A 72,089-nucleotide genomic window follows, 5' to 3' on the forward strand; every position below is an offset into this window, starting at 1 on the left:
TTACTGTTTTAGCAACTTTCAAGTGTACATCATAGGATTGTTATTGATTAATCACAGTGCTGTACATTAGATCCCCAGAATGTATTCATTTTCTAACTAGAAGTTTGTACCCTTTGATGAGCACCTCCCCATTTTCCCTGTCTCCCAGCCCCTGTTAACTACCATTTTGCTCTCTGTCTCTATAAGCTCAGCTTTATAGATTCCGCTATATCATACAATATTTTTCTTTCTGTGTCTGACTTATTTCATTTAGCTAATGTCCTCAGGGACCATCCATGTTGTTATAAATGGAAGGATTTCCTTCTTTCTCATGGCTGACTAATATTTTATTATGTAGAAATATATTATTTATATGTACATATTTATGTGTATGTAAATATATATATTTAATACATCTACTTTATCCATTCATCGATCAGTGTTCATTTAGGTTGTTTCTATATCTTGGCTATTGTAAATAATGCTGATATGAACATGGAAGTGCCCATACAACTTCAAGATTTTATTTTCATATCCTTTGGATGTGTACCCAGAAGTGGGATTGCTGGATCATATGGTAGTTCTATTTTTAATTTTTGAGGAACCTCCACACTGTTTTCCATAGTGATTGTACCAATTTACATTCCCACCAGCAGTACACAAGGATTTTCTTTTCTTCACGTCCTCACCAACAGTTTGTTACCTCTAATTTTCTCAAGGATAGCTATTCATTCTAACAGGAATGAGGTGATCTCTTACTGTGGTTTTTAATTTTTTTTAATATTTATTTATTTTTTATTTTGGGAGAGAGAGAGAAAGAGTCCGCAGATCATGGCTTGAGCCAAAATCAAGAGTTGGACACTCAACCAACTGAGCCACCTGGGCACCCCTCAACCTTTTTTTTTAAATCAAATTTGAAGTTATTGGTCACTATTTCTTCACATTTTTTTTCTGCCCCTTCCTCTCTGTTCTTTCCTCTGTGACTCCTATTGTACATACTTTGGTAGCTTGTAGTTTCCCGCAGCTGCCAGAAGCTCTGCTCATTTTCTTCATTCATTTTCCTTTCTGTATAATCTCAATTGACCTGTTTCCACGTTTTCTGATTCTTCTACCAGTTCTGCCATGAAAAAGTAGTTGGGAGTAACTTTGGGGTGGGCACTTCTTTATAACACATATGGAAGTCCTCTTAAATGACATTTGAGTTGAGACTAGGTCATAATAAAATCTGGTTTCCAAAGGTGATGGGTTATTCTCCAACTGAATTGCAGACTCTGCCTCCATGGGTTGGAGAAGGGGGGTTGATCCTTCCCTGGGCATCTCCACACACCAGTGCACTTGATGGGAATTTCTGTGTTCCTACTTTAGCTCTCCAGATATGCTATACAGACAAGTGTTCTAGTTCTAAGAACTTTATTTTTTAATAACTCGTTGCCAATTGTTCTAAAACCCCTTCCATTTGCAAAGGAACTTTTATGATTTAGGCAGACATGAATTTTTCATAGAGAAGTAGGAGGACTTAATTATAGTTTCAACACACATTGGCATGCTTGGAAGTATCCAAAAGGAAGTCAAAGAATTTTGAGAATTTAAGCCAAGATACTTATTTCATCTTAATAATGTTGTGGCTTGATGTTATTTTACCAGTAAATATTCCCATAAGTATCAGATAATTGGGCTTTATTCTATGGCCTGAAGGCCAATATTCTTGGTGCAACCAACTGAAAGACTGAATTCCAAAAATGGAATTTCTCCATGGAAAATATGTTGTTTCCAGCCCTTGGTATTCACACCTAAGGCGTGTTGGCAGCTGTTCTTTGGCCAGCGGAAGCAGGCATGGTGGTACATAAAGGCAGTTTCTATGGAAACCTGAACCCAAATGATACTGGGGCTGTGAAGATCAAAGGCAACACCCTGAATTGTTTGGAGAGCCCAATGAAGGTTTCAGAACTTTATCGTTCTCCACAGAAAACACTACAGCCAAGAATTTGAAATGCTTTCTTCTCCAGGTGCATTAGAACTATGGGCATAAAACAGAAATTTGTAGTTTGCTCATGAATTTATCTGTTCTAATTATTTTCCCAGCTATTTTACAACATCCTTCTCTGCCACAAAGAGAATTGTCATCTTCCATTAATGCTGTGATGAATACGGAAGTGTCGATACCACTTCAAGATCCTATTTTCATTTCCTTTGGATGTATACCCAGAAGTGGGATTGCTGGATCATATGGTAGTTCTATTTTTAATTTTCTGAGGAACCTCCACACTGTTTTCCATAGTGATTGTACCAATTTACATTCCCACCAGCAGTACACAGGGGTTTTCTTTTTTTCACATCCTCACCAACAGTTGTTACCTCTTATTTTCTCGAGCATAGCCATTCTAACAGGAATGAGGTGATTTTTTACTGTGGTTTTTAAAATTTTTTATTTTAATAAATAAATAAAGCAATAAGACACACAAAATATGCTGAGCCTATAAATTTGGTGGTAGAGATTGATTTATTTTCATAAACCATGGATAATCTATTCAGTGTGTTATTTTTCCCCACACACTCTTCTTCCTATATACAAACACCCATGTTGCCAGATGCACACACAGCTAAACCACAGTTCTACCTGTAAAGAACATTTTGACCTACAGTAGTATTTTCTCACATTAAGTGTCATCCTTACACTGATTCTTTGTTTAGTATTTCGATACAAATCCCATTATTACAACCTTAGCAGAAATTAAAGTGGAAGAAAATATATTCCCATGAACGTGTCTTCCCAAGAGTGCATTTTGTTTTTATTTTGTGGAGCTTGATTTGGACTCGTTTCTTCTGACAAGCTCCCATTTTATTAAAGTCCTGGTGAATGACAAAGGAGCATTTTCTTCCTGACTAGTGCAGATTGTCAAGATAAAATCTCTGAACATACTACATTTGTCTGTGGGGGTTTGCATCCTTGGTTTCAAGGGCCATTTTAGAGTCAAGTGGATATGTTAAGGTTAGTTGAAGTAATCAAAAGCATCATATTCACCATGAAGTAATGAAATGAAGACTGGATATGTTTATGCCAAGATTTATGATTAATTTGTGCACATGAAATGTGGAGGGAGGGAATGGTATAATTTGAAGAAGCTCTCTATGAAATACTTATTAAACCTTACAAGGCCTTTACTTCTCATAGACATCCAGAACCAAGTAATCAAGCTACCTAGACCGTATTTATTAGAGTCTAGTTTTCTTAACATTCCTGAAGGGAGAAGTTGCTTTTTCCCACCTTACAGGAGCACTCCATCTCTGCTTCTCCTCTCTGAGACACAGAGTACCAGCCACATTTCCAGGCTGGTTCTACATATTTTCTTTACTTTTCACTCCTGCTTTCATCCCTCACCTATGAGGGGCACACTTGCCAGAATCTCCTCTCATCATACCTCTACTTTTTCCTTTCCCCACCACAAACAAAGGACTTTTGACTCAGAATTGTGATAAACCTCAATCTGGAATTTTCACTTTTCTTCTTGCAAAGCATTATGTTTTAATAGTGAGCTATAATATAACTAAGGTTTAAATCAAACTGGCAAATTGGCTGTTTGCCATTTAATACACAGAATCGTAGGATGAAAAGACATAGAAGGGAACTTGGAGAGTATTTATCAGTATTTTGCCATCATTTTTCACTAGAGGACTTCTGCAGAGGAAAAAGAGCCAATTCAGCAGATGTCTGGAGGCACAGAGAAAGTTCCAGTCAGAATGAATATAATATATAATGTCTTTGAAGTTCACTATTTTAGCTTTAAAATTTTCTGCAACTTTGAAGTTGATACTAAATTATACCTTTACTTGTTTTCTAATAAAAGTAGTTCTAGAATTACTTACCATTAAGTATAGTGGTCCCTGTTTTTCCTTCACCTTTGTGTAGCATCTAGCACGTATCTTTATACCTTGAGGAGATTGTAAACCCCAATACAAAAAATACAGACTGGACAATTATATCCTATGGTAGGTGAGTAAACTGAGACCTAGAAATGTAGAAATTTGCTTAAGATCACCATGGTAGAATCAACATGAGAATTCAAGTCTAATGGCTTTCAGCCCAGTGAGCTTCTCATCAAACTCAGACATATGTTTCAATCCGATATCTTTTCCACATGTGTTCCTGGAAACTAAGGTTTCTGTAAGTCAGGAACATCTTTGGAACCTGACTGACCTCACTTAACCTGGTTTTCATGCCGTATAAGGATATCTGAAAAACCACTGTAAGAGTAATTGTGTGTCTATATATGCCTCTTTCAGTAGCTTTGCTCACAAGGGGAGACGTGAGGGTGTGTGTGTGTGTGTGTGTGTGTGTGTGTCTGTGTGTCTGTGTGTGTGTGTGTGTGTGTGTGTGTGTGTGTGACAGCAGGTGAAGTAGGGAAATGGTGAGTGGTGGTGGTGGTGGGTAGCATTCAACAGATTATTTTTTTCCCCATTTTCTGAAACCACTACTTTTTCCTGAAACCCATTAGTCTGGTTTTGGCTTTAAGTTGCTGAAGGAAAGCATTATTCAGGGAGTACTGCAGGGGCTGATTCTTGTGGAACTCATGAGAGTTAGATTTGGCTGATGTCAAAATTTTCATCAGATTTTGAATTTTCAGAGACATTTTGTACTCTGCTTATGAGATTGATATAAATAGTTTTGTTCTCTGTCTCCCAGGTAAAAGCATGGATAAAAAGAAGAATTTCATTTGTTCCACATGGAAGATACAAAATATATTTGAGTGATTGGATGGATGGATCTTTGTGGATAATCATTAATCAAATTTACATAACCATTTTCATGAATAAGGGAAAATTTGCTATTCTAAGCTAAGTTGACAAAAAGAGGTAATACTATGTCCCTTAAAAAATATAATACAAGTGAAATGTACACACTCTAACCAACCAGGTAGAAATAAGGAAAAATCCTTATTGCTTCCTTTCATAGGTGAGCTTAGAGAATTCTGACTTTTCTCTTTGGTCAGGTGAACTATTCACAGGTATTATGTGAATGCCTTTACCAAATAATCCTGGATTTCTCAGGATACCTATTTCAGTGCCAGCCACTCAGATAGAAGTTGGGAATATAAAAATAGCTAAGGTCAGTTGTGCCTCAAGTTTTTTACAGTCCACTGGAAAGACAAGTACATGAATAACTAACCATAGTATAACACAACAAAGTTTTATGCTGGTGGGACAAATGAGAAAAGAGATTCTGTTAATTGTTACTGCAGGGGGCTACAGAGGGTTTCACTGAGAAGATAAGTTGTAATGCAAGGATGTATTAACTTGGAAGTGGAAAAGTGGAAGGAGAAAAGCGATGGCAAGGCGATGGTTGGAAATGGGAGAGTGCCATGATCTGTTGAGGAAATGGCAAAGAAAAAAGGTAAGTGCAGGTTCGACCAAGAAGGGCACTTATGGCATGCCAGCATGAACCTGGGAGCCAGCCAAGGTTTTAAACCGAGAAATCATTGATTGGGTTTGGGCTCTTTAAAAAGATATCTCTGACAAGAGCTTGTAGAATCGATTGGGTGGTGGGTGGTGTGAGAAGATTAGAGAGAGGGGGACCAGTGTTATCTAATTCTGTAACCCTTTTTTTTTTTCATACAAACTCAAAAGTTGCTAAAAATAAAGGAAGGTTTTAGAAAAGCTGATTTTATCTCTGATAGGTGAGGTGACAATAAATAGAGATAAAATGAAGTTGCATGCAATGAGAAGGGGAAGTGCAGGTGCAGGAATTGTGTGAGGAAAGACTAAAAATCTCAGAAACAGTGATTTGTCCAAGGTTGTAGGGATGTTGGAAGCCATCACAAAATGATCCTTTAGCCAACTAGAGAAGAGTGAGAGAGCAGTGAGAAGACATGTCCGTATTGTGTATTTATTCCATATGATGTAATGTTAAATGAAAAAAGATATAATTTTTTTTAAGTAAACATACTCTCTGCCCTCACATAATCACAGCCTCCCACAGTACCAGCATCCCACATTAGAGTGGTACATTTCTTGTAGTTGACGAACCTACACTGACGCGTTATTTTCCCTCAAAGCTTTGTAGTCCACATTAGGGTTCCCTCTTGGTGTTGCACATTCTGTGGATTTTGACAAATGTACAATGACATGTATCTACTATTATAGTTTATTACAGAATAGTTTCACTGCCCTAAAAATCTTTTGTGCTTTTTAACACTTTTATATAATAATCATAACATTTTAAAGACATATATGATATATATGTACGAAAGATTGGAACTAAATTGAGCAGCATGTTTTTTTTTCAACGTTTATTTATTTTTGGGACGGAGAGAGACAGAGCATGAACGGGGGAGGGGCAGAGAGAGAGAGGGAGACACAGAATCGGAAACAGGCTCCAGGCTCTGAGCCATCAGCCCAGAGCCCGATGCGGGGCTCGAACTCACGGACCGCAAGATCGTGACCTGGCTGAAGTCGGACGCTTAACCGACTGCGCCACCCAGGCGCCCCTGAGCAGCATGTTTTAAGAGTGCTGATTCAGATTTCCTGCTCACTTATAGATTCATATTTCTTGCTTGGCCACGGGACATACTAATGTCCTTTCCTACGATCTGGCCATTTACTAGATCACTCTAGGCCCATTGGGCATGTTTTATCATTAGGCCTAAATAACAGCGAAACAGGATTACTTGTGACAGGAGACAGTTCCAGTTTTTCATGAATGTTTACAATTCATTAAAATATGTGGGGGAAGAGGCTTCATTTAATCCGAGAGCAGTGAAATAAACATGTTAAGAACATCTAAATAATTTCAACATATTCATTTTTGTGTTGGGGGAGGGTAGTCATTTAGAGTCCCAGACTCTGATATCTCCCATACTCTCAGGCCCTATAGCAGCAGTGTGAAGGTGTTAAAATCCAGCACACCTGTTCTCTGCCAAGCAGTTATGGTAGTGATAGGGTGGTATTGGGGCATGGGTTGTATATGTGAAGAATCAGGTTCTGTGACTTTAAAAAAGTACAGTTACCTACATGGCAGGGAAAAAAAATTGAAACATTTAAAGAGAAAAAATGGTGCAGGGAAAAAACATTCTAGGAAAAAACACCTAATAATCTAAATAAACTAGATGACTCTCATCATCTTTTGTTCCTTTTAATTCTGGGAGTATCCTGGTTGGAGCAAACGAATAAAAATAAGAAAATATTGTTCAGTTATGAATGGGACAAAAAGGGATTTCCATAGTATTCTTTAAATGGCAACGATAACTTTTTCTGAAGATAGATGGATACTTGTAAGGTTACAGCTGGGATAGATCATGTTCAGGGATAATTTTGGAAAATAAAAAGCTGATATTTTAAATAAATACAAAATTGGAAGATTAAAAAAGGAAATGATTGGTTGTGTTTTGCTGCAAGAAAGAATAATTCTAAGAATGCTTTTTCTTTTGTCTATCTGCCATCTACTTCCTATGAATTAAATATATGAATGTCTTCTTCAGAACATTGGAATGCCACCTTTTAGAATAATTTCCATTTTTTGGTAAAGGTGTTTAAATAAAGACATGTTTGGGCTATGCTTGAGAAGGCAGGAAAGATTTGGCTGTATTGAAATTTATATCCAGCTATAAATCCAGTATCTTTACCTCTTGATTTTTAAAGGCAGTGGTGAAAGGGAGCACAGCATGTGGTGAATTATGAATGAAGACATGAAAGGATTTCTTGGTCTGATGTGAAGCCAGTTCCTCCCCCACCACACTCTGTTTCTGGAGTTGTCTTGAGTCCATTATAAATATGACTCTAGTGAACCATACAAATATCTCCTTTGGAGTGTTATGCACAGTGTTAATATGTAGTCTATCCCTGAGATGCTTTTGTGCAAATAAGAAGTGCTACTTAATAAAAATCAGTGTGTGCAAGGGTACAAACTAAATATCAAACCTTCAAAGCGTCTTCATGACAGAGATTACCAATTCTGACTCTAATTCATTATTTATATAGCAAAAGCATGTGGGAGTATGTGTGAGCAGCAGTAGAGGAGTGGGGAGAATCTTCCTATTCACATCAAAGGTGTTAGGATACCAGGGACTGTTATGAGGATTCCTTTTTGAAAAAGAGTCTCCAAGACTTTGGGGGAAAGCTAGCTAACTAACTCTCCAACTAACTAACAGCAGTGAAGGGATTCGCTGAACTGGACACTTGTGCTGTGAGTACGCTTCTAAATATATGTTATACTTAACAAAGTTTACATTAAAAAATAGTGGTGAGTGCTTTGGGATTAACAGGCACCTAGGCCACTTGGATTAAGGCACTTAATTGAGAAAGACAATTATTGACTGCTAGTGTCTGGTGAAAATAGGTAGGCAACTCAGGTGGAGATAGCTGACAACTGGTCCTAAAGCTTGGGATCTGGTTTGCTACTGGGGAGAAATGGTTTTGAGAACATCACTTATAAATATTGTCCAACACTGCTCTGTGTGAATGTGTCCCACATAACACCAGGAAGGGGACTGTAAACATTGAAATAGCAATTGGCTCTTTAGTTGCCAAACAAATACTTTTACGTGTGGGGATGGTTCCTTGTGTGCTGGAAAGAGAAATTTATCAAAGGTGAGATATCAGAATTAGTTAAAAAGTGGGCCAGCAATAGTAGAAGCATGGCTGCCAGGAGAAGAGAATGGAAGTGACAGCAGCAAACACAGAGGATATAATCCAAGGAGAAAATGATCCCTGCAGGACTCAGTGAGACAGAGAAGCTTTCAGGATTTGAAAGAATAATTCAGAGCTCAATATTCAAATGCCACTAGGATTCTTACCTACACACTTGATTGTCCCTGTAACTTCCTCCTCCTCAGAATAGCCCTTCTCCTACAAGTGACCTGGGAAAACAGGGATTATATTCCAGTTGCCATTTTGATTGTCATCAAATCTTGGTTGTTTCCTGATTGGAATGATTTCAGAAAATAAGGTTTATATTTTAAATTAAAATAGCCAGAGTGGGTGGGGTGGACTTTATTTAAAATATGTACATGTTTAATAAATATATTTATAATTTAATGTATTTATTTAGGGTATTGTGCTAAGTGTTGAGTGGAGTACCAAGAAGTTAAGACCCAGTCTTCTCTCGCAAGAAATCTAGTGAAAGAACTGATAAGTAGTCATCTGTTTCCAGATTTTCACATCTAGGATTGGGTGGTGGTTCGTGTGGTAAATTATTCAAGATAGACTAACTGGTGTAAAAACAAAACAAAACAATTCCCAGACTGAGCTACTTACATGTCATATTTTATTGCAGGTCAGTGGAGGTGAAAGGATCATTTACACTCTTTCTATTCCATGCCTCTTACATCACAAAGGGCCTTGGAGTCTTCTATGGGATCCTCTGCATCTGAGCTTCCATTAGGGTCAGGCCTGGAAGATTTTTATACAGTCTAAACCTGAATGTCACTTCACTTCATTCTAATGGCCTCACGACCCACTGATTACAAGGAGGTCTGAGAAATGCCGTCTTTCTGCATTCCCAGAGGGAAACAACGTGGGGTCTAGATGGCGTACAACATAGTCTTGTGCCATCAGAAGGGATCTCTCAGGCTTATTTTTTCCAATTTCTGAGAGTTTGAATTGGATTTGCTCTTCAGCCATTAAATTTCCCACCTTTTAATAGGAAATAGAAGCAGGGAAGACAACACTTATCAAATATCTACTGTACATATACATGAAATCAATTAGCCCTTAACCAATCTACTGAGATGGGTATGGTTCTGGGTTACATATGAAGTTGCTGAGGCTGGGAGAGGGTAGGCAGCTTGTTCAAGGACACTAGCTAGAGATCAGTGGAAGAAGTGTTTAGATCTGCATGTCTGTTTCCAAGGCATTTATTCTTCTATTATCTCTGAAGTAGGAAGTTTAGCTAAGGAACAAATACTTGTTGAATTAATTAAAAAGATAAAAGAATTAAGTTACAAAAAAAGGCAAAAGTAAGCAATGAAGAAAAAATTATAAGAAACATTTATGGGGTTTAATAATTTTTTTTTAAGTAAATGTATGCTTAGAATTATAAGAAAAAGGTGCTCAGCACTTAGCTGTTGTCCCACCCTTCAACTAAACCTAGGGAGCAGTGACTGGTTTGTTCTTTCTTTCTTTCTTTCTTTCTTTCTTTCTTTCTTTCTTTCTTTCCCTCTTTCTTTCCTTGTTTCTTTCTTTATTTCTTTTCTTTTTTTTTACCATTCATTCAGCAACTATTTAATGGAAGGTTAGCATGTATGCATCATGAGGATCAGGGATGAAGAAGACAAACATAATTCTTTCTTTCACAAAGCAAGCATACACACACATAAGCCTTAAACACCACTCTCATGTAGCTTTTGTTGGGTTTAGGCAGCCCTTTCTCTTTAGGTGCTGCACTTGAAATCTGCTGATCAATATCTTTGTTCTTTCAAAGCAGAGGGGAGACGTCCTTCTTAGAAAGTAGTGTTTTGAGAATTCTCTCTGTGGGGAAGCACAGTAATAAGAGACTTGTTCTGTATTCCTGAATGCTTCCAAACAGCAGTCTGCTTTTCTAGAAATTGTTGGATGGCTTCTCCCAGGCACAGGGGGGAGCTCAACATTTAAGAATCCTACCCCAAAGCGTCTTTGGAATGGAGTGGTTAAATTGGTTCTTGAAGGTTGAAATGTATCTTTTCAGCTCAGCAAAATCAGCTTCCTTCATGCTTGTATTCTTCCTTTTCAACCAAATGCTGTGATTTTGTACTTGCCAAATTGATCTGTGGCAGAAAGGAGACTCCCAGAAGCTGGAGATAAAGAGGAGGAAATGTCAGGTGCTAGCCAGATTTTTTTCATTAACTCTGCAGCTGGGGAGTCCCTGAGTAAAAACCATACAAGTTAAACTCAGCATTATAGAAGAATTGTCATTATTTGTTTTAAAGCTAAGATTCTAATTATAATTTTAATACATATTGACATACTAAAATAATCTATAGTACAATTAATTTTTAAATCAGGTTATATTTAATGTGTTCAGTAGCTGATGTCGATGATCCTTCTAGATACAGACTGTCTTCCTGAAGTTTTCTAAAATGTCAGTTTGGAAAAGCACTTTCTTGTATTGAAATATTAATCAGATATATTTAAATTCTCTGTCACTTTCAAAAATTATTAAATCCCAGCAGTGTTTCTTGAATTTTTCCCAGAAATACTCACTTTGTCTTGTTGTATCGTTAAATTATTGTTTCTTTTTCAATCATTCAACAAATAATCATTCAGCATCTCCTGTGTAGCAGTTCCTGTACTAGGTGCTTTGGAACCATCTATGAGCCAACTGGTAAAAGTCCTTGCCCTTTACCTGAGTTCTAGCAGAAGGAGATAGACAATAAACAATAAGTGTATTAGGTAGATGATATCGTTCACTTATTTGGGCATAAGACTCCTTCATTGAAAAGGTGACTTTAGAACTAAGACTTGAAGGAGATGAGGAAGTATCCCAGAGGAAACCTCGAGGGAGAGACTTCCAGACAGCAAGAGCACTCATTGCAAAGGCCCTGAGGCAGGAGTATGCTTGGCATACTTGAGGAACAGTGAGGAGTTGAGTGCCCAGAACAGAGAGAGTCAGGGGAGAGGAGTTCACAGTGGTACTGTGGGCCAGATGGAGGGTGGGGTGGGTGTAGGCTATTGTAAAGACCTGGGCTTTTGTGCTGAAGGGGATGAGGACTCATTGCAAGTTTTTGACCATAGTAGAAACATGATCTTTCCCTATTTTCCTCTGTTCTTATACTTACTTGCTTTTGGGCATTTTTGTAATACTTATAATAGTGTTATTAGCTCTAGTCATGAGTATTTTCAAGTTTTTATCTGGTATGTTGCCTACAAAATGCAAAATCAGATACTGCAACAGCTTAGTTATATAAGCGAACAATACTCTATTTGTGGATTCTAAGTGGCCAGGGGATTTCTGTATTCTGATTGGTTGACTTTGTGACTCAGTCAGTCCAAATATCATCCCTGATGCAACTTTTTAGAGTGCAGATTTTAGTAACCAATCTTACAGTGAAGCAATGTTTGCATATTTTATAACTTATTAGATTCTATTTTTTTCTAGATGGATCTCTGAACATTTACATTTTAATAAACTTCCCCCAGAAGAATACATTCTTCCTGCACACAGTGACTCCATTACATGTTTGAAAATATGAGCAAGCTTATATTTTGTATTTTATGCCCACTTCCCTTCTGTGAATGAAGTATGTGACTTCACATTCTGTATTTTCCAGTTAGGTTCAGAGGGTGTTTTTGGATCTTGCCTCAGGCCCACGGACTAGAGAGGCTGTGGCCTGGTTCACCTCATGGTAATGGCTAGTAGTAATGTGTGTGGATGGATGTACTCCTGACCTGGAGCCCTGGGCCCATCTAAGGAGAGAAGTGTTATTTAATATAATTTTGTTTGCATATAAAGAGCCAAATGATTAGAGTATTGAATTAGTTGTTAGATATTTCTACTAATGGAAGCAATTTTATTTTGGCAGCTGGTGAGGTAAAGGGGTATAGGGGAGGAAAAAGTTTTTCCCTATCCTCTTAGGATAACTGGCTGAGTCTGAAAAGTAAACTGATACAGACAGATTAATAGGAAAAATGCATACTCATTTATTAACTTTTTACATGTATATGGAAGCCTTCACAAGAGGCTGAGGCCTGGAAGAAACCACGAAAGCAGGAGGCTTTTATACCTTTGAGACAAAGAAACAATAAATTGGTGAAGGATTGGGGCACCTGGGTGGCTCAGTCAGTTGAGCGTCAACTTCGGCTCAGGTCATGATCTCACGGCTCATGCGTTCGAGCCTTGCACTGGGCTTTGTGATGACAGCTCAGAGCCTGGAGCCTGCTTCGGATTCTGTGTCTCCCTCTCTCTCTGCCCTCCCCCTCTCACATTCTATCTCAAAAATGAATAAACATTAAAAAAAATTTTTTTTAATTGGTGAAGGATTGACAAGGCAAAGGAGTTTGGGCTTAGGGTAGTGGTACTGGGGCTGGTAGGTCTTATCTTCCTTAAGTAGAGTTAATTTAATAAGATTTGTTTGCAGATTCCTCTGGCGCTATCTATGAGCTAATGAGAGTTTGTCTTTAGTAAAATAATTTATTTTCTGCCTTTAGGTAGAAAACAGGGACTTTTTTTCCCTAGGTTTACTGCTTAATTGCCTTTTATTCAAATTGCCTTTAATTAAAGCAGCATATTTTAAGGTGGCATATTCTGGTTACCTTTGGTGGGTTGCTGACAATCTCTGTAAAAACCTAAGAAAAAGGGTAAGAGAAGCCTCAATCTACCCATCTGCAGGCCTTAGGCCAGAGGCAGGGAAGGAATCCTTGAATCTTCCATATGGTTCAAGCCCCTCACCAGGAGTAGGGGCTCCATCAAGGATCAAAGGTGGTGAGATGATTCAAACTCCTTAGCCTTGTCCTCTATGCAGAGAGAAAGTAAGGGTTCTGAGAAAGAGCATGGGAGGGACACTTAACCCAGATTTACAAAGCAAGGGGCAGATAAGGCTTTCCAGATGAAGTGAAATTGGAATTGAGGCCCAGCAGGGTAGATAGAAGTTAGCAAATCATGAGAAGACATAAGAGGAGGAGAGGGAAGAGGAGGAGGAGGAGAGGATGATCTCGAACAACAAGAAGAGAGCTTAAAGAGTGAGGTTGGGAGTTGAGTAGTAGGTCAGGGAAGAATGAAGACTCATTAGAGGAACTACAAGGATTTTGGCATGGATGAGTCATAGAATGCATTTGGGAAGAAAAGAAAAAGCTAGAGAGTTAGGCAGAAGCCATAGAGGTAGGGTCTTAAAGGCCATGGTGAGTTTCTAGTTTATTATAAAAATATCAGGGAACCTTGCTGGGGTTTTAAGCAGTGGAATGATATGTTTATGTTTGCATTTGAGAAAGGCCATCCTGATAATAGAATAGATTAGAAAGAAACAAGAGTGTGGGGGGAGGGAGGGGATGGGGAGAGAAGGGACCATTGTCATTAATTCAAGTGAAAGAAGATGCTGATGGCTAGAGCTACTCAGATGGCAATGGTTATGAAGAAAAACAGATGTGTCTGAGAAAGAGTTATGTAGTAGCTTTCATTGACAGGACTTGTGACAGACTGGTGTTGGAAGCTAATGATACCATTTAACATAATGGGAGGGAATAGGAGGATTGAAATAAAGATCACAGAGAAGATCCTCTGTAGGTTAATATGGAACACACACTGTTCACATCACATCTGGGTTTGGCAACCCTATAAAACCACTGCCCAACTTGGTCTTCATGATGACCACATTCATAGAAGCAGCATGTCTAATAGACAGCTACCCTCTCTTCTTGTCTTCCTCCTCTGCCTTTTACCTGATAACCCTCTAAATTTTTGTCCCAACTCTCATCACTTTAAAAGGAACAGCCCCGGAATGCCAATCTCATGGTGGGATTGAGTTTCAGCAGGAGACTTGACCTGTAGCCTCTGGCAGCACCTTGCTTTGGCTCTTGGATAAGAACCCTAGACAAGAATGTGCTGTAGTTTATTTGGGCATCACCTGATTTTTGAATTAGCCAAGGAACGCCATTGCCTCAGCAATTTGCAGAGAAAAGCAGATTGTTACTAACTTGTCACCATTCAACCCCTAAATCTGCCAAACTTGCCTTGATCTGGACTAGATGTGATTCCATCCCTTAGGCTAATTTTGGGGACAAGAGCCCTGGAGTGGTGGGGAAGAGAAAGTTGTGTGGAAGTTTGAGGGGTAAGTCCTATCAGATTATCTCTCTAGAGATGATGTTCTTCTCTGAAGAAGATTTTTCTTCTTTTTTAACACATACTCTCCATCTCCTCTAATTGTAAAGTCATGCAATCCACAGATGTTGGCTTGGCAAGTGTGTCCACGCAGTCAGAAAAGCGAAGCAGCAGAAGGTTCAGTGTGCCAGGTACCAGGGCATGAGTTTTCAAGGAAGCGGTACCTTCCCAGTGCAATGGTCAATAGTCAAAACATTTTACCCCCTCTCCTCCTTTTTTCTTTGGAGGGTTAGAGAAGGGCTGGGGGGGGGGGGAGTTGGGTTGGACTGGGGAAGAACCACAAAGGTGTTTTTCTGTAGAACAGATGAGGTCTCTGTACCGTATCTTGTGTTTAGTTTGGTTTTTATGGGTCCACAATTGAAATACACAAAAGCTAGGTGCCAAAAGGATTGAAAAGTCATTTGGAATAAGGATAGGAGCTGAACATGACCTCATGGGAAGAATGTCGCTCAGTGGAGACAAGTGGGAAACTTACATAGACGTGGGGGGCTGACACATTGTTCGCTTTCCAGAGAAAGGTTGGTCAGGGGCAGCATGCCAAATGCTGGTAAAAATGTTCTGAAGGGCAAACCTTACATGGCCTGAGCATTTGGAATTTTTTGTTGGCTTCTTTAAACTGCTATATTTTCCAACTCTTTGGGCATACGAAAGCTCTCTTCATTCCCTTGCAGGCTATTAATTTCCTAATATGTAGGTCTTTGTCTCATTGACTAAATCCAAGCCAAAGTTAAGCAAATGAGATATTTATTATCTCACAATTCTGTGAAGATTGGACTTACACTGCCACAAGCCAGAAAACTACCGGAAGGGAGGAAAGAGGCCAGGAACAGATTCCCAACACCTTCAGAGGAAACATGACTCCACTGACACCTTTGTCTCAAACTTCTAGTCTCCAGAACTGTGAGACAATACATTTTTGGTGTTTAAGCCATTCGTTTTGAGATACTTTGTTACAGCAGCCCTAGGAGACTAACACACCATCTGAGCCCCTTGAACAAATTGAGTGTGAGAATCTATGCTTCTAGTGCCTTCTCTCACTGCCTCTTTTGCGAATGTTTCTTCCTAAAGCGTGAAGATGCTAGCTCAGATGGAGTCTGTTTAGAGTATCATTCCCAGTGGTTATGTTTCTGTGTGCACTCGGTGTTTGTGGTTGAGGTGAACTTTGCTGAGTTATATGAATCAAAGTGTTTCAAAATGGACCTCCACATGAACTCTGGATGTCCTTTATTTTTGAATCAAGAAAAAAAGTTCTTAAAATGATTTGAAAAAAAAATACTTTTACATTTTAGATGGATTTCAAGGAATTAAATGTTTCCCACATTAAATATCTGTTAGAATGAGTATAATTGGACAACTTCAGATAAGACATTTACCTGAGTTACATATCTTAAAAATGGTGGTAACAACAGTTTCCTGCTTGCATCAAAGAGTTGCTTTAAAAAAAAATAGTGTGAAAGCCCACTATGAACTATAAAATACTATACACTTTTGTTGACATAAACTAAATTCATGATTATTGTTTTATTTATAATTTGCACTCTGCATTCATTTAAAATATATTTGAGACATAATGAAATACAGATAATTAAAATAGAAAATAAAATACAAAATCATCTAGGGGAAAGAGAACACAAATATGCCTCAAATCCTAAACTAAAATAGTGTGGTAGAAACTGCCTTAGCAAACACCCAGACTACAATTCCCAGTTTTCTTTGTAGTCAGATGTGGTCATATGATTTGGTTCTAGCCTTTGGGTCCTAGTGAATGGAAGTGATCTGTGCCACTTCCTGATCTGACTCATAAAGCCTTCCATGGTGTTTCTTTATGCCATAACCCATTCACAAAGGGTGGAATGGTGACCCGAATACCAGAGTGATTTTGGAAGCCATATATTGCATATGACACAGATCTGTTAGCCTAGAACAACTGTGAGCAGCAGATAGACCCTTTCTCTTCTCCAAAGGCAACCAGAAATACCTGCCCTAGGCTGCTCTCTGAGTGTCTAATGAACCTCTGCTGTCATTGTATTTTGGACCTGTCATTTTATAGTAGTTTAGTCTAACTAGTACATACAGTTACTATATCTGAGTATTAAATTTAGTTCACTTAGTTCATTTTTCAGGTTATCATCTTTCTCTGTTAATCCTTCCATGTCTCCAGATTGCCTTCACAATTAAATTCAAAATCCTTAACATGGTTCACAAAACATGTTCTGATTTCTCCCTACTTCTCCATAGTGTTTCTTGCTACTCTTTATTTTGCAGATAATTCTCCAATGAAATAAAAACTTGCCTTTCCTCTAACATTCTCATTTCTGTGTTTCTTGCTCTCCATGAACTGCTTTCTCTTTTTCCTGCCTAGTTTTAGATGATCTCAACTCTCACCTGTGAAAAGCCTTTCTTAATTCTCCCACTCTCCTGACTAAATATTTATCTTATAGTTTCCCACAGCACTCCATCTGTTCTACTAAGACTTACTTCCCTCTATTGTAATCATTGGTTTGATTTAGGGACCTGTCAACTGACCTAGAGTTCATTGATGGCAGAAGACTTTCTTTGAGACATTTTTGTATTCCTAGTTTCTACCAGAGTACCTGAAATGTTTTTCAAATAAGTAAGCAAATTATTTCAGTGCTATTTATTGAGTGCTTCACATGTGTCAGGCCCTTTAAGTGCTGGGGATCCAAAAAATGACAAGGCCTCTGCCTTCATGGAGATCACAGTCTAGTGGAGGAGACAGACATCAATCAAATAATCAAACAAAAAATGTACAACCTTGGTAAATGCTGTACATATGCATATATCAGCCATTAATAACGTTCCAGTCTGACTTCTCAGCACTTGAGTACAAGAAATTTATGATTTGGCACTCACAATTATTGCAGTTTGAAAACATGTAAAATTATTGAATCCTATAAATATTAATCAGACCTATCACATATTGAGCTTTTTTTATGGGTGAGGCACTTCAAAAAGATGATCACATTAAGATCTTCTTGAATTCTCAGGAAAACCCTATCAGTTATAGACTATTATTACAGAGAATGAATTTATAATTATGGTCTCTAGACCAAACTCAAAATCAGAACCATCTACCTAAAAGTGCCATCAGGCATGGCTTGGGAAATTAGTTTTTGGCCATGCCTTGTACCAAGCTCTGATCATGGTATTGATCTACAACTTGCTCTTCCTCACAGAAGAAATTAAAAGTGAGATGCTTCTTAGATCTGGTGACATTTCAACTTCAAATCATGGGCATCTAATGTATTTCTGTGAGCTCTTAGGGAAACCTGAGAAAGTATACCTCCTGGTGAGGGTTTACTGCATGTTTTTTCCCCTCACCTTTCTTTTCTTTTTTTCCACAGTTTCCATACAATCATCCCCATTGTTCAGATAGAGAGTTGGGGATTAGTGAGATAACAAGTGCTATGTCCAGAGGTGTGATGTGATTTGCCTAAATTCAGGTATGAAAAGTAAAGAAAGCTCTGTTTTCATATATATATATATACATATATATACATATATATATACATATATATATATACATATATATATATACATATATACATATATACATGTATATATATGTATATATATATATATATGAAAACAGAGCTTTATATATATACATATATACATATATATATATGTATATATATACATATATACATGTATATATGTATATATGTATATATATGTATATATATATATATATGAAAACATAGCTTTCTTTACTTTTCATATATATATATATGGCTTATATGGACAGAAGAAAATACATAGGTTTATAATTTTGGCTATTTAAAAAAGGAAGCACTCAGATTTTTCAGGTGGTACATTTCTGGCCTTTGATTGTAGAAGAAATTGGAATTTTGTGATCATTCATTCATTCATTCATTCACATATGGGAGTAAAAATGTTCCATAGGGACACTGTCCTTGCTCTGGAGGAGAATGAAAGAGATACACAAGCAAATATAGGAAAAATACTGATTTCTTTGATAGAGCAGCTGTTACATATTATGAACATGTAAAGAAGGTGGTAGCTATATTTCCATGGATGGTCAGGAACAGTCTGAGGAGGTGACATTGTCCCCTTGGTTTGAGTAGAAATTCATGAAACAGAGATAGAGAGAAAGTATATACAGGGAAGAAATATATAGTGTGCAAAAGCCTGGAGATATTACAGGGAACATAGGAAAAGAGCAAAGAGTTCAGTTTGCTTGTTATAGAGGATACTAGGAGTGTGGCAGTGGTGAGAGTGGCTGGGGGAAAGGTAGACTAAGTCATGGAAAGCTTTGTAGACTATTACAGGACTAGAAGTTAAGATATTATCTTATGTAAAATATAAAATGTGAGGTTAATGAAGACATTTAAGACAGGGAAAGGACATAAACATATTGGTGTTTTCAAATGGTAACAGTGGAGATAGGAAAGAAGAATTGCTTTGAGAAATATCTTTTCAAGAAAAATTTAGGAGATAGAAATTATCTTATCGGAGATAGAACTGATAGCAAAAATTATTTAGGTGAGAGGAAGGACTGGAGCTGTGCTTTCCCATAGGATAGCCACATAAGGCTTTTTAAATTTAAATTACATTAAATGCAGTGAAAATTCATCTCCTCAGCCACTAGCCACATTCCACGTGCTCTATGATCATGAGCAGAAATGGGCAAAAGACATGACACAATATTGGACAGCACAGACACAGAACATTACCATAATTACGGAAAGTTCTTTTTTTTTTGTTTGTTTAGTAGAAATTTCTATTGGACAACACAGAACTAAAATATCACTCTGTTTTAAGTTTGGGTAGTGAATGACAATGGCACTTATCAAAATAGGGAATATAAGAAAGTTTGAAAGGGAAAAAAAGGACTTCCATTTGGATACAATGTGTCTGAGATACTGTTGGACATCCAGGTGAAAATGTCAAGCAAGCCGTTATTAGATCTGGTACTCAGGAGAGGCAAGTTTAGAGACAGATACATATCAGAGTCTTCAACTTACAGGCTGAAGCCATGGAAGTGGTATGAGAAGAGGACCAGGAATACCCCATAGATCTTCCTCACTTAAAGGGAAGCAGAGAAATAGTAGTACAGTATGAAAAGTGATCCAAAGAAGAGCAATCTGAAAAGCCCAGAGAAGAATTCTGATAGAGTGATAAAGTTAGTAATGACAAATTAGGCAAAAATATCCAAAGCCTTAGAGCATCCAAATAGGATTTGTCCTTAAAAGATTCCTCTGGTTTTGGAGGTCAGTAAGTCATTAGTAATCTTGCCTTCAGTGGTTTCCATGAGAAACCACTGGGAGAAGAAGCTAGATTTCAGCAGAGCTGGAATGGAATTGATGTGTGTGTGTGGGGGGGGGGGGGGGTGGTGGTGGTGGTGGTGGTGGCAGGAGTGGTATAGGAGAGAAAAGCTCTTCCTTTCTTCTGGAAGTTCAGCTGTGAGGATGGCAAAGAGAGGTAATTAGCCTAAGGGACAGGAAAGGATAAGGAAAAAAAAATTTATTTTGTAGAAAGTGTAGACCTTGTAGCTGGGAAAACTGGACAGCGACATGCAGAAGAATGAACCTGGACCACTTTCTTACACATACACAAAAAAAAACCTCAAAGTGGATGAAAGACCTCAATGTAAGACAGGAAGCCATCAAAATCCTCGAGGAGAAAGCAGGCAAAAACCTCTTTGATTTTGCCTGCAGCAATTTCTCACTAAACACGTCTCTGGAGGCCAGGGAAACAAAAGCAAAAATGAACAACTGGGACCTCATCAAAATAATAAGCTTCTGCACAGGGAAGGAAACAATCAGCAAAACTAAAAGGCAACTGACAGATGGGAGAAGATATTTGCAAATGACATATTGGATAAAGGGTTAGTATCCAAAATCTATGAAGAACTGATTAAACTCAACACCCAAAAAATGAATAATCCAGTGAAGAAATGGGCAAAAGACATGAATAGACACTTCTCCAAAGAAGACATCCAGATGGCCAACCGACACATGAAAAAATGCTCAACTTATTATCAGGGAAATACAAATCAAACCACAATAAGATACCACCTAATACCTGTCAGAATGGCTAACATTAACAACTCAGGCAACAACAGATGTTGGTGAGGATGCAGAGAAAGAGGATCTCTTTTGCATTGTTGGTGGGAATGCAAGCTGGTGCAGCCAATCTGGAGAACAGTATGGAGGTTCCTCAAAAAGCTAAAAATAGAACTACCCTACAACCCAGCAATTGCACTACTAGGTATTTATCCAAGAGATACAGGTATGCTGTTTCAAAGGGACACATGCACCCCCATGTTTATAGCAGCACTGTCAACAATAGCCAGAGTATGGAAAGAGCCCAAATGTCCTTCAATGGATGACTGGGTAAAGAAGATGTGGTATATGTATATACAATGGAGTATTACTCAACAATCAAAAAGAATGAAATCTTGCCATTTGCAACTAGGTGGATGGAACTGGAGGGTATTATGCTAAGTGAAATTAGAGAAAGACAAATATCATATGACTTCACTCATATGAGGACTTTAAGAGACAAAACATAAACATAAGGGAAGGGAAATAAAATAAATAAAAACAGGGAGGGGGACAAAACATAAGAGACCCATAAATATGGAGAACAAACAGAGGGTTACTGGAGGAGTTGTGAGAGGGGGATGAACTAAATGGGTAAGGGGCACTAAGGAATCTACTCCTGAAATCATTGTTGCACTATATGCTAACTAATTTGGATGTAAATTTAAAAATAAATAAATAAAATTAAAAATTAAAAAAAGTGTAGACCCTGAGTATTCTTTACCTGTAAGTAGGAGTGGGTGGAGTTGAAAAGACTTAAATGGCCTTGGAGTAAAGGTGTAATTACTGAGCCAAATGTCAGAGACAGTGGAAGGAAAGATGGGTGAATCTTGAAAAGGGAAAAAGATACTTCTGTTTCCCAGAGCCAGAATGAAAGGAGAGAATGATTAATAGTTGCGGGTGGAGGTAGAGAAATTTGGAACTGTTCACATCCTAGTTTTGTAACTAATGTTTTCAGGTATGATTTATAGACTATACAGAAACATTATGTATATGGCTAATGTTGAACCTTGACAAAAGCCAAAGGCATGTCAACTCAATTCATAAGATTTTGCATCGGAGGAAGCTAATGAAGTCTAAATGGACAATTTTCCAGACTGGGATGATTTATAGTAAATCCATTAAGTAGCTTCTGATAGGTCTGTGTCTAAATTGGACTTCTGTAGAGCAGGTTAATAATCAGCTCAGAGTTGAATTTTGTGGTAAATAAGCTCCAAGAAAGACAAAATGAATAAATGAATAAATCTACTTTACACATCAGAATCAAACTTCAGAGTACGAAATACAGAAAATAAAAAGAAAGCCTAAAACACTAACAGAGAAGAGAAAACATTAACTACAAGGGTAGGTAATTAGATTGGCAACAGGCTTCTTAGTGGCAACAATAGAAGACCTAAGAAAGAAGGGAAATATCTTTAAAGAAAACATAGTTGCCAATCTAGTATACCCAACTAAACTATGATTCAAGGGGCAAAGATAAAATGAAAACATTGAAGAGTAATCCTGAAAGAATTTACTAGTTATAGATTCTCATGGAAAAAATTAAGGACACACTTTAGGAATAAAACTTTTGAATGTACAGAAGGAAAGAATGAGAAGCAAGAGGCAATGTGATAAAAAAGAAATGGGCATACATGGCAATATCTAAATCACTAACTCTGTAAATAATAAAAATAGAACTGATTAGCTTGGAGATAAAACATATATGGAGGTAAAATACTGACAATAATGTATAAAACAGGAATGTGAGTAGAGTGAAAAGTTCAGCAGAACTTTTACTTATTCAGGAAGAAGAGAGTTAAATTGTTTCAGATTTTAAGTCAAATTATGCATGTGAAAATTATAAGGGTAACCGTTCAAGTTATAGAATATATAAAATTCAAATAACTCAAAATCTGAAAACAAAAAAAGATCAAACTTAAGCCAAGCAAGAGAATAGAAAAAAAGAATTATAGGGAATTTTTTCATATTGCCCTATTGGCTCTGATCAATCGATCTATCTATCTACCTACTATTTATTTATGAAAGAGCTGCAAGTGAGTGAGGGGCAGAAATAGAGAGAGAGAGAGAGAATCCCATGAGGTGCAGTGAGAGAGGGAGAGAAAGGGAGAGAGAGTGCGGAGTCCAAGCTCACCTGAAGTGGGGCTCAAACTCACAAACTGAGATCATGACCTGAACCAAAGTCGAATGCTTGGCCAACTGAGCCACACAGGCACCTTGGCTCTTTTTTAATTTTAATTTAAAAATGTTTCACTATCAATTGTGAATGTTTTTGAGTTTATGGGTTTAAGAAAAAGGGAGAATATGCAGTTTTCCTCCAAACCTATGACATGCCAACCAACATAGTGCTACATGTTAGTGTTACATAGTGTCATTTTGGTGGTGAAATGACTGTATGCATAGCAATTCTAGCAGAAATAGGAGAAAGCTATTAGAACTAAAAAGAGTTTAGCAAAGTTTTAGATATATGACCTATTTATAAAAATCAGTAGTATTTCTCTATGCAATTATCAACTAGAAAATATAACTGAAATGAGATGTTATTTACAATATCACCCCAAATGAATAAATTTCTACATATCAATCTAGAAAAGAAAGCCAATATCTTTGTGGAGAAATATTCAAAGCTCCATTAAAAACATAAAAGACATTTTGAATAAATGGATAGGCTGACTTAATCTAGTACAGATGTCACTTTTCCTCAAACAAATCTACAAACTCAATACAATTCCAGTCAAAATTCCATTTATATTTTTTTGAAGAACTTGAAAAACTGTACAAAATCTAGGAAAATAAAAGTCTATGAATAGCTAAGCCACATTAAAAAAGAAAAGAGAGGATTTACTACATCAGATATTAAGACACTTGACAATTATGTGGTTTAAAGTTGTTAAAAAATTACTGGTTATGGAACCAAGAGTGGAATGGAATAAAGACTCATAAATTGAACTTTGAATATGGGAAACATACAGCAGACAGGTAAAGTGACATAATAAAAAAAAAAAGATGTAAGAACAGATTATTTTAGTGTCACTGGAACATTCCTCATACAAGAAGAAATTTGGACCCCTATTTTACACTGTATAGGAGGCAGTTCTGCATAAATTAGAGACATCATTGTGAAGGTTAAAAATTCTAAATATAATAAAATATTTATTAAAAAACAACAACATCAATGACAAAACACAAACCCAATGAAAAATGCATTAAGGATATGAAAAGGCAGTATAAAGCGGGAAGTCTGAATGGCTAACAAATTCCCAAAGAGATCTCAAATGTAATCAAAGAAATTAAAGCCAACAGTGAGATGCCCTATTAAAGCTATCAGAATGGCAGACATTAGAAATGTGCATACCAAGTAGAGGTCAGGATATATAATGATAGATACTCTAATGTTCTCCTGTGGATGCATGCAGTGGTATGTTCATTGCTGTTACACCCTATGGTCTGGCAGGCTCTTGGTTGTTTATCCCAGAGAATTTCTTGCACATATCTATGAAAGATCCATATAAGTAAATGTTAAAATATGAAATAATGTGTATGTTAGACCTGATGAAAGCATGAGATATTTGAAGAGACGAGAAAGTAGGGCAGCAGGTTGGTGGGATCTCCACAAGTTTGTTATTTTTTCTTTTGGGTTTGAGTTTTGAGGACAGGCTATAAAACCATCTGGGTAGGGATAGGGGAAGCACAGTGACTGGGCTATTTGTGCATATTTTTATGCAAAGCCTTGCCTTTGGCATGAGTCATATCTAACATGGTGAGAGAAGGAAATAAACACAGATGGAGGAAGGTGCCTAGAGGAATGAACCTGAGGTCTTGTGCCTGATTCCACACTGCAGGTCATGTGAGGGCAATGAGTGCACTGGAGATATGGACCTGCAGTAAGGAGGCAGCAATGTGTGGGGACTTCCTGAGAACCAATGGCTGTATCTACTGACTCCAGCAGTGGGTGTCTGCATGATGCTCCGTAGGGCTAGGAGTGATCAGCCACATTTCAGTAGATGTCATCATAGAATTCCCAGGGACCAAACTGTATCCAACTGCTTCATAAGCCCACATACTAAGAAAAGGCATAAAGACCTACAGGTGAGGAATGTAAACACTCCTTCCTCGGATAGTTAAAATCACATCATTTCTCACATACCCACAGACAACATATTGGAAAGGAGAAAGGGGAAGAGGAGGTGTGCTAAAAAGATTGGTAACTTACCCCAAAGAGAGTTAACCTGAAAGAAGTTGTTAAGCAGGAAGAGATGTCTTTAACTGGCATAGGAGATTAGATCAGTTTTAAAAATAAGAAGACACTGCATTTCCCCCGTGCATATATGTGTGTAAAGTTGGTGACATGACCTTACTACATTGCCGTATGTATTGTCATTGCACCAAATTAAGAATGTGATTCAGGCAGTTCTTTTTCATACTTGGTCTAAACAGATGGAAACCCCATGGAGCAAATTACAGGATGATTCAGAGCAGGAAACACACTTTCACAAGAAAACAAGAATCATAAGGCTATGGTAATCATGTGTAATGGGTTCACCCACGACTATTAAACAGAGGCCCTTGTGGGATAAAATCAGCCTCTATGACTCTTAATGGTGTTGACAAGCCAAGAAACTTGAGTCGGCCTGCCTCAGGTGATTTCAGGACTCCAGTGGCATTCCTCATGTCCTCACTTTTTTTTTTTTTAAATCTGACAGATGCTACCCTTTGCTTTTCAATTCTTGGCTATTATTTTCCATTCATAAAATTCATGTACCTTGATTTAACACTGATTTAAAGCAATTCCTCCCCCCCTTTTTTTGGTCACCAAATCTAGTTATTTCTTCCTACCGTGTTTTGAGTAATAATGTCTACCAGCAGGGAGAACTTGTTTTAAGATAGTAGTTTCTCATTTTTAATTAATCAAAGATATAGAACAGTTCAAAGTAGAACTTCTGGTCTGCTTCTAGCCACTTAGTATATATAACCACCTTAGTATATTCTAGGCTACAGTTTCCCTCTATGCTCATTTATCACCTTGAGGACCTCTAAAATGAAGACATAGTAAACAAAGAAGCCAGTACATTCAGTTTCGGGAAAGGACATGACTGATTATTGAACTGCTTCACATCCTAGTTTTGTTTTTCACTTAGGCAAGATACTAAACGGAGTCTCTCTCATTTATTTAAAAGAGATAAGACTTTCTGCATTATTGTGAGAAAGTTTAGATGGTTCAATATGCATAACAGGAAAGAGGGGGAAAGAAACCACTTAATTTCCAATATTTAGGGTTATTTTACCCTAGTTTTATCTAACTTTAGCTCTATAAACAAGGAGGCTCTAAATGAGAATAAAAATTGAGAAGTTTTGGTAAATCCTCCAGTGGAATTCCTCCCAGAACATGAGAAAGTGAACGAATGACGCTGAAGTGAGTAACAAATGTTTCTCAGAGGGAGGTAGTATCCAGTTCTTTAACAAATCAGCGGAGAGATCATTAAACAAATTTTGGCGATAGATCATGGTAGTAATTTCCCCGAGCTGCTATAACAAAGTACCACAAACTGGGTGGCTTAAACAACAGAAATTTATTGTCTCATAGTTCTAGAGGCTGGAAGTCTGAAACCAAGGTGTCAGCGGGGCCATATTCTCTCTTAAATCTGTAGTGGAGAATCTTTCCTTACCTCTTCTAGCTTCTGCTGTGTATCAGTGATTCCGGGCACTCCTTGGCTTGCAGGTGAATCACTCCAGTCTCTGTAATCAGATGGCTCTCTTCTCCCTGTGTGTCTTTACCTTGTCTTCCTTCTGTGAGTGTGTCCAAATTTCCCCTTTTTATAAAGACACTGGTCATACTGGATAAAGGGCACATTCTGTTCCAGCATGACCTCATTTTACCCAATTACACCTGCAACAACCCATTCCCGAATAGGTCACATTCTAAGGTACTGGGAGTGAAAACTTCAACATATGAATTTGTAGAGGGGGGGAGGGTGGGGTGGGAACACAATTCAACCCATAACAAGGAGAAAGGCTAACTCATAGCCAGAGGACTAACCAACAACTTTGGGACACCTGGGTGGCTCAGTCAACTAAGCGTCCACTTCGGCTCAGGTCATGATCTTGCAGTCCGTGAGTATGTGTCGGGCTCTGTGCCAACAGCTTGGAGCCTGGAGCCTGCTTCGGATTCTGTGTCTCCCTCTCTTTTTCTGTCCCTCTCCTGCTCATGCTCTGTCTCTCTCTCTTTCTCTCTCTCAAAATAAACACAAACACTAAAAAAATAAAAGGAAAGAACTAACAAGAACCTTGATAATTTTGTGTATTCTGTTTTCTTTCAGTCCCAAGTCAATAAAAATTGGGGGTTTAACTGGGCTCTTGGGTGTTCGTCACTGGTTAGAGAGCTGTTTGGAGGCTGGGCAGGTTCATTGGAAGTGTAGTTCTATTCCAGAGATGGTTTGGCATGTGGAGCTCACCAGGGGTAAAGACTGTGGTAATGTGTGGGTGAGCCAGCAGGAGAGGTAGACAAGTCCAGACACAAGTTGAAAAGAACCTTTCTACTCTGGACTCACTTCCCAGGGCATTGCAGAAAGCAGTTCCTACTGGACCCAGGGAAAGCGCCTTCTCAATAGAATGTGACCTTCTCCTTCCAGAGTCACAGATTTATGAGTTTTCCTGTTGGTTTCTTTATTTTCATCTCTCTAGTTGCTCGGAGGAAAATCAGGATAATTCTGACAGTAGAACTTTCAACTTAAGGCCTTTTATTGCTCCTGGGTTTGTGGTTTTGGGTATTACTCATACATTTACATCCACAAAGTAACCTTGAGTTGTTGAAATGTGGTCATTAATTAATCAAGTAATCTAAGTAAAACCTTCCCTGCTAGGCATTTCTTGTATCATTTTTCCAGTGAGTTTGAAACTGGGTTTCCAATAATTCCTGATCATGAAGGATCCTCTGGCTTAGGACTCACAGTAGAAAAGTTCATGGAAAGCCTAGGGTGTTAACTTCTTTCCTGGCTGTATTCCAGTTGGTTTTAAATCACTCTGCTTGCTTTGGCTTTCCCACATTACCTCTTTATGTGGGTGTTATAGGAACCTTCCACTAGTGTCCAGTAAAACTCACCCCTTCCCTCTCAGTCTTGCTACAAAAGGTTGGAAAAAAAAAAAAAACCTGGTGGTACCCTTACCTTAAAAGTCAGGCCAAAGGATAGACAGAGGTAACAAAGAGGGGGAGTGGTCATCATTTTTCACACTTAACTGTTTGTGAGGGACAATCAGAAAAGAGCTCTATGGAGGGAATGGCTCTTTATGGAGTGAGCCCTTTGGAGGAAATATGAGTCCCATGAGAATTTGAAGTTCACCTAGAGGTTTAAGAAAGGATTAGCAATTCATGTGTGCTACCAGCCAAAGGCAGAAAGGAAGTTATTCTTGTGTTGTGGGTCGTCAAATGTCCATGGAGCTATGAGATTATCTGGCAGAGGTAAATAGCAGTGAAGAAGAACAAAGAAGGGATTTTTTTTTTTTCTAAGCATACAGCTGTACTACTAAGTCATCCAGGTTAGCACCGAGCACTTAGGGGATGTTCAGGTGTAGAGAGCACCACACACTCTCATAATATCTCTTCATTAAAAATTATTTTTATCCCCCATTTTTTAATTATGAAAATAATACATGCACATTGAAGAATAATCAGACTGTATGGAAACAAATTAAGGAACTGAAAAAAATATATACTATATAGACCTTCTAACCACAATTATTTTCATTATTACATATTACCTTCTAGTTTTTGTCTAACGCATTCATTTTCCTTGAGTTGCAATCTGCTTAATATTAAATCATAAACATTTTCCCATGTCACAGTCTTTATCATTATCATTTTACACCACAATATACTAGTTCATTGTATTATGTATGTTAAACCATTTTCCTATGGTGGGATATTGGGAAACATGTACTTTTATGAGTAACTTGAATTATAGTCTTCGTAGATGGTGTTTTGCTTCATTGCATTTGGGGCGAATACATTTTCCAGGAACCATATTGGGTTCATTAGACATAAGAATGTGATACCAGTACCTGAATTTAATGAAAAGTGAGAATTACCCAGTACCTGTACCAGCAGCCATTTGTAGGAGATGAGTATTAGAATGTTGGTAACATGGAATTGGTACTCTAAAAAAAAAGAAAGAAAGAAAAAGGAAAGGAATGAAAAGTACTCTTTGGGTGTCAAAGAAAGTCGAAGAGAATTTTGAGGCATTAGCAGAGAGATTAGTGACTATAATAATGTATTTCTGTGTTCTGGATAAGAAGGCATTCGGCATGGTCTGCCCAAAATGAAGCCAGAATTCCAAGTAGAAATGCAATAACGTTAAGAAAACTTTTCTTGGCATTATAAGCTCACACATGTACTTTTATATGCTACAAAGTTGAAAAAAAAAGTTAAAATTCTGAAGTATTGAGGCCACAGCTATAAAAAATTAAGGTTTTAAACTAGATTTATGAAAGTAAGAAAATATATGTTATGGTATGCTAAATGCTATTCTAACTAGTGCTTTTTCATGCTGGCAAATGTTCTACTTCTGCCAATGTGAACAATTATTTTTGCTGGCCCAAAACAGTTCAAACAAAAACAGAAGTCAGCCACCATTTCTTAACATAGTAAAGTTGAAAATTTCAAACATTTAATGGAAATTATTTTCACATTTATTTCATTGGTATTCAAAGGAAGTAGTAGGAATTCCATAAAAGTTTGTGTTTATGACAAAAGTAAATTGCTAATGTAAAGTTATTTGGAGGTTAGAAGTATGATAAATGGAGATGATTTAGAAAGAAACAAGAGTATCTATTTTAAAAACATTATTATTAGCTTCTTCCTTCTTTGACCCTCACAGACTATGTAAGAGTCTGAAAAAAGACACGGTGAGTGGACTACCAAATATTCATTCTTTTTTCATGTTTAACAGAAACCAAATTCCTCAGTGAGTTCCACAGATTCAGCTAAAATACTTTCCCAGACTTGCTTACAGTTTGGAGTAGCTACATGACATTTTCGGCTGATGAAATAATTGACAAAAATGCTAGATTCAACTCCTTTACTCTTCTTTCCTTCTTGTTCTTACCTGGAAAACAGGTAGTTAGGTTGAAAGTAACATCCAACTTGGGACACCCCACGGCAAGGATGAGGAATTAGCTATATAATGAGAATGAGGAATGAAAAGGAAGTGGGATCCAGGGACACTGATGACACCATGGAACTAACCACTGGGCTGCTTGTCTCTGCACTTCTTTTCATGTGAGGCGAATTATGTGAGGCTCTATGGTTAAGCCACTGGCATCAGTTTTTTGCTACATACAGTACACACAAATGCTAAATGAGGCAGAGCCCTTGATATAGCCTCTTTTTGTATCTTGTACTTCTATTTACAAAGTGTCTGCTATGATAATAACGTGCTTAATGATTTTTGTCCTCAAATCTTCTGAGCTATTAACTACATTAATGACTTAACATTTGTAAAGCATCCTCTCTTGTTCATCATTGTATTTAATGCCTACAAGTATCTGACATACCACGTGAACTTAATAAATTATACTTCCAGGTAATTTGGAAAGCTGTTTTGACTTCAAAATACACATGCACGCGCGCACACACACACACACACACATGCCCATCTTTACATAAATACATGGATGCACAAACATTCTATATATATATGTTATGTGTTTGAAAATATTTGTATTGCTTTGAAGTACTCAGATATTAAAGAATTATTCTATGAGAATAATTGTCACTATTTCTTTTCCAGTTAGGATTTGTGTATTACTGTAATAATGGACATTTATGTGTCTCATTGAATGCTAAGGTCTTAGGGAAACATAAGAGAACTGAAAGGGAGATAAACAGTGACTTTGGATCTCCAGCTGCATTTGTCAGGCCAAAAGCATTCTGTAAAAACAAAACAAAACAAACACGCAGGATTTTAAACTCAAGTAACTTTTGGAAATACAGCATGTTACACCGTCTTTATCCTGGTGATTCATGGGTCCATTAAAGTTGCCTACAGTAGAGAAAACTGTTTAACTCTGTGTAATCTGGAATTTTCCAATCTTATGTGATCATCAAGCCCTTCTATTCAAGTTACACCTATTAATAATGCTCAGGGGAGATACTTCTGTGACACATACTCTGAAAAACCCTGCAATTCAGTGACCAGAAACCTGAAAAATCATCGCTATTACATGGTATTGATCTACATTAGTTAGTGTAACTAGATAGTAATGAGAAATAAAACATATGACTTTTGGAAAAGAGTAGAAAAATGAAGACTTTTTGCAGAAGACAGAAATACCTAGTTTACCATGAAGGTGAGGCATTTATTTTGTTCCCTATTTTAGCTCCAGTGGCCAGAGTAACACGTAAGTGTTACTTGTTGGTGGAAGGAAGGCTTGGTGGAAGGAAGGATTGATGGAGAGATAAGGGATCTCATGGGATCCAGTATTCTAGAGAAACATCCTGAGAAAGTTGCCTAACAGGTATGGTTTCATAACCTTTCTGAAGACTTGAATGTGCCTCACATACTGCTTTTTCTCCAAATTGTCATTGTTTAAAACTTTTGAGTTTTACTTTAATGATAGAAAATATGTGGACTTGATATCTATCAATCAGAATTTTCTCAACATAGTACTCCAGGCAACTACTACCAGCTGATTAGCATAAGGAAGAGAGCGAAAACCATCTCTAACATAACAATTTCCATCTCTAATATAAGGCTTAATATTATTTTTTCCTGCTTAAATAATTTATACTTATCTCATAATCATTAGTCTCATGTCCCTAGCATTATCTGAAGATGAATTATTTACTTTTTTCTCTCAGATGCTATTGTGATTGTTTTAAAATGACCACAAATTCTTTGATGTTTCTCTTCAATAGATGGAAACTAATTCCTTGTCTACTAAGTGTGGGCTGGAGTGGATTTAGTGAATCTCTTCTAATGAAAAGAACTTAATGGAAGTGACATGTGAAACTTTGAAGACTGGATATAAAAAATACTGTGACTACCTGCTAGTTTTTTTCCCCTCCTCTATCTCTATTTCTTGTTTTCTCTCTCTCAGATAATTCAGTGTGGAGGAAGCTAGCATCCAGGCTAGAAGCCCATGTGGTGAGGAACTGAGACCTCACTCACCAACAGTCATATGAGTGAGCAATCTGGAAGTGGTACCTTCAGCCCCAGTCGGGCCATCAGATGAAACTGCAGTGTCTACCAGTACCCTAACTACAACCTTATGAGAGTCTCTGAGCCAGCGCCACCCAGGTGAGCAACTTCTGAATTCCTGACCCATAGAAACTAAATAATACATGATTACTATTTAAACCACTAAGTTTGGGGATAATATTTAAAATATAAATGGATAACTAATTCAACAATTTTAGGAACTTTTTTTAATGTTTATTTTTGGGAGAGAGACAGAGTGAAAGTGGGAAAGGGGCAAGGAGAGAGGGAGACACAGAATCTGAAGTAGGCTCTAGGCTCTGAGCTGTCAGCACAGAGCCCCACTTGGGACTCAAACTGACAAACCGCAAGACCATGACCTGAGCCAAAGTCAGATGATTAAACAACTGAACCACCTAGGTGCTCCAACAATTTTAAGAACTTTTAAAGAAATAGGACTCATTTACAGCCCCTTTAAAAACCCACCTTCCTCTACTCCCAATTTTATTACTTGGGTATGGCCAAATTAGCTAGTTATCCACCAATTCCTGTTTGTTTGTTTGTTTGTTTTTTCTAAAGCAGGGGTAAGAAAACTCTGTTAAAAAAGGCCAGATAGTAAATACTTTAGGCCTTGTGGGCCATGTGGTCTTTGTCACAACTACTCAACTCTACTCTTCCAGCATGAAAGCAGCTGTAGACAATACTTACATGAGTGAGTATGGCTGTTTTCTAATAAAAGTTTATTTGTGGACACTGCAATTTGAATTTCACAGAATCTTCACATCATGAAGTATTATTCTAATTTTGATTTTTTTCCCCAACCATTTTAAAATGTAAAAATCTTTCTTAGCTTGTGGGTCACTTAAAACCAGGCAGTGAGCCAGATTTGGCCCACAGGTATAGTTTGCTGATTCCTGTATTAAGTTAATAGAATTCTTGATATTTAACTGTCATATGAATGCCCAAAATAAAGACATATTTCAGACAATAGCCATGTGACCACATTATGGTTAATGGGATGTAGGTGGAAAGGGTATGTGCAAATTCTGAGTCATGCTATTAAAGAGAAGTAGTGGACTCCCCCACCCCCACCACCCCCTTTATTCCCCTTTCTCACTGGCTAAAGTGAAGATCATCCTGGACCATGTAGATGACAGAAATGTCCTTGGGGTGGTGGAACAAACAGAGCCAGAATTCCTAGTCTCGGATCATGTGCAGTCATACTTTTATAAGGGTAAGAAATAGACTACAATCATGTTTAAACCTGTCTGGTTTTAGATCCCTCTTCACACTCACCAAATGTGAGCTCTAACTGATTCAGCTGGTTAGTGGTTAGCTACCATCTCTTAATGTAATGCCAGGTTGACATTGTGTTGTACTTTCAAGAATCACTGCAGACAGTGGTTAACAGCTATATGTGGAGTTAAAAAAAGAATTCTTGGTTACTTATCAAGTCAGAATAGTCTGGACATAGGATAGCTTTGACTTGATTAAAAAACCAGAATTTCTAAAAAATGGCAGGTATTTGCCTTTTCTTCTGATTGTGGATTTCCTGCAATTTGGAAGTGAACAAATGTGCTTTTGTATCCATTTTCTCCCACCTCTATCATACTTATGGCCAAGAGTGGAATATTGTTAATTGAGAGACACATAAACAATACACTCTTTATAATATCTGAGGAAGAATTAATTCATAGTGTCCTTTGTGGAGCTTATTTATATAAATGAATGGGTTTAAGATCTCCCACCCCCACCCCCCAAAGTATCTCATGGTCCTGTGGATCTTCTCATTCATATAACTGAAAGAAAATGTAATCATAATAGATATACCTATCTTCTGAGCACTTTTTATTTTCCACACCAGAACTTGGGGGTCCCAGGGTGTGAACAACAGTGAAAAAGAATCCCACAGTCAAAGTCTGGAAAGCACTATGAGAATCATCAGCCATCACTTGGCAGCATCAGAGCATCAGGCATTGTCCAAACACAATTGTTTGAGTTCTTGTGCTGACACACAGTGTTTCCCATTCATCTCTCCCCCTTTCTCTCCCTCTTTCTCTCCCCGCCAAAAACCCAACTCGCTTTAAATAGGCACCCTCTTCCAAGTCCTGGCTGTTAGTGTCCCCAAGAGATTTCAGGGAGATGCAGCCCTGGCTGAGGGTTAGAGCCAGAGGCCAGCCAGTGAAGGGAACAATGTCTGGGTTTTGAGAACAGCTGGAGCTTCAGAGGGAGAAAAGCAGCTTGGCGAATGAGGAAAGAATGTACTTGTCACTTCAGAGGCAAGAAACTTCGATTTCTCTCCTGCTTCTGCCAGCAAGTGTTTATTGGAAAGGAGAGTGGTGGTGATGGGCAGGTGACTTTCAGTTAGGATTTTATGGAATTTTTCATGTTTATTTTACCTTTTCAAAGAGCAGATAGATGTACAAATCCCACAGTATAACTATTCTGAATTCTGCTTGTGTTTTTATTGGATAAAGGAGTGTTGTTCCCCAGAGCTATTTTTACGGATGCCGCCCCTGGCCCATTTTGAAACTCTGCTTGCTTTCCTTGTATGTGAGCTAATATTTGTTATAGGGATTTTGGAGAAAAGTAGTAGAGGGTATTCAGTGGGAGGTGAAGGCCGAAGGGAGGAGAAATCCTGTTCTGAGAACATGAGCTGAATTTACAGATGGGGGAATTGGATGGGCCTGTTCAGACAAAATAGGGATGTTTTAGCTGACACCAAGGTGAGCTTATAAAAAGTTTGATGAAGTTGGGGGGAAATAAAGTTTTTAAGATGTCATATTCTTTGGTCATGTCTTGAGTTCTCTGATTTTCTTAGATTCTTCTGGAAAAGGATAGAACAACAGAGACTATTTTCCCACTCTGAATTCCTTTTGTTAGACTTGGAAAGTTTGATCTGATTTTAAGTATCCCTTATAAAATGAACAAGGAGTTCAATATTAATATTCAAAAAGTAATAATTGTTACCATTTAAAGGTCTCTTATCTCCTTTTCTCCATTCCCCCCATTTTTTTTTGTCTACTTCAGGATTCTTCTTTTAATTGTACCTGTTCTTGTGTTTGTTTTTTAATTTTTCTTTAGTTGGGGAATAAATATATCTAAAAGTTAAAATAGGGAATGAGACTTTATTGCAAGAATGTAAGGGACCAACTATATAGTTACTCTGGGTCCCCAAATTTCCCCAACTAGAATTAGTACTTCTAAGAGAAAAATAATATGTTGTGGTCTATTTGTCAGTAACCACAGTGAATTTCCTGACCTGGCAAGGTTCATGCAAGCCACTTCAGAGGCGTGGCCTCCTCCACATCAAACTGTGTGGTAACTTAGCCTTTAACTTGAACACTCTTGTCTGAGGCCAAAGTACCAGGTTTCATTCAGCATATATGGTGTGAATCACAGCAACTGTTTGCAAAAGGTGTCTCTTAGAAGGGGCTTGTGAGTAAAACAGGAACTTAGAATTTCATAGACTCCTTCCCAGCACAAGAACAGTCAGTGAACTCCAGGGACTATCCTGGGAGCAACATCTATCACAGTTCTTTACTCACCAGCATCAAGAGCATCTCCAAAGGGTTGACATATTTTTGTTGTTGTTGTTTTTTAATTTTTAAATATTTATTTATTTACTTATCTATTTATTTTTAAATTTTAATTCCAGTATAGTTAACATACTGTATTATATTAGTTTCAGGTTTGTAATATAGTGACTCAACAATTCTATAAATCACCCAGTGCTTATCATGGTAAGTGTACTCTTTTTAATGTTTATTTGTCTTTGAGAGACTGAGAAAGAGGATAAGCGGGGGCAGGGGTGGGGCAGAGAGAGAGAAGGAGACACAGTATCCAAAGCAGGCTCCAGTCTCTGAGCTGTGAGCACAGAGCCCAACGCGGGGCTCAAACCCACAAACCATGAGATCATGACCTGAGCCGAACTTGGATGCTTAACCAACTGAGCCACCCAGGCACCCCATAATAAGTGCACTCTTAATCCCCATCACCTATTTCACCCATCCCTCCAGCCACTTACCCTCTGGCAACCATCAGTTTGTTCTCTATAGTTAAGAGTCTGTTTCTTGGTTTGTCTCTCTCTGTCTCTTTTTTATATTTGATTATTTCTTAAATTTCACATATGAGTGAAATCATATGGTATTTGTCTTTGACTGACTTATCTTGTTTAACATTATACTCTCTAGCTCCATCCATGTTGTTGTAAATGACAAGATTTCATTCTTTTTTATGGCTGAGTAATATTCCATTGTATGTATACACGCATACATACCACATACATGCCATATCTTTAGCCATTCGTCTATTGATGGGCTGCTTCCATATCTTGGCTATTGTAAATAGTGCTGCAATAAACATAGGAGTGTATGTATCCCTTTGAATTAGTGTTTTGTATTTTTGGGGAGTGCAATTGCTGGATCACAAGGTAGTTCTATTTTTAATCTCTTGAGGAACTTTTTTCCATACTTCTTTCCACAGTGGCTGTACCAGTTTGTATTCCCACCAACAGTACACGGTGTTCCTTTCCCTTCACATCCTTGCCAACACTTATTATTTCTTGTGTTTTTGATTTGAGTCATTCTGACAGATGTAAGGTAGTTTTATTGTAGCTTTGGTTTGCATTTCCCTGATGATGAGTGATGTTGAGCATCTTTTCACGTGTCTGTTAGCCATGTGTATGTTTTCTTTGGAGAAATGTCTGTTCATGTTTTCTGTCAGTTTTTTTTATTGGATTATTTCAGGGGTTTTGGTATTGAGTTTTGTATGTTCTTTATATATTTTGGATACCAACCCTTTTATAGAACACATTGTTTGCAAATATCTTCTCCCATCCCATAGGTTGTCTTTTAGTTTTGTTGATGTTTCCTATGCAGAAGACTTTTTTTGATGTATTCCCAGTAGTTTATTTTTGTTTTTATTTCCCTTGCCTCAGGAGACATATCTAGAAAGATGTTGCTATGGCTGATATCCGAGAAATTGCTGCTTGTGCTTTCTTATAGGATTTTATGGTTTTATGTCTCACATTTAAGTCTTTAATCCATTTTGAGTTTATTTTTGTGTATTTAATATTTAGGGGTGCCTGGGTGGCTCAGTCAGTTAAGTGTCTGACTTTGGCTCAGGTCATGATCTCACTGTTCATGAGTTCAACCCCCACGTCGGGCTCTGTGCTGACAGCTCAGAGCCTAGAACCTGCTTCAGATTCTCTGCTTCAGATTCTGTGTCTCCCTTTGTCTCTGCCCTTTCCCTGCTCATGCTCTGTCTCTCTCAAAAATAAATATTAAAATAAAAAAAAAAAACATATTTCTTAAGGGGCTATTTTTAATAGATTTCCTAGTTTGGGTATATTATTTTCAATATTTTAAAAGCTTGCATGTTTAAGACTAAAGAACAGCTATATATGGGAGCCTGGATGGTTCAGTTGGTTTAGCATCCAACTCTTGATTTCAGCTTAGGTCATGATCTCATAGTTCCTGAGATCAAGCCCCATGTCAGACTCTGTGCCTAAAGCACAGAGCCTGTTTGGGATTCTCTCTCTCCCTCTCTCTCTCTCTTTCTTTCAAAATAAATAAACACTAAAAAAAGAACAACTATACATAAAATGTCCATACTACCCAAAGCAATCTATAGATTCAATGCAATCCCTATCAAAATACCAACAGCGTTTTTTACAGAACAAATAATACTAAAATTTGTATGGAACCACAAAAGACACTGAATAACCAAAACAAATTTTGAGAAAGAGGAGCAAAGCTGGAGATATCACAATCCCAGGTTTGAAGATATACTACAATAATAACCAAAACAGTATGGTATTGGCACTGGCACAACACATAGATCCATGGAACAGAATAAGAGCCCAGAAATAAATCCATGCTTATATGGTCAATTAGTCTATGACAAAAGAGGCAAGAATATACATTGAGGAAAAGACAGTCTTTTCAATAAATGGTGCTGGAAATGCTGGGCAGCTACATGCAAAAGAATGAAACTGGACCTGTTTCTCACACCACACATTAAAATAAACTCAAAATGGATTAAAGACTTAAATGTATGACCTGAAACTATAAAACCCCTAGAAGAAAACATAGGTAGTAATCTGTTCTGCTTTTTTTTCTAGATAAGTCTCCTCAGGCCAAGGAAACAAAAGCAAAAATAAACTACTGGGACTACACCAAAATAAAAAGCTTTTGCACAGTGAAGGAAACCATCAACAAAATTAAAAAGTAAGCTACTCAATGGGAGATGATATTTGCAAATGATATATCTGATAAGGATATAAAGAACTTATGAAAAGAACCAATAAATAGATAGTTAACTTCTACAACTAAGCAAACATAAAAAATCCAATTAAAAAATGGGCAGGGCTCATTATACTTCAATTTTTAAAAAAATGGGCAGAGGACCTGAATAGGTATTTTTCCAAAGAAGATATACAGATGGCCAATAGACACATGAAAAGATGCTCAACATCATTAATCATCAGGGAAATGCAAATCAAAACCATGATATCACCCAATACCTGTCAGAATGGCTAGAATAAGAAAGACAAAAGATAAGTGTTGGCAAGGGGGTGGAGAAAAGGGAACCCTCTCATGCACTATTGGTGGGAATGTAAATTGATGCAGCCACCGTAGAAAATAGAATGGAAGCTCCTCAAAAAAGTATAAGTAGAAATACCATATGCTCCACTAGTTCTACTACTGGGTATTTACCCAAAGAAAATAAAACACTAAATCAAAAAGATATATGCACCCCTGTGTTTACTGTAGCATTATTTACAGTAGCCAAGAGATGGAAGCAACCCAAGTGTCCACCAATAGAAGAATGCATAAAGAAGATGTGGTATATATATACAAAGGAATATTGTTCAGCATAAAAAAGAATGAAATCTTACCATTTGTAACAACATGAGTGGATCTAGAAGGTATTATGCTAAGAGAAATAAAAAAAAGACAAGGACTATGTAATTTCACTTACATGTGGAATCTGAAAAACAAAACAAAGCATAGCAGACTCATAAATACAGAAAACAAATTGATGGTTGCCAGAGGGGAAGAGGTTGGGAGGAAGGGCAAAATGCATAAGGAAGAGTAAAAGGTACAGGCTTCCAGTTATGAAATGAATAAGTCATGGGAAGAAAAGGTACAGCATAGGAGGGGATATAGTCAGTGGTGTTGTAATGGCATTGGATGGTAACAGATGGTAGCTAGACTTGTGTTGAGAATAGCATAAGGTATAGACTTTTGAACGATTATGTTGGACACCTGAAACTAAGATAGCCTTGTGTGTCAACTATATTTTAATTTTTTAAAAAAGGAAACATTATCTGGGTATATCAAGTGGTCAACATACCAAGTCTGGGCTTTTCTAGATCTCTGGTTTACCATTGAATGTGGTCCAGCCTTTATTTTTTGGCTGAGGTATTCAGTTTTGTTAATGCTTGAATTGCCTGCCATCAGGGAAACTAAACATAGCTTAGTAAATCTACCAAAGCTTTGTGTATAACAACATGGATTAACCACATGGGTTGCAGGAGACAGACTGCTCGATTAGACCTTGGCTTTGCTTTTTACTGGATTTTGATCTTGATCAAGTTATCTGACCTCTGCATCTGTGTCATCATCTGAAAATGAGGGTAATAAGTACCTCCTATGTTACTATTGTAATGAAATAATCTGAGTAAAATGTGAGGTATGGATGAAATGATGCTTGTTAAGCACTTCACCCATTCCTGGCAATAAAGGCTCAGTAAGTATTAGATGTTGATAGTGATCTTATGTTGTGGATTTTCATCATTTTATTATTATCATGGCTGGTTTTATTATATGAGGCAAAAAGTTAATATAATGAATTTATAATAAAACATAGTATAGTACCTGGCATACTTGAGTTACCTCTCAATAGTACTTCATTTATTGGTTTAAAGATAATTTAAATATAGAAACCAGTAGTTAGAAAGCTGTCTGATTAATAAGGATAAAAGATTAGTTTATGGACAAATTGAAACAAGTTTTTTTGTTTGTTTTGTTTTGCTTTTAGCTGGTATCAACTCATATTAAGAGAGTAACTTCTGGTTATCTCTGCTGATAGAATGATGATTGGCCACTAAATTTACTGTTGATTAATTCTTTTGATTGAGGTGAATTCACATAACATAAAATTAACCATTTTAAAGTGTATAATTTATTGGCACTTACTACATTCATAATGTTGTGGAAACACTTCCTCCTAGTAGTTACAAAACATGTTTTTATCACCCCAAACAAAATCTCATACCCATTAAGTAGTCACTTCTCACTTCCTGATCCCGCTAACCCAAGGCAACCACCAATCTACTTTTTGTCTTTTTGGATTTATTTACTTTAGATATTTCATGTAGATGGAGTCACATAACATGTGAGCTTTCATGTCTTTCACTTAGCCTAATATTTTTGAGGTTCATCCACACTGTAGCAATTATCAGTACTTAATTCCTTTTTATGGCTGAGTCATATTCTGTTGTGTATATAGGCAATATTTTGTTTATCCATTCATCTATTGGTGGCCTTTGATTACTTTTTACAAGTGTAAAATTACTTAATAAATACAGCCCAGTAGAAAAATACTTTCAATATGGGCTTCCAAAAGGAAAATGTTAGGATCATGAGACATAAATGGTACATTTACCTAGCAACCGTTGACTCCCCAATGACGAGTACAGAATGTGACACGTGAATGAATTGAATAAACTTGCATGAATGATGATGTTAGAAACTGACCTACAGATGGAATCAGTGTTCCCCATTGCACCAACTCAACTGAAAGACAGAGGGTAAGGGAGCTCACTGCTAGAGTCTATGCAGGTCAGCCATATGGGCACAGGGCACTATGGAGAAAGGCAAATCTGGAAGGGCAAACTGAGAAAGCCAACATATGGACCAAAAGTCACTCAGGTCAGAAAGGGGCAGGTGACTGCACCTCTCATCTTATTCAGGGCCATAGAAGAATGAGTGATGAGTACCATGCACAGATACCCATGCTCATGCTTTCCTCCATTAAGCCTTACATTCTGGTTCTAATACAGGGAGTTAAAAAAGTAATATATAAAAATTAATGGTTTTGATTAGTATACAGTTACAATTTTGGAAACTGCTGAAATTTAAGGCCCACAGAGCGACGGTAATAAAGGTAAACTTGAAGAAAAATTGAGACTTGCCACACTATATATATCATATGCCCTAGATGGTGACTGCAAAGAAGCAAAATAAACTTCATAGAAACTGTGCCAGTTTAAGGAATCTGGGGAAAGATACTTGCTGAAAGAGCTCACCACATGTTTGCAAACATAAATCAAATTTAAGACAAAATTTTCCTTGAATGTGCTAGTTGAAGAATGAAGCCTGGTTATGAGCATAATCAGAACACTTTCACCACCCAAAGTGCCATTTATTCTCAAGATTGTAATGAATTTACTCTGCTTCAGAATCGCTTTATGTCCCACATGCTGTAATTTTTTATCTGGGAGTAATTTCATGATGCTTTTATTTGGATAGCATAATTTAAGATTTAAACATAAATGCTTATAGATAATTTTCAATAATAGTTTTGTGATTTATGGACTTGCCAGGAATTAGATGAGGTCTGTACATGCAGCACTTTGACATATTTTATTGAAGAATATATAAAATTAAGAGGTTGGGAGACAGAAACATACATGAGTAAAAGACAGGGAAATAAGTTATATTGGGGGGCGACTGGGTGACTCAGTGAAGCGTCCGATTCTTGATTTCAGCTCAGGTCATGATCTCACAGTTTGTGGGATCTAGCCCCACATCGGGCTCTGTGCTGGCAGCACAGAGACTGCTTGGGATTCTCTCTCTCCCTCTGCCCCAACCCCCTCAAAATAAATAAATACATTTAAAAAGATAAGTTATATTAGGAACAGCTAAATAAATGAATATAATTTAGCTTAAAGAGGGGGTATTTGAAGAAGAGTTATATAGAAAATGCTGACTAACTGGATCTTTCTCTTTGTGAAGGACATGGGATAATGAACTTAATGAATATAAGTGAAGGATATGAATACTGGATTCAAAAGGACTTGGGTTAGAGTCCTGTCTCCAAACACTTACCTGCAGTCTATAACTTTGGACAGATTCGTTAACTTATCTGACTTTGGTTTTCTGATGTGAAAAATTTCAGATATAACAGTAATTATGAGGTTGTTGGGAGGATTAAATGAGCTCAGCTTTGCATCCTGATGCACAGTAAACATCCAGTAAATGTAAGCTATTTTTATTGCTCAGAGTCAAGGACATTTAAATACTGGACTAGATCATCAAAGGAATAGATTCTTCCCTTGAGAGCAGAGAATGTGAGAGGGTCTTCTCTGTCTGCAAGAAACATTCTTCTCCAGATGATCCATTTACGTATTTTTCTAGTTCACAATCCTAGCAGCAACGTATAAATAAGGAGCAGCTGTTGTAAAAATCCTTTTTCCTCTTTCATGTCGCCTTGCTATCTTTGGGAAGAAAATTTTTGCTATTTAAACTCCACATTGGTCACTATGCTTGTGGGTTGAAATAGGGGCCTTACTGCTGATGGGGCTAAACCAAAGCTTCCAAGGGGGAGCCAGTGCCTGAGAGGTATGCTGCTATTGGTGCCCTGCTCTTATTTCTCAGGCAAGCCTCCACACTTCAGTTAAGCCAAATCTGCCTGATCTTTTCTTCCAAGCCAAGGGTGACTACCCTGCAATGGCATGTGGCAAGTGGAAGGACCAAGGAATTGACATTCTCCAGGAGCAGTCTTCCCAAGTGACTGGTAGAGGTGGTGGGTGAATTCTTGAGCTCAGGTAAGAAAATTCTCTTTCACACTGTTTTCTCATGGGAGTTCACACCTGGCACCGAGTGGGATTCACTTTTATTTGCTGCTTCCTTTTCCTTTTCTCACTTACCCCGCTTTCCCTTTGGTGTTTTGGGGATTACCTCAATTACCTCAAATAAATTGCTTGCATTAAAAATCCTTGTTTCAGAGTCTGCTTTTGGGAGAGCCAAACTGAGGCAGGGTGTGAGTGGCTGTCTTTCATGATTTGTTGATTTATTTTTTCCAGCTTTATTGAGATACAGTCGGCACATAATTGTGTAAGTTTAAGGTGTACAAAGTGTTGATTTGATGCACACATATATTGTATCTTTTTATGTTTTCAGAGCAGCGAACATCAAAATAGAGATTATGGGAGACTTGATGTGAATGGGAAAGGATGAGATTTATGGGGGAATTCACAAGAGGAGAGTCCATTTATTATAATTACAGACATCTTATTGAACACTAAGCGCCAGACACTGGGCTAAACCCTGCTAGCATAAGAGATGGGTGCTGTCCTGGAGAGAGTCACACTGTTCCAGGAAAGACACTCCTAGCAATTCATCAAGAAATTCCAAGATGATTAGTGACTTAAGAAAGCTGAGAGCAATGTGCAATGGGAGTACTGATGAGAGAGAAGCTTGGAAGGCTGATGAAGATGTACTCCAAATTCACAAAGGAAGTATATCTGTGGTAAAGGATGAATAGGACTTTGGTGGACCCAAGTTGAGAAGAGCCTTCTAGACAGAGAAAACAACCTGCATAATGTTTGAAGTTACATGGAGTGTTTGGGTGGACAGCTGGAGGAAAGCTCATCGTGGGGTGGAGAAGAGGTAGGAGATAAGGCTGAGAGGACGCGAAACATCTGATTATAAAAAGTCTTGTCTCCTTCAACTGTAGAACAGATGATAGGAGGAGGAAGGTCTTGATGCATCAGAAAATGCAAGTGCAATGCCTTGTTCGTCACTTCCTTTTCTGCATGTCTCTGCTGCAAGGAGAAAAGGGAGAGGAGAAGAGACTCAGGAGAGAGGCTGTGTATCTTCAGGTACATCCATCATTGATGATCACATGCCAGACACCATACTAGTTCTTTCCAAACCTTATCCCATTTCATCCTCACGGTAAGCCAGTGAGGGAGGACTGTTCAACTGTTTTGCTGGTGAAGACATTGAGGCTTAAAAGAGGTCTAGAAAATTGTAAGATTTGGAATCCTGACTGCCTGCTTAAAAAGCCCTTAACCACTACATTATACTACTTCTCTTTTGGAAGAAGCAAATGTGGAGTGGACAGCAGCTGCTGTGGTCGCCTTTCCTGGATTGGGTGGCAGCTAAGTGCACTGAGTTCTGCTTATGGAGCCACAAAAATCAGAAGAAACCAGAAGGAGCAGCCATCATGTTGGAAGCCATTTGTTTTGGTATTTACTTTGGTGAAGTCTCCAGAAAATATTTTGGATTTGGAGTACTTGCTTTTTCATCAGATTCATCCTTAGCAACTGCTAAAAACATTCAACAGAGGACAAGAGAATAAAAAAAATTACTTAATTCACACAGTGAATTCACAGCACTCAAGTGACTATTGGCCTTTGGTGAACCATTTTCTTTAAGAGCCCTCATATAGCACTATCATAATTCTGTAACACCTCAACGCTGACCTTTTCGTTTGTAAAAGGCTTAAGTAAACAAAATTATAGCTTTTCTGCTACACTCCCAACATTTCTGAACTACTTAGTTTTTTTGAACTTTAACATTTGTCTGAAGAACCCAGTTACTTGAACGAAAAAGTTTGTCATTGACCTGTCATTTAACATTTGAGAAAGTGGGGTCTAATTAGTGTGGCTTTTAAATCTTTTTCTACAAACGGAATTCTGAAATGTAGATAGATAAGAAATATAAAGTGGATCAGATGTTTTCATAAATAAATAATGAAAACCAGACATTTGAATGGTTTGGAAAATTTTAATCACTGTACATTCTCATGCTACCCTGAAGAGGGAAGAAGTACAGAGACAATCTAGAAAATGTCAAAGTACCTTTTACACATGTAACTGAAGTCTTAACTAAAAAGCTCTGTAGGGGCACCTGGGTGGCTTAGTCGGTTAAGCACTGACTCTTGATTTCAGCTCAGGGTCATGGGATCGAGCCGTACATCAGGCTCTGCACTGTCAGCCAACCTGCTTGGGATTCTCTCCTTCTCTCTCTGTCTCTCAGTCTCTCAAAATAAAGAAATGAATGAACGAATGAATGAGTGAATGAATAAAAGAAAAGATCCGTAAATTGCAGAATAATCAATTATTAATCTTCTGCTAGACTGATAATCTTATTTTTATCAGAAGTCTCACAATAGTGCACTGTAAAAATTTTTTTCAAATAAAAATTATTTGAAACAACCCATTTCTGTAATGGATTTTAAGAGACCCACATCATCAGATGCCCTAAAAACTGGCACACCACCATTATAAGATCATAGCATATGGGGACGTGGCATTTTGAACAGTGATTATTTCAGGTAGCAATCTTAAAATAAGCATTTAAGTCATTTTTTTCATCAACTACTAGAGCCCTGTCTTTCTTTTAGAACTGGCACAATGTTTACTCTGTATCAGAATCCCAGTGATCTTTGAGAATCAACCTGAAAATGTTAACTTACTGCTCCTGATGATGGTTGATGGTTATTCCTCTTTAGACTGAAGAGGGAAGAATCTAATGCATTCATCTAAAAACTTTATTTGCTATGGGAATTTGCTTTGGCTAATGCAATGTTTAAGACCTGCTGGTTCACTCAAAGGTCAAGGAACATTTATGTAAGGAATCTTCAATAACATTCTTTCAGCTTGGCGAGCAGAGAATACCCTGATGCCAGTTTTCCCCTCTTTTGAGTATTAAATTTGTGTATGTCTGCATCTAAATTCCTACCAAAGAGTGAAATTGTTTTCAAAATATGCAGATAACATCATGTCAAGTTAGAGCATTTGTTTTAATTTTATTTCCTTTTCAGTGATTTTCCTTGTTGGTTTATCAAAAGCACTACTTTGAAACATTGATCATAACCAAAGCCTGCATTGTGAAAATATCTTTTACCAAACAGGTCGGTTTGCATTAAAGATGCTTCCTAAGGGGATGTTTACCTGCATTTCCCAAAGTATGTTCTGCAAACCTCTAATTCTAAACACTGGTTATGAGGATGGTAACAGTTGTTCAGTGAAAGTGTTCTTTCTGTGATTAAATAAATTTGAGTGATTCTGGGAATGTGGTGACACAGCTTCCTTTCTTCCACTTTCAATTTGAAACTATTTGACTCTCTTGAGCCATGTATCTGTTGAGCCTGAGGACCTGGGGGTGCAGGGGAGGCTTTAGGCACTGTTGGGTCCTTTTGGTGAGGAGTGGTCCAGAGCTTCCTTGGATTAGAGGGTACTTTGTAAGCACTTTGAAACCCAAGGCACCTAATCCTGGGAAATTCTCCACCTCCATTTCAGGTGAGTGTCCCCCTCCCTAACTGTCCACAGATCAGGAGAGAGCTGAAAGACTAAGTGGCATCTACCCTGCCATTCAGGGTAGGAGACGACAGGGAAGTTCTGCAGGACTGGTACGCTGGGTTTTCATCACATGCCCCAGGTCCTGAGAATATTTTGCCTATCACTGCCCTTTACGCTTTCTCAACAATAAAATCCAAGTTCCAAAGAAGTTACAAAAAAAGATAGCAGCCCAGCTGAGAGGGTCCAGCCACCCAAGAGAGAAGGAACAAGTTGAGCTATCAGAACGTATGTCACAGAAATACAGAAATAGAAGCGCTGGGGACAAGATTACGGTTCAAGATGGCGACGCAGGAGGCTCCCGGGCTCATGTCTTCTTCCCACGGACAAACCCAGTCTGCAGCTACATACGGCACAAAGTCTTCAGAGAAAAACTGTCCGAGCAACTCCTGTGCATCTTGTGACCGAGAGAAGTCCTACTTTGAAGCAGGTAGGAGAGGCTGGGACACAACCTTGCCATAAGCCCTGTTCCCAGTGCCGTGACCCGCAATTGGGAGGGAACTCAAAACCCCGAGCTTCCCCTGGAGGGTTTGAACCCCACACCACGCATATCAACTTTTAAGACCTGAGAGACAATCCCCCAAAACATCTAGCTTTGAAAAATAACAGGGCTCATCTCAGTGGGACCCCCAAGGCTGTGAGGATCTAAGAAAAAAAAGCTCTTAAGGGGTTTGCACCCTTGGACTTACTTGCCTGGGGGTTCAGTGCAGAGGTGGCAGATAGAGACATGCTCAGACTTTGTGTGAATGAGGCTCATTTGCCGGTTTCAAAGCCTGGGTCTGAGGGACAGGCATCTAATTCCGCACACATCTAGGGGCCTGCTGGCTGGTGAGTACCCTCTTCACACTCTCCCTCTGCCTCCCTCTGGCCAGCAGGTGGTGTCTTTTTCTTTCTTTTCTCTTCCCCCACCCCCCACCTCCAACCCCTGCAGGCACCATCTACATGCTTGCCTTGTGTCTCATTCTGATTGGCAGGTGCCATCTTCTGTTGTACCCCTTTTCCCCCAGGAGGCACCACTTATATGTTCTCCCTCTGCCTGATTCCAGCCAGTGGGCACCATCTTGGTGCCCTCCCTCTGTTGCACTGCAGAGCATCACTATCTCCTGGAGGGGAGCTGTTGCACGTGCCTGGCGCCCCTGGTTTTATAGCTGCCACCCAGGGGATGCCCCTTGATCATCTGGCTCTGTGGGCCAGGGGTGCTTGTGATCCTGAGTTTCATGGGACTGTAACAATCAGAGAGACAGTTCTTGGCAGGCTACCGCTCCTGGGGCACTGCACAGACAGCAGACTGAGACACACCCCAGTCTTTCTGTCAAAGAGGCCTGCTTGCTAATGCTGGCAAGGGGTTTGGCACACAACTAGAAACCAACAGAAGTGCCCTCGGGGAATGGAGGCTGGAGAACTTTGCAGTCTGCCTCTGCCTAGCTACTACCACTCACCGTATCTCCCCCAAATGAGCTTAATGCTTGTATGGCACCCTGAGCTTTGCAACTCGCCACCAGGGGACATCTGTACATTGCCTGACACTGGTGGCCATCGGGGACCACAGGACTGTATATATTTGCATACTTTAAAAGCTGCTGCCCGAGGGCCTGGCTTCTAATCAGCTAGATGGAAATGATGATGGAAAGATAAAAGATTGGTGGGTAAATCCAGGAAACTGAACATATGGGTAGTAGGTATTCTGAAGGGGAAAAGAGAACAGATGGAGGAGAAACTGTACTTAAACAAATTCTAGGGGAGCATTTTTCAAGCCCGAGCTGACTTGAGTCTGCAGATTTACAGCACTCTCAGGACTCTAGGCTGAACTGTTAAGAAAAGATACTCACCCAGTTATTTTCTGGTAAAATTCTTAAACTTTAGTGGATAAAGAAAAACTTTTTACAGTCTTCCAGGAAGAAAGATCAAATTGCCTCTTGAGCAAAAAGAATCATAATGCCACTAGAATACCCATCTGTAAACAAAGGAAACTAAAAGACAATGGAATAACATCAGAGAAAAAGAATAACACCTCAAGAATGCTGTATCCAGCTAAATTATTGTTTACCTGAATAAAGACATTCAAGGATAGGTGACAAAATAGAGTTATCCAAGTAACTCCTCTGGGATAAATACTTGAGATAGTCTAGCTAAGATGTAAGTGAAACCCAAATGAAGAACTCAAGCCAGAGGCAAGATGAAGAGGACAGGAATAAATGATAAACAGGGAGCCTCACCATATGAACAGATTCATTAATTCAATCAAAAAAATATTTGTTGTGTGCCTGATACATGCGAACATAGTTGTTGACAACAGGCATACTGTAGTGAATAAGATAAACAAGAATTAGATCTTAATGGATGAATCTAATCTGAGAATAAAGAACCTAATGTTAACTAAGGATGGCTGAAAAACAGGGAATACATTGTAAGGGATTTTAAAATAAATACTAAAAAAATTCCCACAAAGCCTAAAAGAAGGGGGCGAGGAAGAATGAATGCATTCTGAAATCCTAACGGGGTGGGGGGGGACGTGGGGGAGGAGGGAAATGACAGGTGTTGGGGGTTGGGAAGGTGACATTAAAAATATTCTAAAGAACTTTTGCTATTGGGAAGAGTGGCAAAGCAGTTGTTTTAATTGCAGATGTCAGCTGTGGTAGGTAAAAATCTGAAGATGACTCCTCAACATCTCTTGCCCTAATCCCTAGGACTGTGAATATCATGCATGTGATTATGGTATCTTACATGGCAAAGGCATTTTGCAGAGGCAATTAAGGTTACTAATCAGTCAACTGAGTTAATCAAAAGAGAGATCATCAGGGTAGACCTAATGTAATCACATGAACACTTTAAAAGCAGAGTGTTTTCTCCAGCTGATGGCAGAAGAGGAAATCAGATAGATTCAAAGCACAAGAAGGATTTGATGCACCATTGATGGCTTGGAAGATGGAAGGGGCCACATGCAAGAACTTGAGGGTGGCTTCTACTTGCTGAGAATAACTTCTGGCCAACAGCCAGCAAATAAATGAAGACCTCAGTCCCACACATACAAGGAACTCAAGTCTACCAACAGTGTGAATGAACCTGGAGGCAGATTCTCCTCAGACCTTCCACATAAGATCCCACCATGGCCATTCACCTTGATTTCTGCCTGTCAAACTCTAAGCAGAGTTTCTGGGTGTCCAGACTTCTGACATACAGAACTGTGAGCTAATAAATGGGTTTTGTTTTACACTGGTGAGTTTGTGGTGATTTGTAATGCAGCAATACAAAACTAATATGTCAGGTTGTGAAAGTATTGACTGATACTTGACTTTTATTACATCATCTTGATGCTTTTGATTAATAATAATTTTATAACTTAAACTTAATGACAAATAATTAGCTTAGAATAATTTGATAACAAATATCTAAATTGAAATAAATAATAAAGAAAGTAATGTATTTGGAAGCCCTTTGTAGACCATAGAGTGGTATACACTGTATAGAAGCATATACAGAACTTTAGGAAATGCATACAGAGTATTATTCTTTAGTTTGTTGACTCTTTTTCCTCAGTGTGACACTTATTAACATTAAGTGTGTTAACTCAAATGGAAAGTGATCTTTAAGTTAATATGAAGTGTTTTCATGGCAAACCTATAATTAACACAAAGAAATGTTATATGCTTTTTACAGAGATTTGCTTGGTTAATAGATTTTTCTCATGCCTTATTACTGTAGTCTTTTATATTTAAGTATATACTTTACGTAAATTTTCATCCTTTCTCTTAGCATATTCAGCTTTGTTTTCACTCTAACGGTTTATATCCTCCTCAACTTTTACAAATGCAAATCAACCTTATTATTATTTCTATCTGTAGAATATGGAGTATAGTATTTCTTAAATAACTAATATACAGTTTCTAGGTTCACCTAATCTCATAGCTTCTTAATTAAAAAACATTTAAAAATTATCCAAAGCTCAAGAGGCAGTATGAAATAGTAGAAAGAATGTTGTATTATATTAGAAGCTGGAGAATTGAGTTCAGTCTTCAGACTTCCATTGGCTAGTATTGCCATCTTTGGTGAATCTCTTCTCATCCTTCTTGGGCTCTATTTTTTAACATTTGTAATTCAAAGGAGTGGTTTCCATACTGCAGAACCCTAGGCTCTTCTTTGGGGTCCCCATGTTTGCTCTAGAAATAAGTCAGAGCCAGTGGGGTGGCTTTTGGATGCCTACTACTGTTTTAATTGGTGTAGTTCTTTTATCTGTTTCATATAGTGGCTTCTGTATCATATTTCATTTCAAGAAATAGCTATATAGTTTTTAAAAAATGAACACCAGAATACTAGATGATTTCTAAGATTTATCCTGGTTTAAATGTAAGTTCCTCTTTCCACTTGAATTTTCTTTTCTGAATTCAGTAACTGAATAGATTCAGATAGCAAGGTATATACATTATATACTATGTATTACTTATACTTCACAGAAACAGAACCAACAGGATGTGTTTATTTTAATGAATTGACTCATATGGTTATGGAGGCTTTATAAGTCCAAAAAATCATCAGGGTAGGCCAGTAGGCTAGAGACTGCACTTTGAGCTTTGCTTTGAGTCCAGACAGTCTGCTGACAGAATTCCCTCTTGGTTGGGACAGGATGGTGCTGATGGTCTTGTCTGTCTTTGATTGGATGAGGCACATCCACATTTTGGGTGGTAATCTGCCTTACCTAAAGTCCACCAATTTAAATGTTAATCTTAGCCAAACAAACACCTTCACAGAAACACCCAGAAGAATGTTTGATCAATTTCAGGGCACTGTGGGCGAACCAAGTTTACATACAATTAACCATCACATACTAACAGGTGCTTGGGTGGCTCAGTCGGTTAAGCTTCTGACTTTGGCTCAAGTCATGACCTCATGGTTGGTGAGTTGAGCCCTGCATCAGGCTCTGTGCTGAGGCTCTGTGCTGACATCTCAGAACCTGGAATCTGCTCCAGAACCTGGAATCTGCTTTGGATTCTGTGCCTCCCTCTCTCCCTGCCCCTCCCCCATTCTCACTCCATCTCTCTCGCTCAAAAATAAATAAACATTAAAAAAAATATTTTAAAAATTAAAAAAATCTCACATACTATGAAGGAAAAATAATAGGACATTATAGCTATATAATTGGTCTTTTGCCAATAGACAAGAATATACACTAATAAAAGATAAAATATCTTCTGCCCATTTCTTAAACAGATTATTTATTTTTTGGTTGTTGAGTTTGATAAATTCTTTATAGATTTTTGATACTAGCCATTTATCAGATATATCATTTGCAAATATCTTCTCCCATTCTGTAGGTTACCTTTTAGTTTTATTAATTGTTTCCTTCACTGTGCAGAAGCTTTTTATCTTGATGAAGTCCCAATAGTTCATTTTTGCTTTTGTTTCCCTTGCCTCAGGAGACATGTCTAGTAAGAAGTTGCTACAGCTGAGGTCAAAGAGGTTGCTGCCTGTTTTCCTCTAGGATTTGATGGTTTTCTGTCTCACATTTCAGTCTTTCATCCATTTTGAATTTATTTTTGTGTATGGTGTAAGACCCTTTTCCAAAAAAGACATATAAATGACTAACTGATACATGAAAAAGTGTTCAACATCACTCATCATCAGGGAGATACAAATCAAAACCACAATGAGATACTACCTCACACCTGTCAGAATGGCTAATATTAACAACTCAGGAAACAACAGATGTTGGCAAGGATGTGGAGAAAGGGGAGCCCTTTTACACTGTTGGTGGGAAAGCAAACTGATGTGGCCACTCTGGAAAACTGCGTGGAGGTTCCTCATAAAGTTAAAGATAGAACTACCCTACCACCCAGCAATTGCACTACAAAAGATACAAAAATACTGATTCAAAGGGGCACATGCACCCTAATGTTTATAGCAGCACTATCAGCAATAGCCAAATTATGGGAGGATCCCAAATGTCCATCAACTAATGACTGGATAAAGAAGTGGTATATATATACAATGGAATATTACTCAGCCATCAGAAAGAATGAAATCTTGGCATTTGTGACGATGTGGATGGAACTAGAGTGTATTATGCTAAACAAAATAAGAGAAAAATACCATATGATTTCACTCATGTGGAATTTAAGACACAAAACAGATGAACATAAGGGGAGGGAAGCAAAAATAAAATAAGATAAAAACAGAGAGGCACTCCATAAGAGACTCTTAACTATAGAGAGCAAACTGAGGGTTGTTGGAGGGGAGGGGGGTGGGGTAGATGGGCTAGATGGGTGATAGGAATTAAGGGGGGACACCTGTGATGAGCACTTGGTGTTATATGTAAGTGATGAATCACTAAATTTTACTCCTGAAACCAATACTAAAAAACACAAACAATCAAACAAACAATAAAGAAAGAAAGATAAAATAGTCACTGGGTTTTATTTTATGGAAAATGACAGAATTAGAAAAGTCAACGTTCATTTTAATAAGTAGAGCATAAGTTAAACTGCTTGGACAAGAAATTTCTCCTCTTTGAGTAAATGTTGGGCCTAGATTTATAAATATCTCCTTCTAAATGATAGCTGTTTCTTTCATTGAAGAAGTATCTCCATAGTTCTTAGAGACCATGAATTCATGATGTCCCAATCTTTACTTGATGTCTGTTCCTTCCTAAGTCTTTGCTTCTTGCATCTGCTTGCTGTTTCCCTTTGTTGTTCCTTCCATCTTTGTTCATTTGTTATTGTTCATTTGCTATTGTCTTCAGTAACTTTTCAGTAAATCATGGCATTTTGCAAAAATAAAATGAACATATTCTTAGTAGATTGCTCTATATAAAGAATGTATGTATCTTTTTTATATTTCTTCATTTGGTAATTGTCTGATGCAAGAGGAAGGGGCAAGGTACATTCATCTTACAGAACAATAGAGAAATGAAGCATTCGTTCAAATTTAGTGATAAACATAATGAATAATTAAGGTTCCCTTTTCTCTGAAGACTAAATGAAATTTACATAATTTAGCAATGTATATCATAGAATAAAAATAGTTTGTGCAGTGCTGTAGCTCCCCTTGAGGTAGATTTCCCCCACAGAATGGCATTTTATTGCTAATTTAATTATTCTCTTCTTTGTACCTTAAGAGTTCTAGAGGTATCCAGATGTTAAATATCCTTTTAAAAAAGAAGAGTTTCATTATGAAATGATGCACATGACATATTTGCTTACAATGACACCATACAGCCAAATTCCCAAAGCAGCAACAGCAAAGTTTCTCAGGCCCTCTTAACAACTCATTTGTATTCTTTCAACATGATTCCTTGCTTCTATGCTGCTTCCTTGTGTTGGGTCAAGGTTATAACTGATTTTTCTATTTTGCAGCCTCATGAAGAAGCTTTTTTATTTCCTGAAAAAAAAGATGATGAATAAGACTTTCAATATTTTTTAAAGACTGAAAAGATTGGACATAAAACTCTGGAATAGAGAATACAACTTTTTCATGCTTTGAAAGTAAGTAAGTGCAAGGAAAAAGGAGTTGGTCAGGGTGAGCTGTGAAGACAACAATCTGATGAGCAAGAGTGATCTTCCACTTTTCAGGAAGTGTCCAAGGAGCCAACTCAAAACATCACCAGCTTTTGAGGAAGATGCCATCACCTGTTAACTGTCCTGGATTTGAGGTTACTTTAGAAATGAGAATGGTATGTTCACAGTTATCTTTGAGATTGTTCTAGAAAGAAAGCACTTACCCATTGCCAGAGGTTGAATGAGGAGAGAGGAGCAGATTTTAAAATTTTGAATGTAGTGTTCTATAGTTAGCGTTTCTCTCTCCACAGGAACATGTTCTACCCTCCTGCTTCTCCAGCTTCATTTAGACAAGGACTGTTTTATTTATTGTTGTGTCTCTGGAACCTCACACTGGTCTTAGGTAAGATTGCATACTAAAGAAATATTTGTTAAATTGAGCTAATTTCTCACTATTAATATGCCATTTATTCTAGCTTTTGCTTATGCTGCTGTATTATGAGATCTTAGAATTACTATGATTGATATTCTTTTAAAGCCCAGTAGAAGCAATTAAGTAGCAGTGACATAGTAGTAACATCATTTGTTTTTATGAATCAACATACAAAAGAAGACTTAAAGGCAAATTTCAGGTTTGAACCCAGAATGTCCATCTCTATATTAAGTTAAACTGCCATACTTCCAGCACCTACCCAAAGAAGAGAAAATGTTGATTTGCAGTGAGTTCAATCCAATTTAAATTCGTCAGAATTTTTTTTCCCTAAACCTTCTCCTGAAGGCAACCAATCCCTAATTTGCCTAAAGCAAATATGAGCCATGCCCATCTGTGCGTACTCATACATTAGTGTTCCACTTGACCACCTACATTTGGTTATTTCTAATTTGTTAGGGGTTAGAACTAGAATCTGAAGTTGCAGACTGATTGTCTGCACCCAGATATGGCTCACATAATTGATTTTGTTTGGTATTTTAAAAATTAGTGTTTGTATTTGGGGGTCCTTAAAACCATCTTTGGGTTCAATGATTTGCTAAAAGGACTTACAGAACAAAGAAAAACTGTTACTCATGGTTACAGTTTATTACATCAAAAGGATAGAGATTAGACTTAGCAATGGAAAAAGGTGCATAGTGCAATGTCTAGTAGACACAAGGCAGAAGTTTCCAGCTGTCCTATCCAAGTTGTCATGGAGATGGTGCTTAATTCTTCCAGCAGTGATATTTGACAGCATGCATGGAGTATTGCCAACCAGAGACATTCACCTGAACCTTGGTGTCCAGTGTTTTTCTTGGTTAGTCACACAGGTATGACTGCCTGCCTGTGTAACTGACCCTATCCTACATTCTGTCCAGAGGTCAGGCCGATATCACAGGACCCTACATCTGTACTATAAATCACACTGTTGGCATAGACTATGTGACATGGTCTAAGGCCCTTAGGTATGCAAAACACCCTTATCAGGCAGGGTATTCCAAGGGTTTGGAGGTTAACTTCCAGGAACCAGGCAAAGGCCAAACCTTTCTTTGGAATGTGCAGAGGGTAGTCAACCTTGACCTGTTGAGTGAATCCTTTGCTGCATAGTATTAATAGTAAACCTATGAGGTTTAAGACATTTCACATTACATATGGATTTAGGATTCTCTTAAAAAACTGGACAAAGTGGCCCATGTGTCAACCTGGCCACCACTGATAGGAGCTGAGCAGCTATTTTTACTTTAGGTAAGTCATGTTCTTTTCAGCTTACCATAGTCCTTCAATATTATATCCAGTTTGTTTCACTCAATTACATGACTTGTTCATCTCTTATAAGCATTAAATTATAGCTGGCTTGGAAACTAAGAGATTTGCTGAAGATTCAGAATGAAAAAAAAAAAAAAAGATCATTCTTTTACCTACGGAATTTGTCATGTGTCTCCTGAAGTTGTTTTTCCTATGATACTTTGTTCACCATTTCGTTCCTTAACTCGTGGGATAGTTATTTCTGAGAATATCATCATTATCCAAATTAAAAACCCCAGATTACTGTGGAACAAGTTTTCAAAATTTTTTAGTCCAGTGACTGCAACAAAGTAATTATAGATCATCTACTCTTTTCTTTTCCTTTCTTTTCTTTTCTTTTCTTTTCTTTTCTTTTCTTTTCTTTTCTTTTCTTTCTTTCTTTCTTTCTTTCTTTCTTTCTTTCTTTCTTAAAAAAATTTTTTTAACATTTATTTTTGAGAGACAGAGAGAGACAGAGCATAAGCAGGGAAGGGGCAAAGAGAGGGAGACGCAGAATTCGAAGCAGGCTCCAGGCTGTCAGTACAGAGCCTGACACGGGGCTCAAACCCACGAATCACAAGATCATGACCTGAGCCAAAGATGGATGCTTAACCGACTGAGCCACCCAGGAGCCCCTCTTTTCTTTCCTTTCCTTTCCTTTCCTTTCCTTTCCTTTCCTTTCCTTTCCTTTCCTTTCCTTTCCTTTCTGTTCTTCTTTCTTTCTTTCTTTCTTTCTTTCTTTCTTGAGAGCAGGGGAGGAGCAAAGAGAGAGGATCTTAACATGGGACTCAACCTCATGACTCTGAGATCATGGCCTGAGACGAAATTAAGAGTTGGTTGCTTAACCAGCTGAGCCACCCAGGCACCCCCAGATCATGTACTTTTTCTAACCTCACTCATCCCTTTCTCCTAAACTACTCTTACCTAAATTAAAGGAATAATTTTTTTTTTCTTATTTTAATGATATTTTATTCAATACCACACAGAAATTTTAGCTGGAAACCAGGACACAAATTTTTAGACTACATACGGCCACTTTTTCTTGGGACTTGTTCTAAGTTGATCCCCTATAACCTGACAACTAGGTTATAATGAAAACAATTTGCAGAACAAAAATGCCACACATTCAGGTACTTTTTAAATAAATGTTCTTTAAAAATAGGTACAAAACAGTTTATATTCTTTGCTTGGTAGGCTTGATGAAGTCCCAGCTCTGTGTCCTTTTAGAAGCTTTGGCTGCCTCATTACAAGAGCAATTTGCTCAAAGCACACATCCATCAGTACAGAGGCAGCAATAAGGCAGCTGAATTCCTCCTAATCCAAGGGCTCAGAGCAAGACATTTAAGGATCAAGCCTGAGCATTACGCATAAGGGTGCAGCTGTAGTCTGAATTTTATAGAGTGATCGCTTGCCTTAGAGTTGAAACTTAAGCTAACTGGCATATCTATAATTATATATTGTCTCTAATGAATTATTTAAAAGTAAATTATAAATATCTTAACACATTTCCAGATTGCTAGTGATAATGATTTGTAGTGATAATGTTGACCTGTTGAGAAAGAGAATCGATATCATATGATCTGTCTCCTAGTCCAAAGCAGGAGTATCAGTTAAAATATCCATGTGTATAGATATCTGTCATATGGAGAAAGTTGAGACTCTATCAGTGAGTTGGTGGTTATTATACTTTAATTCTTTTGCTGATACTCATTTTGAGAGGAAACGCATGCCAGTTTTCTTAAAAAGTAATGATTAATAAAGGAATATGATTTATATTACATAGAATATATGGTCACAATGCAATAAATCATAATGAAAATGAATGTATCAGGTTAAAAAAAAAACCTCTTGACTTGCAGCAGCTTACTTGACTGGCTTTGAGATTTATTCTTAATAACAATAGGCAAGACAATTATAAAAATCTAAGAAATACTGTGTTAGTACAAAAGTATAAAAGCACTGTCTTTCTCTTGAGTTGGTAATTATCAAGAATTGGAAGTTCCATTTAAAGCTATATACTTGGAGCCATTAAGAAGTCAACTTATTACTGAGAGCCCTACAGGAAAACTAAATTTGTTATTAAGACTCTGGAACTCTCTAGCCCCCAATCTCTTTCCCTCCACTGAAACAATTGTTTTTATAGCATGATTTTAGATAACTAAGGTTTCTAAGGAACATAAGGATCACATTATAACAGGATAAATGGCGTTTAATGCGACAGTAATAGTATACGCGGGACTAGAAAGAGACAGGTGGAAGGATTTGTGAATATCTGAGCCATTTCCTTTAACACTTATGATTTTGTCTCACATGCAGACTTTCAGCTTAGTAAGGATTCATTCTTTTGATGTTTAAAAAGAGAATGATGATTTTTTTTCTTTGTGTAAAATTTATATCAAACAAGTACTTACTCTTTCTGTAGACATAAATTAAAGGTTACATTCTGTATATTCATGTGCTCATTACACACAATACACATATAGCCATCCCCCTACATGCAACTGTTATGGATGCTCTTTTCTTCTGTCAAGAGCTCTCCCTTCACATACTCAAATTGTATCCACCTTAGTGTTTCTTTTCTTTGCCTACTCATGCAACGGCACTCCCACTGAGACATAAATGTGATTAGGAACATGTATAAAAATATAACTGGCAAAAGAGCAGGGGAAAAAAAGAGGGAAAGGTTCCGTGTCAGGGAAAGGGATATTTTATGGGCAGGAACTACAGAAGTCAATAAGATGCGGGGTAGTACTTCTCCATCGTTAGAAGGAATGTCATAAAATGTGTTAATCATTCAAGGAGCCAAACACATTTAGATACCTCATTCATGTGTTATCTTTCAGTAAATCTGAAGCTGGGGCTTGTTCTATTAGTGATTTTCTGCCTACAAAGAGGAAAAATGAGTTACTATTCTTAATTACATGATAGCAGTAGGGCACATTGCCTTTGTTTGAGAAATGTTTTATTGTTTTTTATTTCAGGGATGTTAACAGTATGTTTTATCAGTTTTGAAAATTTTCCAGTTAAAGGTTTAACCATGGGTGGGGTGAGGCTGAGGGGTGAAAGGGACAAAATAGGTCTCAAAATTCTCTTTCTAGCACTAGCCAGAAAGTACTCTGTACTTTGAATTCTCCCTCTAGACAAAGAGTCAGAAGGAATGTGGTATGCATTTTAAAATATATTCATTAACTTGGGGTGCCTGGGTGGCTCAGTTGGTTAAGCGTCTGACTTCGGCTTGGGTCATGATCTCACTGCTTGTGAGTTCAAGGCCCATGTCGGGTTCTGTGCTGACAGCTCAGAGCCTGGAGCCTGCTTTAGATTCTGTTTCTATCTCTTTGCCCCTCCCCTGCTCACACTCTCTCTCTAATATAAAATTAAAAAAAAAAATTTAAAAACATTAAAAAATAAATAAAATATATCCATTAACTAAGCAGGAAAAATAATTCATAGGGTACCAGGGTATTTTATCTTTTAAAATATGAAGTTGCAGAGTCCCAACATTTCGAGAGAATTCTCAGTTCATCTTTAGATTAAGCCCAGTCAGCGTCCTAATATTCTAAATTTTGTTACTGTCCTAAGTATACCCCTTTTTCAAATCATAACTTTATTCAAATGTATATACTAAAAACTTCTAGCACATAAACACAATCGGCAGTCATATGTGGGATTATTATTATTATGTGATATTTAAAGGGTTCCGTTAAAGAGCTTGGTTGGTATCAAGATACCAACCAGTTTCGGGGCATTTGGGTGGCTCAGTCGATTAAGCATTTGGGTGGCTCAGTTGATTTTGGCTCAGGTCATGATCTCATGGTTTCTGAGTTCGAGCCCTGCATAGAGTTCTGTGCCAACAGCATGGAGCCTGCTTGGGATTCTCTCTCTCCCTCTTTCTGTGCTCCTCCCCTGCTCTCTCTCCCTCTCAAAATAAATAAAGATTTAAAAAAAATGAAGAAGATACCAACCAGTTTGATAATGGTTACAGAGGAGAGCACAAGACTGTGAGCTCCCAGAGAGACCACCGTCCACATCACTTTTGTCATTGTATTCCTAGCATCTGGTATGGTATTGGCGTATAGACAGCAGGAGGTTAATACGTGGTTTAGTCTGAATAACTGGGAAAGAAGATTGCATAAATTCTGTGGTTGACATATACAATGCATCATCTCATTTAATCCTCAAACCCCTCAAGTAGGTACCATTTTTATCCATTTTATTCATGAATTTAACAACTTAATGACTGGTGAGTTTTTGTAGCTTGCCCAAAGCCACATAACACAGTGTGGTGGAGCTGAAATTTGGAGGCAAATTCTTTAAACTTTTGCTACACTAACTTGCTTTTGCCACAGAGTTCTGAACACCTAAACTATTTTAGAAGGAGGGGAGAAGCTCAAGATTTGCAGGGAGAGTGCTCTTGAGACCCACTAGTTTGTTTGTTTGTTTGTTTGTTTTTTTAATGTTTATTTATTTATCTCTAGAGTGAGTGAGTGAGTGAGAAGGGGAGGGGCAGAGAGAGAGGGAGAGAAAGAATCCCAAGCAGGCTTTGCATTGTTAGTGCAGGGCTGTACTTGGGGCTTGAGCCCATGAGTCATGAGATGACCTGAGATCTAGAGGCGGACACTTAACTGACTGAGCTGCCCAGGTGCCCCGAGACCCAGTGGTTTTGAGGTCCCAGTGCAGCAAATGTTGCCTAAAATGTTCCCAAAAGATTTTAAATGGATGTATGAATGCTCTTAGTTCTGCTTTGGGCAGGAGACTTTTTTTTTTTTTAATACAAATATTTCCAAATGGTAGAGGGAGAAAAAAAATCTTAAAAATCTTTATTGTCTCTTGAAAAGCCTTTTGAATACACAGGAAGAAAACTCAGCAACGTGAGGCAGGGGCTCAGATGTGGCTGCCAGAAACTGTTGATAGGTCCAATTACACCATTTATTCTAATAGTGACACCAACTTATTTTCCTTTAATTTTCTACTCAATTTTCTGTTCTAAGTTTAGATTTTTGTAACATTAAACTGTTTCTGAAGCAGTTTCTAAGGAAACCTCTCAGGCGAGGCGCTTAAATCGGTAATTAGAAAGCCGTTATGTGTAAATTAAGTGAAACAGGCTGCGTGCCTAGAGGAACAGATGGGAAGGGGCAGTTTCAGAGATTTCAGCTACAGTGGCCGATATGTTTTATTCCTTTGCTGACAGCACCCTGGAAAACAAGCTTTCCAAGGTCCCCAAGGATGTTCAAGGTCAAAACATAACAACAATTTTGTGGTTATCAAACTCTGTGCCATCTCTGACCCCCCCCCCCCCCCCCCCCCCGGTGATCTTGCAGCCTCACCTTGTCCCAGAACTTTGTAGCATCCCTGATCCTTCTCTTTCTGCTGCCCCCCTGCACACTTGTGATTTCAGCAGTGGGAGGGGGAGAGTGTCCCATGCTTGGAAACTCTCCAAGTGCTCCAGCTTTCTGGGATTCTCTGACCGTGATATTTAACTGAAGTTGATACAACTTCTTTCCTCTAATCTTGCATCACATGTTTGGTGGGAACTCAAGAGCCGTCCCATATTTGGGGCAAAAAAAAATTTTTTTGGTGCCAGGGTTGGAAAGTATAGATTATGATTTCCCTGACTTCCTCTCTGGCTCTGAATTCCCACCTCTGCCTCTGCTGAGCCCTGTCTGCTCTGCGTTTTGCTCCTTTCCACTCCATTCCTTGCTGACTCTCCCCAAAACAAAAATTTATCCTATTCTATTATTCAGAGCAATTCAACTTTCTGCAGCCATGACTGTAAACTTAACCCCAGAAATACTTTTGCATACTCAAAAAAATAAAAAAAAAAAGCTTGTTAAACAGTCTCTGTGCTCTGTTAGCAGCATGAAGCATCCTCAGAAGTGTTGAAATGACAGTTTTTCCTTTATCTTAGGCCAACTCACATTCTTGGGGATGGCTTTCTCCTCCTTAGGAAGGTAGAAGGCTATAGTTAGTATCATTCGTTTTTGTTAATGTAGTATTCTTATCCCCTGGGTTTCTTTTTTTCCAGGACATTCATTAGGCTAACACATCTGGCCTCTCCTTGTCCCTTTGTTCTGTCCTTTGGCAAATCTGGGACAAGAGAGTGGGCGCATGTGGCCCATATCCTTCCTGCTCCTGTGTTTTGGTGTGTGCCTGCCTCAAGGGCGTGCACATCTGCTCTGCTATTCCCTGATGTTCATTTTAAGGGGCAGGTGCTCCCCCCTCACCTTTTTCTTTTTTTTTTACTCTACTCACCTGTGGTATGTTCTCAGCTCCCAAAGTAATAAAGGGAACACTCTGACCTCAGTTTATTTGACTTTCACATGCCAATCTGTCAGTTATTTTCAGTCCTATTGGGGCTATTTGTTGGTTCCCTCAACCCCCATCTGTTTTAATGTGTATTTACTTATTTTGAAACAGAAAGAAAGGAGAGAGCACAAGTGGGGGAGGAGCAGAGAGAAATGGGGAGAGAGATAATCCCAAGCAGGATCTGCACTGTCAGTGCAGACCCCAACGCGAGGCTTGAACTCGTGAACCATGAGAACATGACCTGAGCCAAAATCAAGAGTCGGATGCTTAACGACTGAGCCACCCAAGCACCTCTAAACCATATCGTTTAAAAAATTTTTTTAATATTTGTTTATTTTTGAGAGATATAGAGACAGAGCATGAGCAGGGAAGGGGCAGAGAGAGAGGGAGACACACAGAATCTGAAGCAGCCTCCAGGCTCCGAGCTGTCAGCACAGAGCCTGACACGGGGCTCAAACTCATGAACCACGAGATCATGACCTGAGCCAAAGTCGGATCCTGAACCGACTGAGCCACCCAGGTGCCCCCAAACCACATTGTTTTAAAAAGCACATCGCCCCTCCCCACCAATGTCATGTTTCCATTTTAACCAATATCCTAAATCCCTAAAGCCTGACCCTTGCACCTATCAGTCTCAGAAGACAATCTAACCTCCTGCTTCACAGGGAAAATTAAGCCAGTTGTCTGTTCCTTTGCCTAAGTCATGAACCTCCTTCCTGCCTTCCCCTTTAGTCTCCAAAGAAGAATGTACTTCACTCTTGAAGCAACCACTTTACATCACTTTTTTTTTTTAAGTTTACTTATTTATTTATTTTGTGAGAGAGAGTGCATACATGAGCAGGGGAGGGGCAGAGAGAGAAGGGAGAGAGAGAATCCCAAGCAGACTCCAAGCCATCAGTGCAGAGCCCGATGTGGAGCTCAAACTCCACATGGGGCTTGAACTCATTAACCATGAGATCATGATCTGAGCTGGAACCAAGAGTCGGATGCTTAACCAAGTGAGCCACCCAGGCTCCCCTACACAGCTTGTCATCTCATGCTTTCAAGGCACATGCAAGGTGTTGTTCCATCTGTCAGCACATTCTCTGTTGAGTCATCTGTTTCCTTTCCTGCTGCCCTTCTTCTACCCATAAGCATGCTTGGGTATTCTCATCTTGGAAACCTTTCTCATTGCACTGTCTCCATCATTTGCCATTATCCCTCTTTTCTTCTCTTCACAAACAGATATCTTTGAAGAGTAGTCTCTACTCACTACTCTCTCAGTTCCATTTTTTCCTAACTCCTTAAATCAGGCTCCCATCCCACCAGTCTAATGGATTTGTTCTGATAAAGATTTCTGTTGAATTCTTAATTATGAAATCCAATGAATATTGTTCATTTATCATTCAGTTTTCCTCCCTGCATCACTTAAAAGGTTAACCAACCCCTTGAGATTATTTCTTGGATTTCCTGAAACTACTCCATAGTGCAGTCTCTGGAATCTAGATGAAGGTTTGCATTCTGCCTCTACCACTTACTCACTGTGAGGCTTCACACAAGATTCTTAACCTTTCAAAACCTCAGTTTCACCACTTGTAAGACAACAGTACTAACAGTATCCTCATCACAGGGCAGGTGTGAGAATAAAATAGAGAACGGTACATGCTAAGCTCTTTACCCTAGTTGGAGGCATAGTCTTCAGTCCTAGGCTCTCCTGAAATGACTTGCCCCGTAGTTTGCAATTCTGGGTCATGAAATCCCATGCATTGTTCATTCTCATCTTTTTGAACTCACAACATTCAATAATTTTGACCAATCTATCTTGAAAACGCTTGCTTCTCTTGGTTTCCTGGACACCACACTGTCATGTTTTTTTCACCTATCTCTCTGCCCCTCCTCCCCCTGTCAGTCACCTTCTCTGGTTCATCCTTTTTTATTTAGTATTTAAGTGGCTGTGGTTTCTTGAAACCCTCTTCTCATGTTTTATTCTTTCCCTGGGTCATTTTGTCCATGTCCATGGATTCAGTTCTTACCTCTGCACTGGTGACTCCTACACTAGTTTTTCTAGCTAGACTTGTCCTCTGAGCTACACAGCCAGCCATCTATCTACAAACCTACTTGTGTTCACAGGCATCCACAAACTCTGTGTGCCTCAAATGAAACTCAGGGTGTTCTCTTTCCTTACCAAACCCTGACTTCCTCGAGTTTTTTAATATTCCAGAAATCTAATATTCCAGAACCTTGAGTTTTCTAATTTTAGGCTAGGCTGAGCTCCCTATTTCACTGTTCACAGGGTTCAGTATTTCTCTGTTATACTGTTATCACAGTTAGGGTTGTATAACTAGTTATTTGGTATTTTCTACCCCAGGTAGTACAGACTCCAGGACACCTAAAGTGTCTGTCTGGTTAACAAGAAATAATCAGCATGCGGCATTTTACCTTATGGAAATAAACATTCCATGAATAGATAAAATACATCATGTGAAGAAACACTTAATGGAATTCCTGGCACATGGCCATCACTTGAAAATGTTAGCTATTATAATCTTAGCCACCAATCTGTAACTTCCCTCCTCCTCTCTATCCTTTGAAATACTGGTGTTTTCCAGGGTTTCTCTCTATCTCTCATGTCATACTTTACATATATTTTTTTAAGCAATATAATCTACTCTCTGGTTTTGTCTATTCCCTGTGAGCTGACATTTTAGTAGGGCTTTCAATTTATACTGAAAGACCAGGGAGATGCTCTTTGAAGAGTAACATTAAGGGCTGAAACTTTCAGAATAAGTATGGGCCTGACCTCCAGAGGCCAGAGGTCTGCATGACCACTATAGGAAATTAGTTCTAACAGGGTAAGTCAGCTACCAAGCATGAGGTATCTGAAACATGGCATTCCAAGTAAATTCATCACTTACTGTTGCTGTCTCTTCCTATATTGAAGACCCGTTCTCTCTGATTTGGTGAAGCAGTGTCCCTGGGCTTGATTCTGACTTCATCTTCTATTTCCATTCATGCAGGCCATTCATTCAACTGCAGTGATTCTAATATGGAATGCAAACAAAAGAGCAAGAAATTTTAAATGGTCATGTAAAGAAGTATTACTATATACCCTGAATGATATAGATCAAGGGTTGCCAACTTGTTCTGTAGAGAGGCAGAGAGTAAATTATTTTAAGCTTTCCAGGGCCTAAATACATACATACACACATACATACACAAATAAAAATGCATCGCCCAGTGGTTGACAGAAAAAAAAAGACAAGAAACTTGCAGTGATTCTTCCAGATGTTGGGAGGAAAAATTCATCTCACTCATGGTCAGTGCTATAAACAATTAAAGTGAGACACAACCATATTGTTCTGAGTTCCCAGCATTAAATCCCTTTAATTGATAGCCACACACAATACCATTTTTAACAAAGCAAAAATTATTAATAGTATTCCCTTTCACTCTCAAAATGTCTTGATTTGGATAATAAATTATATGATCACCCTCCTTACAGTTCACTCAACCTAAAGTGACAGGGTAATTGAGAGAGGGAAGGGATTCTAGTTTTGGCTTCTTGACATGCTCAAATCTAGTCTCCCTCATGAGAATCGAGGTCTTGGCATTGAGCTAAGGACACCAATCCTTGACCATGTTTTGTCACCTTGAGTGACTTCTTCAGAGCCCTTGGTCTAATTGTAGTTGCTGGCCTTAGCTGGGGCCTCCTCAGTATGCAGAGGTATTCTATATACATCAAATTCTAATATCAGTCTCAATGTCTTTCATACAGGGATGCTCTCAGTCTCCTAATGTGAATTCAAGCATCTTTCTCTGGTATTCTCAGATTCGGTATAACAGGCAGTATTACTTGGCCAAGCCTGAAAACTCCAGTTCTACCTTCTATCTTACATCAAAATGTTTCAAATGATCAAAATAGTTCACTGATAAGACTCAGCTAAGAATGAAGTTCTGTTCTGGGTGCCTGAGTGGTTCAGTTGGTTGAACATCTAGCTCTTGATTTTGGCTCAGGTTGTGATCTCATGGCTTGTGGGATTGAGCCCCACATCAGGCTCTGTGATGTCAGTGCAGAGCCTGCTTGGGATTCTCTCTCTAACCTCTCTCCTTGCCCTCCCCCCCCCTCAAAAATAGATGAATAAACATTAAAAAAAAAAAGAATGAAGAGCTGTTCAAGGTGAAATGCCAGTCATCATCACTGAGAGACTTCTAATCAGCTCATAACTTTAAAATGTCAGCTTCTTGGGGTGCCTGGGTGGCTCAGTCAGTAAAGTGTCCAACTTTGGCTCAGGTCATGATCTCGCAGTTCATGAGTTCAAGCCCCACGTCAGGCTCTGTGCTGATAGCTCAGAGCCTGGAGCCCATTTTGGATTCTGTGTCACCCTCCCTCTCTGCTCCCTGCCATGCTCTGTCTCTCTCTCCTTCAAAAATAAACAAAAATAAAATAAAATAAAATAAAATAAAATAAAATAAAATAAAATAAAATAAATAAAATGTCAGCTTCTTGAGCTTATGCACACATACACACGTTATTCACACACACATTCATTTATATAAGCATAAAAGTATGGAAGGTTATTCATCAAGTGATAATTATGAAAGCTGTTTGTTTTCAAGCCAAACTGAAGAATAAAAAAAAACATAAAAATCATCCTGGTTACATTGTCATCAACAAGCATATTTTGAGTACCAGCTGTGTGCCAAGCACCATGTAACTACCTTTTGAAATAACATAAGCAATAAAATGTTATAATCTGAAAAAAGTTTATTTTTTTCTGTACTTTGTAGATCTCTGACCAAATTAACTGCACATTTATCCTTCTCCCATAGAACATCATACTCCCTTTCAGTATAGCATGCATCATCCTATATGACAGCTATCTGCTTCCATTTTTACTGCCTCTGTCAAATTGTGATCTCCTTGAGGGGAAACTCCATCTTTTCATCTTTATAATGCCAACTACTGGCCCAGTGCCTGGCTTATAATAGGTATGCTAATTTTTTTTCTCTTGATGCTAGTTTTTTTTTTTTTTTAACTTTTCCTTATATAAGTCAATTTAGAACTAAAATAATTGAGTGGAGTTGAAATCTGTGTAAAATGACTTCAATAGCAGGCAAAGAAAAAAGATAGTTACAGAAATACTTTCCTAAGTGAACTGAGTTGAAAATAAACTTGCAGACCATAGTGTGAAACTGGCTTTAGAGAACGATGTGTAGTTTCAGAATGATTATTGGTTCCAGCCAACTTATCAGTTGGCATATGATTAAGTTTATTTTGAATTAAGAACAATATCTTATCAGATCGGTTTAGTCCATCTACATAGTACCTTAAAGTAGGTGTTAAATAATGCTCATAGAATGAATGGGTCTACATTTATCATAGAATTTGCATTAAATGTTTTACCGGAAGTAGTATTTGTTTCGATGTTTAATATTTACTTAATACTAAGGGAAGCCATTACTGATTATAAAAAAAGCATATGCTTAGGAGTTAGTATTTCCTTATTAGTAGAGTAATTATTAAGTGCTCAAAAAATATTTGGCAAAATAATAAAATCAAATGACCATAGTCTTCCTCTATGACTGGTTTAGCAAAACTGAGCATCTTTCCTACTGTCATTTCTTTCTTTCTTTTTTTTAATGTTTTATTTATTTTTGACATAGAGACAGAGCATGAGCGGGGGAGGGGCAGAGAGAGAGGGAGACACAGAATCCAAAGCAGGCTCCAGGCTCCGAGCTGTGTGTCGGCACAGAGCCTGACATGGGGCTCGAACTCACAGACCGTGAGATCATGACCTGAGCTGAAGACAGACGCTCAACCGACTGAGCCACCCAGCTGCCCCTCCTACTGTCATTTCTTGTTCTATGTCTATTGTAGTTCTTAGTTTTATGTTTTTATTACTTATATTTATTTACTTACCGGTTTTACTCAATAGAGAATCGTTAAGCAGCCAGTGTTAGGCAGCCTGGGATTGTGCCATGGCCACATCCTGTCTCTATGCCCTTTGATTCATTGCTCAACTTCTGAGCATCTCAGTTTCCTCACCTATAGTGGAAAAGATAATACCTTTCCTCACAGGAGTGTTGTAAAGATCAAATGGTATAGTGTTTGAATAAGATACTTCTTTCCACCTCGTTTTCCAGGTATTTGGAGTCATCGCTTCCATTAATAATCAAATAAAAAACCCTCAGACTTGTATCAGATAAAGTGGGAAACCCAATGTCTTCCTGATATTTCTGTGGATTCTTAAAGTTTTGGGAGGAGCTTAGATTCTTCTTCTGTCTGATAATTGAAATCTCTGCACCAAGCTTTAACTTTAGCTACTCTTCCTTCTCTACCCTTGTTCCCAAAGTTGCTGTGTTTTCCCCCTCTAGTATAAACATCCCCCCTTTCCTCCAAAGCACCATTCACACATCGGTGTTATGAATAACAGATTAGCAATTGTTTTGCTGGTGGTTTTGGGGTTATGGGGCTGGAGTGTTAATCGCCATGTAGAACAGGAAACAGCAAATTTAGTCTCAGTCCTCACTTCCTAGGCATTCATCACTTTGCCCACCCTACAGAGTTTCTGATAACTTGTGCATGCCTCTCTTTGATCTTCCACTAACTTCACTGTCAGAAGTGGTGTGTGTGTTAGTGTGCGCACGTGTGCATGCATGTGCCCTGGAGTGCAATGGAAGGAATGAATGACTTGTAATCGTTGAATGGTCTCCACCTTGGTATTTAACTGTGGTTTGCATGACTTCAAATGCAAATCATTCTTCTTGGATGTGTATTCTTATATATTGTCTCTTTAATCCTCCTAGGTATTCTGTGACTTCTTGATGTCTGTTTACAAAAATACTTTACTGAAGTGTAATTTATATTCAGTTCAATTTACACATTTAAGTTCACAGTTGATGAGTTTGACAACTATATTCCTTTGTGTAGAGATCACCACTGTCAAAATATAGAACAGCTCTGTCACTCCTAGAAGTTCCCTAGTGCCCCTTTGCAGACAGCCCTAACCCTAGGTGACCACCAATCTGCTTTCTGTCATTATAGATTAGATTTCCTTTTTCTAGATATTTATGTGAATGGATTGTTCTGTCTTCTTTCTCCCATCATATTGTTTTTTATATTAATTCATGCTGTTGCATGTATCAGGAGATCATTCATTACATACATTACATTGCATGTATATACTAAGTTTTTATACTATTCATTCACTTGCTGATGGACATTTGAGTTGTTTTCAGTTTGGGACTATTAGGAACAAAGCTGTTATGAACATAAATGTACAAGTCTTTGCATAGTGTTACATTCTATTTCTGTCTGTTAAAACTCGAGGAGTAGAATTACTGAGCCATATGATAAGTATATATTAAACTTTATGAGAAACTGATGAACAATTTTTTATAATGGTGGTACCATTTTAAATCCCCACTAATGATATATGGGAGTACTGATTGTTCTATATCATCAACAAATCCCTGATATTGTTAGGTTTTCAAACTTTATACATTCCAGTGGGTGTGCAGTGGTATCCCATTTCAGAGTTTTAATTTGCCTTACCCTGACAACCAATGATGTTGAGCACCTTTTCATATGGTCATTGGCAGCTCATGTCTTTTGGGGGGTGAAGACTACAAAATTTCTATAAATACCATTTGGGTCCTTTATATATCTTCTGTACTTGTCCTTATCATATTTATGCTTCCCTTTATCTTCTTGAACATATGGAACATATTTAAAATAGCTGCTAAAATGTCCTTGTCTTCTAATTCCACTAACTCTGTTACTTCTGGATTTGTTTCTATTGATTGGTCTTTTTCTTGCTTTTGGGTCATATTTTCCAGTTTCTTTTCATGCCTGTTAATTTTTGTTTTGATTCCAGCTGGTATGAATTTTATGTTGTTTATTGCTGGATTTTGTTGTATTCTTTTAAATATTTTTGGGCTTTATTCTGGCAGGCAAGTAAGCTACTTGGAGTCTGTTTGACCTAGTTGAGGCTTGCATTTAAGCTTTGTTTGGGCATGTCTGGAGTAGTCTTTAGGCTAAGGGTAATGAAGTATACTTCTGAGGACTCTATCTACCATCTCCTAGATTGTGAAATCTTTTCAATGTAACTTGTGGGACAGAAACTCTTTGTAGTGCTGAATGAACTCTGTGAATTGTTTGGTGCACTGCTGTTTGATGTTTCTTAATCCCACCTTATGGAGTATGAACCCTTGCAAGCTCAGATTGGTATTGAGTGAAAGATTCAAGAAGAACTGTCTCCTCTCAGGTTTTCTGCCCCACAAATTCTAGATGCTTTCACCTTCCCCTATTGTGCTGTCTCCTCAACTCAGTGAGAGGACAGTGCTCTGTGCTCCCTCTCCCTGCCTGTTTTCCAGGCAAGAAACTAGGGTTTATCATTCATTTTCCTATTATGAGAGACCACAGCCCTGTACTATCTGCTGTCCGATATCTGAAAGCAGTTGTTGATATGTTTTGTCTGGTTTTCTACTTGTATAGTGTGGGAGGATAAATCCAGTCACGATTACTTCTTCATGGCTCAAAACAGAGGTTCATATACTCGTATCATTTAAAAATTTGATGGCTGTAATAGGATTAAGAACGTTTAATTTGCTGATTAACAAAAGGAAAATTTAGACTCGCCCACATTTCATAGAAGAAAAGCTATTTAACAGTAAAAATTTAAGAAATATCTACTCTCAGTATATAGGATAATTCCTTCTATTAAATAAATGTAGTTCATGAAAATTTTACATTATTCATTTTCTCCTTGTCACATATGAGTAGAGTTTACTTATGAACCAGCTTTAATCTGTTGGGTTTTGGTCAGGAGCCACTGATCCAGGCCATGCCTTCCTTTTCCTATTTAACAGAAAAAGCACTGAGATTCAGATAAATTAATGAGAAAGTGATAAATGGTTAGCAACATGGCCAAAGCAAAAACTTGGATCTCTTGACTCCTGGTGCAGTCCTACATCACAATGAGGTTTTCCATGTGTGTGAACACAGTCAGCCGAGCTACTGGACACTACCTTCTCATGCAAGTGTTGAATCTCACAAAGTTACTTTGGCCCTTTGTCACTAGTCTCTAATCTGAGTGAAGTACAATTACTTTGATGAAAATGCTAACATTAGCTTTAAGAAATTAGGAACTAAGCTCAGTGTAGCACTTAAAATAAGAAAAAATCAAATCTGTTCATGTGACTTTTGCAAGAGAGAGAGATGCTCACCAAAGCTTCCATCTACTCGTTAACATTTACCATCCCCCTGCATTAGGCAGGTCACATAGCCAATCCTGGCCAATTGACTGTGGGCAGAATGACATGTGTTGGTTTTATGCAGAAGTATAGGAAACCTGGAGTTGGACTCACCAAATGCCTTTCCTCTGCTGTGAGGACTGTGGTGTTGGCACATCCCCAATGGTAAAGCTATAAAACAGTTTTTCTTTTAGCCTTGATTTTTGAGTGACTCTGTGGACAAGAGTCCCCACCAACTCACAGTGGACATATAGCATGAATTATAAATATACCTGTTTTTTTTTTTCTTTAAGCCACTGGGATTTGGGAGTTACCGTAGCATAATTCAGTCTGTGCTACATTCTCATTGCTTAAAGGATGTCATCCTGAATTACTGATGAAGCAGGGAATGATTCTGAACATACCTGTCACTCTCCATCTTTATCACAGTTCAGTCACATGGATTTTTATCTGTTAAATGTTCTTTTCTCCTTAAGCTGCTGCATATCTTGGCAGCTTTGAGGGTAACTGAGTGTCATCATTTGTACACTGATAGTCACTGTGATTTTGCTAATGGATTGAGGTAATTATAGCATGTCAGCATATATTGGGTGAAATTTTTATCAAATTATATATTTTTCTTAACTGCTATAGAAGTGGCTTTGTGAGGCCATGAACTTACACAAATAGTTCATAGGGGTGGATGGGAAACACAGTATAACATGCATTTTTAATGAATAAAGCCAATTTGAGATAGTTTAAAATATCAACAACATTAAGAGAAATAATATATTGGGAAGATATTTTTCTATCTCACAGAACCCCAAGAACATCTGAGCCTCTGGCCTACTGGAGCAGGAATTGAAAAGATAAATCTTGAATCCAGGCAACACTCTTTCTCTTCAGTCTCTGGTCTC

At 38.1% G+C, this 72,089-nt stretch overlaps 3 long non-coding RNA genes across 3 annotated transcripts in view; 2 read left to right on the forward strand and 1 right to left on the reverse strand.

Annotated features, from left to right (window-relative positions):
• Positions 1 to 376: 376 nt before the first annotated feature.
• On the forward strand, positions 377 to 35,780 carry LOC111560180. Its single transcript, XR_002741860.2, has 6 exons — positions 377 to 556; positions 4,661 to 4,830; positions 5,217 to 5,368; positions 31,219 to 31,356; positions 31,939 to 32,138; positions 35,722 to 35,780. It is a non-coding gene; the product is annotated as an uncharacterized LOC111560180 (long non-coding RNA).
• A 2,428-nt stretch (positions 35,781 to 38,208) lies between these two features.
• Positions 38,209 to 46,129, forward strand: LOC111560181. The gene is made up of 3 exons (XR_002741861.2): positions 38,209 to 38,266; positions 42,704 to 42,873; positions 43,229 to 46,129. It is a non-coding gene; the product is annotated as an uncharacterized LOC111560181 (long non-coding RNA).
• Positions 46,130 to 63,849: 17,720 nt separating this feature from the next.
• Positions 63,850 to 72,089, reverse strand: part of LOC123385045 — an 18,118-nt gene continuing 9,878 nt past the window's right edge. The window contains exon 3 of the long non-coding RNA XR_006597015.1: positions 63,850 to 64,979. This is a non-coding gene — a long non-coding RNA (uncharacterized LOC123385045). The remainder of the gene's footprint in view (positions 64,980 to 72,089) is intronic.

This window comes from Felis catus, chromosome B1 (assembly GCF_018350175.1).
Source record: "Felis catus isolate Fca126 chromosome B1, F.catus_Fca126_mat1.0, whole genome shotgun sequence".
Lineage (NCBI taxonomy): Eukaryota > Metazoa > Chordata > Mammalia > Carnivora > Felidae > Felis > Felis catus.